Consider the following 72089-nt stretch of genomic DNA (forward strand, 5'->3'; position numbering starts at 1 on the left):
AGTGGAGCAAGAGGAGACAATTAAAGAAGCAGAGACCCACTCCAGTACTCTTGCCTGGAAAATCCCATGGACGGAGGAGCCTGGTAGGCTGCAGTCCATGGGGTCGCTAGGAGTCAGACACGACTGAGCGACTTCACTTTCATTTTTCACTTTCATGCACTGGAGAAGGAAATGGCAACCCACTCCAGTGTTCTTGCCTGGAGAATCCCAGGGATGGGGGAGCCTGGTCAGCTGCCGTCTATGGGGTCACACAGAGTCAGACGCGACTGAAGTGACACAGCAACAGCAGCAGCAGCAGATCTTGAGAAGAGAAACAGGGAATTAGATCCTGTTTGGGGAATTTACTTTACTTCTTTCACTGTCACAGAAAGCAAAACAAAAACACACATACATGCAGGTGGGTTTTATAATGAGTTAATTGAACATTTCTCTAATGACTTTCACTGTTACTCTGCTGATATTTGTCAGGAGAAACAGAATACAGGATGCGTTTAAGGACAATGGAAATGTAATGTAGTCATCTTAGAGTACTGGGAAGGGAATAAACATCAGAAAAATGGTAGATCTGCTGGCTAGGGTTGAAGCTTATTTTTAAGAATTTAAAGTGACATCAATTGCTGTAGGTGATTTTCATTAGTAATATACAGCTGCTCAGATGCAAGAGAGAAGAGGGTTGGGAGTTGTGTTTAACCAAAATTTAAGTTTTCATAAATGAGTTTGATGAAAGAAAAAGAAGAAAGAGAGCAGAAAGTGCTTGAAAGGGAGTAATTATGATAATGGTCCATCAAATCTAAAAGCTAAGGAGGAATCTGAAGATAGGAAATTTAATAAATAGTGAAAAAGAGACAGAGTCTGTGGAATGACATTTTCCTGAGGCCAAGGGAAAAATAACAATACCTCAGTAATAGGATTATGTCATGCCTGGTGATGACAAGCTGGGGTTATGACAATAATAGTGGGTAACTTCACATGAGAAGATAAGGCAACTCCAAGTTATGACCAACCTAGATAGCATATTCAAAAGCAGAGACATTACTTTGCCAACAAAGGTCCGTCTAGTCAAGGCTATGGTTTTTCCAGTGGTCATGTATGGATGTGAGAGTTGGACTGTGAAGAAAGCTGAGCGCCGAAGAATTGATGCTTCTGAACTGTGGTGTTGTAGAAGACTCTTGAGAGTCCCTTGGACTGCAAGGAGATCCAACCAGTCCATTCTGAAGGAGATCAGCCCTGGATGTTCTTTGGAAGGAATGATGCTAAAGCTGAAACTCCAGTACTTTGGCCACCTCATGTGAAGAGTTGACTCATTGGAAAAGACCGTGATGCTGGGAGGGATTGGGGGCAGGAGGAAAAGGGGACGACAGAGGATGAGATGGCTGGGTGCCATCACCGACTCAATGGACATGAGTCTGGGTGAACTCCAGGAGTTGGTGATGGACAGGGAGGCGTGGCTTGCTGCGATTCATGGGGTCGCAAAGAGTCGGACACGACTGAGCGACTGAACTGAACTGAACTGAAGGCCACGGTGGTACATGGATTATGCACATAGAAGCATGTCATTGGACATGATCACGGGGTATCAGTAGAGAGTATGAGGGACCCAGGAGTCAAAGTCATAGACAAGGAGAGGCTTGACTAGGAGGTCCCGCAGTTGATGACAGGAAGAGGTTGCAGATAATTAAACCAAGTGTCATGAGTTTCAGAATGGATAAAGTTATTTTTTTAAGAGTAAAGAGAAGAAATCATTTGGAAGAGACGATGTAGAGCAGGGAACGTCCCTGCATCTTTGCGTCATGTGAGTAAAGAAGAAGCACAGCTTTTACTTTAAGGACTACAGTGGGAAACGTTTCTTGGGAGACAGCCAGATTTTTAAGATTAAGAAAAGCAGAGGGGGATTTTTCAAAAGAAACTGAGGACAAAGGAGAATTTTTGGATCAGAGATCAGGCTTGAAAGAATACTGGAAGAGGAGACTGGCTAGGACTAGGGAACACAGGCAGCCCATTGTTTTAATACATAAGTGTATGGTGATGCTAGAAGACTTACAAGAGCTTTGAGTGTCTGATGATGACTAGGTATTTGAGGCAACAAGGGGATTCTTCAGAGCTAATCATACAGGCAATGGTTTTACTTCTTATACTCAATGGAGTGGGACATCTATACCCTCCTGCTGAGTCTTACTAATGTGGTCTTTGGGAACTGATAACAAGGGCAGAGAGTTGTGGGCTGCCCTCGGAGTGACTGCTCCTGTCCGCTCACCACTGCTACAGAACAGAGAGAAGGGAATCATTAGTACAAGACCATTCTGTTTAAAAATTAATTCTGTCTCAGCAAGAAGGATGGTATTTAATTAACTGTGTAGAGAGTTATAGCCAAAAGGATTTGTATTGATAAAATGTTTGGGGACTTAAAAGGGATAAAGCCTCAGTTACTAGATAATACAAGTGGCCATAATAACTGATCTCCTGAGCATATCTGATGACCAAGTTCAGGCTCTATTAAGAAAATTATCATGAAACTAGAAGATACTTACCAGGGATATGAAAGGCTAGAACTGGTAATTAATCCTCCCTCATTGTTCAGTGCAGATTAGATCCTCAGGAGGCTGTTACAAATTTGAGCTCCCAGAGTTCAAAACAGTTTTGAAATACTGGAGAGGGTCCAGGTAAGAATAAGAGAAAGTTCTTTAAGAATTGTCCCTTAAAAAAAAATATTGGAGTACAGTTGATTTACAAAGTTGTTTTAGCTTCAGGGGCACAGCAAAATGGCTGAGTTATACATATACATATATTCACCCTGTTTTAGATTATTTTTCCCAGATAGGTTATCACAGAGTGTAGAGTTCCCTGTGTTACACAGTAGGTTCCTATTAGTTATCTATTTTACTTATAGCAGTGTGTATATGGCAATCCCAGTCTATCAATGTATCCCTCTTCCCATTACCCCCAATAACCATAAGCTTGTTTTCTGCATCCGTGACTCTACTTCTGTTTTATAAATAAGTTCACATGTACCCTTTTTTTAGATTCCACATCTAAGTGATATCACATGATATTCGTCTGTGTCTGACTTCACTCAGTATGACAATTTCCATTTTTATAAAGAAAGAGAACTTGGAAGAAGACTCACAAATGATCATTTTTGCTGTCAATTCTATATTAAGACTAGTAATTGTCAACATAATATTAATTCTATATATAATTCTATATATAACACAAGTAATTTGGCTGTGAAATCATCATGAAAAAACTGCATTCGTGGAGAGTGTTCTGGGGCCTATGGAAGACATCACTGAAACATCAGTAACTTAAAGCAGCAGTTCCCAACCTTTTTGACATCAAGGATTGGTTTTTGTGGAAGACAATTTTACAATTTTTCCATGGGAAGAGTCGGGGACAGTTCAGGCAGTAATGCCAGTGATGGGGAGAAGATGAAGCTTGCCTGCGGCTCGCCTCCTACTGTGTAAGTTTCTAACAGGTAAGTTTCTAACAGGTGTGGCCCTGGGGTTGGGGATGCCTGGTTTAAAGGACAGAAATGCCTCTTTCCAGAAATGCTCTGAAAATAGCCTCTAGATGATGTGGTGAAACTGAAAGCGTGCATGGCTGCCAGGAGGAAACCACTGCCTCCAAGATGGCTTCACTACTGTTCCAGAGGTCTGTGTAGATTTCATACTTTACATTTTATCACTGCTTCCATTATCAATAAAGCTGACCCTGAGAACAATAATTCACACTGAGAACAAATTATCTGTAACCAGGTACAGATGATGGGGATAATGACTGAGAGTGCCCTGAAGAGATGGGCAAAGCAGTTTGAAGGACGAAATATCGGAGGGAACCAGAAAGGGGAATGAGTATTCTGAAGACAGACCATCTCCTCCGTCGGTTTGTCCAGGATCAAACCTGCTTTCAAAATCCAGGGAAGCTATTCACCTCTGGTCATGAAGGAAAGATTCCTGGTGTACAGGTGAGAGCCGGATGCCTAGATTTACGTAAGACATACCAGAATACCAGATGGAAGTTTCAGTTTTCTCTAGAACTTTTGCAGTGTGAGTGAAAGCAAAGAAGAGAAATTTAATACAAATATATTTTCTATATATACCTGTAATAAAACTCAGCTTCACAAAACACGTCAGGTACCAAAAGCCTAAAATAAATCTTGTATTCTGGGGCGAAAAAGTTTTTAATGTAATTTGATTTTTGGGGCTCTGATTGATAGATAAAAGAGAAGAAATGGAGCCTTCTTTTCAAAATACTCAGATCAAAAAAAAAAAAACACTCAGATCATATTTATGCATTATTTCTGGGCATAATTTTTTAAAAAGATAATAATGCAAGAGGTTATTGTTTGTTCTCAAAGCATTCCAAGCAATCAAAATAATTTGTTTTCTTTTGATTCTTCTCCTTACCCAACATTATATAGGTAAGGTTTTTGCAACATTTACTAAATTTCAGTTAATGTCAATGAAAATTGGAAAAAAAAAAGACAATTCAAGATATGCAAGGTTTGATAAAATTCTTTCTTCTTAGAACATTTCTGAAATATCCATTTACAGCATCACTGTGTACATTAATGTCTTCCCTTAACTGGTGAATGTGTTGTAGAAGAGATATGTTAAAACAAACTTTTTTTTTTAATTTAAATTTATTTATGTTGATGTATGGTAAAACAAACTTTTTCCATTAAATATTTTTAAGGTGACACATGTGCAATCAGAATTCCTTTAACATAATTTCAGGAGCTTTTTGTACTATGTAATTGGCTTCTGCTGCTTAATTTGAGTGATTATAAAATAATTTGGGTTTTTTTAAAGACTGAGAAGCATTTCCCAAGGTGAGCTTTTCCAAACAAAAAACTGAGTGTTATAAATTCCACCTCCAACAGACCAGAATTCACAACCATTGGTCAGGGGCAAATACCACTGGGACGGCATCCTCAGTCCCTGCGTGCCATTTCAACAAGTCGGAGCCAAAGGTAAGTTTTTACACTTGCCTTCTTCTTGGGTTATAGACTTTTTTCCTACTATAACAACCTTTGAAAAAAAATAATTCACCTTGCTTTAGTGTTTCATGGTGAACTTCAATGGATTGGGTTTAGTTTGCTCCTTTTATATTTATATTATTCTTGGAAAATCCAAAATTCTGAATTAGCTTAGGAATTCAAAAATACAGCAAAAGAGTTTATCTTAATAGCCATGACAGATGCCAATAAAATTATAGTTGTTTCCAATATAGTCCTTAAATCAGGTGCCCTGATACAGAACACATTCTTTGCTAGTATTGACAGGTACTATTGGTTGTTACTGATTGAAATATTATGCAAAAGAAGAAAATTATAAGAATCAGGTGTTTAAAATGTACTGATGATCATATTAGGATTGTGCAATTAGAATGCCTTTTTAAGCTATATATTTTAAAGCTTTATATAAGTATATGCTATTAAAATATCATTAGATGGCATAAAGTAGACATTAAGTTCAAAGTTTCAACAAGCCACTACATTAAACACTAATGTAAGTATTTGAAGGAAGAGATATGCTTTTTATCTACACATGGATATGTGTTCTTCATATTTCTAAGGTTCACAGACTGCCTTATTGGTGATAGCTTTAGGGGATATGTCAAATGCAAGTAAATTCTAATATGCAGATCTTTATAGTATGAAGTGAGAAAAAATAAGCAAGTGCATAATTTTTTTGAACAATGAAACTTGCCAGAAATGTACAAGGAAAATGTATACTTCTTAGACTAGTGTTGACCGTTGTTACTGCTTCCCCCCTGAATATGGAGATTGGTTCTTGAGAGATTTGCAAATCACACTGTTTTATTAAGCAGGACTTTGTTGGTGACTGCATAATACAGTTTCAAATCTGAGATTGTGCAAAACCTTCTGCAAAGGCAAGTAAAACAGAGGTTTAGTTTATCCTGCGTGAATAAAATTTATTTGAAAAAAGCATAGGAGGGGATAAAAAAGAGCTCCTTGTACTACTTCTTATTCTCAGAGGAATTCCATATGCTTCTGCCTAAACCTGCTTCATAAAGACTTTCTTTCAAGTAACTGAAGGTCAGTTGGTCTGCCAGTGCATTCAAGTTTAAAGGTAATATTTACCATGAATTCCTTTTTATATGTCTGTGTAGGTACAAAACCACACGTACTGTTCATAAGTAAATCCAAGAAATGTATCTGAAATACAAAACCTTTAAAATTAGACATGCTTGATAAAAAGTTTTACAAATATTTTGTTCCTCAACAAATGATCACAAGGTAACACTTTTGATAGGCTTAATTTAAACATTTAAAATTATGCTAAGAGATTTTTTTCTAAACTACGCTGTATTCAAAGGAGTATACACAGAATTAAAATAATTAAAATTATAAGATATTGACTGATTCTCCCAAATGCGTGATGCTACCATGGAAAATAAAAATTACATTAATTAAAGAATTACAAAACATTGCTCTAATCTTATGTGTGTGCAAATGCTCCTCTAAGGAAATCTTGCTAAACGGTGACTTTTAAACATGTGTTCCCATTGATTCTGAATCTAAACTTTAAATAGCCATTAATAATTGAAATAAAACACCAAGGACTAAAGGAAAAATGGTTTTTCTTATCGCCTCCATTTAGTTAAGAACAAATTTTGAAAATATTGCCATGAAATATTAATTTTATGTATGTACATATTAAATTATGTGTGTATTAATGACACCCAGAGGCAACAAAGAAGGAAAAAAAAAGTCTTCATTATTTTGTCTGGAAAAAGCCTTGGGCTTAAATGAACAAGAAACAGACTTAGTTGTATTACTGGCCAGCTCTGTCTTGGTTTCCTCATTTTTAAAATGGTATGACAGTTATAGTAATTATCATCATTATCAGCTCTGCATCCCAGAGCTGATGAAATAACTTCATGCTTACTAAGTGGTGAAACTTAGATAATGTGAAGGCTTTTGTGAATAAAGTGAAAGTCGCTCAGTCGTGTCCAACAGTTTGTGAATCCCATGGACCGTATAGTCCATGCATTCTCCAGGCCAGAATGCTGGAATGTGTAGCTGTTCCCTTCTCCAGGTGATCTTCCCAAACCAGGGATCGAAGCCAGGTCTCCTGCATTGCGGGTGGATTCTTTACCATCTGATAAACCTAAGTTTATCACAGTCTTTCTGCATCTCTTTTTCTCCATGTTTCTTTGTAAAATAAAATCAGTTTATTGTAATTACAGTATCTACTGCAAAAATGTGGGTAGGTTTGTGAATTAATTTGAATACCTGGCAGCAGTAGTCCTCAGAGTCCACACAGTTACACGTTTTGTTATAAATTATCCATTGAAAGAAAACTACCGGCTTGAGTTTCTCAGTATTGACAGTGATGTATCATTCTTGTTTAGTGCAAACTATTCATAAGTTGTTAGCAATTAAATATTTACGTGTTCCAATGTTTTATGATTAGGAAATTTGAAAAATGAAAGCATTAGCAAGACTCATTGTGGGACTTCTCATCTTGGATGCTGCTGTGACTGCCCCAACTCTAGAATCCATCAACTACAACTCAGAGACATACGATGCCACCTTAGAAGACCTGGATCATCTGTACAACTATGAGAACATTCCAATGGGGCGAGCTGAGGTAACGGATTCCTCCAACTCTTGAGATTTTTTAAGCATCATATAAGGGATTATTGGGGTTTCTTCTCTTCAAATAGATTTTTGTTTACTTAGAAGTAGAGATGGTCCTGGCTTCCCAGGTGACTCAGTGGTAAAGAACGGCCTGCCAATGCAGGAGATGCAGGAGACACAGATTTGGTGCCTAGTTCCAGAAGATCCCCTGGAGGAGGAAATGGCAACCCACTCCAGTATCCTTGCCTGGAAAATCCCACGGACAGAGGAGCCTGGTGGGCTGCAGTTCATGGGGTCACAAAGAGTTAGACACAACTGAGCGACTTAGAACATACACTGAAATGTTCCGACTTAATAATTTCATATTAACATTTTCTCCAGAACATGTTCAGTGTGATGGAGGTTAACATTGGAAGACTCTTTTCTTTTTTATTCTTCATTTCATTTTCTTTACATCTCCTCATAAAGTTGAAAAATAAGAGTTTCTATCAAGTTAGAACAGAGAAAGAGGCAATCAGTGAGAGAAAGGTGAATTCAAATAGTACATCTATAATGATAAAGAAGTTTGGGAAGTTTGAAGTGAAGAAAAAAGATGTGAGAGATTAAAATGTAATAGAAGAAAACTAAAAGAATGCAAAAAAGGGACAATGGTTTGAAACTTTACTGTTTTCCAAGTGAAAATATGCTTCCCTAAATGATCACTCACAGCAGTAATGTAGGCATTGGCAAGGTTACAGACCATTACCTAAATCTAATATGACATGTTCCTAATTAAATGGTAGGCTTTTTATATAACTAAAGGATACAGACTAATTTTTCTGAATCAGAAAACAAGCAGACCTTGAAATGTTGGAGTGTAATGAACACACAACATTGACAAAAACTAATTAAGTACAAATAAACCGAAAGGGAAATTACATCACCTTTACAGAATCAGAACATATTTGGGGCAGTCATTCAAGTGCAAATCTCCTTAGAATAACTTTTGATAAATAGGGACATGAAATATGTAAATAAAAGCATGTATTTAAATTGTATGAGACTTAGATACATCTTTTTTAAGATACTAAATGTTCTCATCTTTCTTTTTATTGCCTTATTAAATAGTTAGATTTTCACTGTACAATATTTTTATATCTTCTCCCCCTACCCTATTCTTTTACTGTCTTTCTCTCATTTGCCCTCTGTCTCTTTATCTTTCTCTTCTTTTTTTTAGTGAAATTTCAGGCTTGATAGCAGGAGACTTCTTCTGAACATTTGGTTATGATTTTTTAAATCTTTATTAATATTCACTGTTGATTCATTTCACTGTGTGCCTTCTATTACATGAAGGGGGCCTTCTGTGGAGAGTTTATAGTTATTAATATCTATCTTGCTATAAATGTGATGTCTATATCTCTATTGCATCAATGCAGAGCATTAGAAGAAAGTTTGCAGCACTTAACTCATCTGCCCGTCTCCTTTTTCCATATTGCATAAAATTTTTTTAAAACCACAGTGCGTGTTTGTGTTGTTATCTACTAAAATAAAGATTTTAAACTTATTTGTCATTCTTCCAAAAGATATTTCATAGGATTGGTGAGTACCATAAGTGAATTCTCTATTTTAAGTAGAGCTGAGGAATTTGGATTCAAGGGGCTATTATTCACTTCAGAAGAACAGATGCACAGTACAGAAAACACCTTTTGAGACTAAGCCTTCCTCGTGGCTCAGAAGATAAAAAAATCTGCCTGCAATGCAGGATACCTGGGTTCGATCTCTGGGTTGAGATGATCCCCTGGAGAAAGAAATGGTTACCCACTTTAGTATTCTTGCTTGGAGAATTCCGTGGACAGAGAAACCTGGTGGGCTACAGTCCATGGGGTCGCGGAAGTGAGTAACACTTTCACGTTTTTCAATGCCCTGGGAAAACTGTGAAGGAAGTGAACTTTATCTGCAGACTGCTTTTAAGTTATTCCTCACTGTCAGGATTTTTTGTTGTTGTTGCCCAAGAGGCCCTACACATTCTCATGAAAGTCTAAAATTCTTCCTGCCATCAAGAAAATTAAGCTAATCAATATATCCATATAGAGATGATTTAGTAGACAACTTTTCCTCAGTGTTTGTTTATTCTAGAATAAGAACCTTTCTGTAAGGTACTGAATAGGTGGCATTATATCCTTACATTCTCTAGCCCTTACTTCAGGCAAACATTTCTAATTTTCATAATGGCCTACGCAAGCTCAGAAACCTAAACAGCAGCGGGTTCCAGAGAGTCACGGACAACACCTTGTAGTTAAATAAAATATACCAATCATCACTGATTTAATAACCCTTTGTGGCAAAGTCATCATCAGAAAACTGGTTTTAGGTAGGTGATAGATATAGACACAGGTATAGATAGAAATATAGATATAAATGTGCTATCAGTTCAGTTCAGTTGCTCAGTCATGTCTGACTCTTTGCAAACCCATGGACTATAGCACACCAGGCTTCCCTGTCCATCACCAACTCCCAGAGCTTACTCAAATTCATGTCCATCACGTTGGTGATGCCATCCAACCATCTCTTCCTTTGTTGTCCCCTTCTCTTCCCGCCTTCAATCTTTCCCAGCATGAGGGTCTTTTCCAGTGGGTCAGTTCTTCGCGTCAGGTGGCCAAAGCTTGGAGTTTCAGCTTCAGCATCAGTCGTTCCAATGAATATTCAGGACTGATCTCCTTTAGGATGGACTGGTTGGATCTCCTTGCCGTCCAAGAGACTCTCAAGAGTCTTCTCCAACATCACAGTTCAAAAGCATCAGTTCCTTGGCGCTCAGTTTTCTTTATAGTCCAACTCTCACATCCATACATGACTTCTGGAAAAACCATAGCTATGATTAGACAGACCTTTGTTAGCAACGTAATGTCTCTGCTTTTTAATATGCTGTCTAGGTTGGTCATAGCTTTTCTTCCAAGGAGCAAGTGTCTTTTAATTTCATGGCTGCAGTCACCATCTGAAGTGATTTTAGAGCCCCCCAAAATAAAGTCTGTCACTGTTTCCATTGTTTCCCAATCTATTTGCCATGAAGTGATGGGACTGGATGCCATGATCTTAGTTTTCTGAATGTTGAGTTTTAAGCCAATTTTTTCACTCTCCTCTTTCACTTTCATCAGGAGGCTCTTTAGTTCTTCTTTGCTTTCTGCCATAAGGGTGGCAATCTTGATTCAAGCTTGTGCTTCATCCAGGCTGGCATTTCACATGATGTACTCTGCATATAAGTTAAATAAGCAGGATGACAATATACAGCCTTGACATACTCCTTTCCCTATTTGGAATCAGTCTGTTCTTCCATGTCCAGTTCTAACTGTTGCTTCTTGACCTGTATAACAGATTTCTCAGGAGGCAGGTAAGGTGGTCTGGTATTCCCATCTCTTTCAAAATTTTCCACAGTATGTTATGATCCACACAGTCAAAGGCTTTGGCATAGTCAATAAAGCAGAAGTAGATGTTTTTTTGGAACTCTCTTGCTTTTTCAATGATCCAGCAGATGTTGGCAATTTGATCTCTGGTTCCTCTGCCTTTTCTAAATCCAGCTTGAACACATGGAAGTTCATGGTTCATGTACTGTTGAAACCTGGCTTGGAGAATTTTGAGCATTACTTTGCTAGTGTATGAGATGAGTGCAATTGTGTGGTGGTTTGAGCATTCTTTGGCATTGCCTTTCTTTTGGATTGGAATGAAAACTGATCTTTTCCAGTCCTGTAGTAACTGCTGAGTTTTCCAAATTTGCTGGCATATTGAGTGCAGCACTTTCACAACATCATGTTTTAGTTTTTGAAATAGTTCAACTGGAATTCCATCCCCTCCATTAGCTTTGTTCATAGATATGCTTCCTAAGGCCCACTTGACTTTGCATTCCAGAATTTCTGGCTCTAGGTGAGTGATCACACCATAGTGGTTATCTGGGTCATGAAGATCTTTTTTGTATAGTTCTTCTGTGTACTCTTGCCACCTCTTCTTAATATCTTCTGCTATGAAAGTATAACACACTTGAAAACATAAACTATATATAATTTTAAAAAGATATTCATGAAATTGGTCCAGTGGCAAAAATCAATCAACCAATCCACTCACCCACCACCTATGGCAAAAATCCAAAAACAAACAAATCAATATGATAAGGTAAGGTGACATGAGGAACCAAATTCAGAACTTTAGTTCAGATCTTCACAAATTATTACTATAAATTTCGTTATAAACAACTACCATATAATTCCCTAAAGAAAATACAAAATACAGCCAGTAGCTCCAGTCATGTGAATGGATTCTAGAATCTGATTAACATGGCATGAATTTCTTGGATGCAGTCTTGGAAGTTTAGATTTTGGAAGGTCAAATAAACTTATATATCTCATCTCTATAAATTAAAGGCAATGTTTCCACATGTTCTTGATCTTATGGGATACTTTTTGAGTGAACACTGATAACACACCCATACGGGGTCTCGTTGATGAAAAAGTTCAGAGCAAATGATGCACATTGAGAATGAGGGGATCAGATTCTTCAGTTGTTGTTGTTTTTTTTTTTTCCCTTTGTTCTTGACGCCAAGAGTGTGGTTCTGCATAATGTAGCCTAGAATTTGTTTCATCCGCACAAAAGACAACTTGATATTCTAAAACTGACATTGTAAAATTGTCATTTTACAATGACAGATATCCTGTCATTGTAAAATGACAAGATAACTGCTTTTAAATGCCAATTTTCTTTCTTATAAAATCTAAGACTTGGCAACTTATGCTAATATAGTTTATCCTTTGGTCTAAACTTGGTATGATTATTACTTAAGGCCTTTGATATATGTGGTAGGCAGAATTCTAAGATGTGCTCTAAGTGGCCCATTCCTGGAGGCATCCAAGCTCTTTACAATTCTTAACACCATGAATATATTGGGATATCACTCCTGTAATAGGTTATGTTCTATGGCATACTTGAAATTTAAAAAGGGAGATTATCTTAGCCTGACGTAAACTCATGAGCCCTTTTAAGTCAGTGTCTTGAGGTTAGGGACAAAATTGGAGTCACAAGAGTAATTCAGTGCAAGGGAAATGATCTGTTTCTGGCTTTAAAGATAGATGGGTATATGGAGCAGGAATGTAGGAAGTCTCTAAATGCTGAGGAGAAGTTGATAGCCAGCAAGTATATGGGGGTAGAAGAAACCCATTTCTAAATATACAGGAAACTTCAAGCTCCACATGAGGTTACAGCCCTGGTCATCACTTTATTTTGGCCTTGTGAGACCTTAAGCAGAGAACCCAGTCAGGCCATTCTTGAACTTCTGATCCACAGAAACTATGAATTTAAAAATGAGTATAGTTTCAAATTACTACGTGTGTGTGTGTGCTAAGTCGCTTCAGCCGTGTCCAACTCTTTGCAACCCCATGGACTGTAGCCTGCCAGGCTCCTCTGTCCATGGGGATTCTCCAGGCAAGAACATTGGAGTGGGTTGCCATCCCCTCCTCCAGGGGATCTTCCTGACCCAGATAGCAATTTTCAATGCAGCAACGGAAAACTAATAAAATATGTAGTGATTTAAACTGCTTTTCTGAAAGCCACATTTGAATTACTGTAAGGCTGCAAGGCTTGCATTTATGAGTCCAGTGATTTATTTAGTCAGTGAGCCAAACCACCCTTGATTCCCAGGGTTAGAATCTCAGTAGAGCTTTATTAATTTCTACTGGTAGTAGTATATTCATTACTTCCTCAGTGGTTGGAAAGTATTTCTTCCAATGGTTTGAAAATTATATGCAGTTAATATTTCAGACTGATGACTTACATGATTTCTGAAGCTCTAGAATATCTGGGATCCACTGGACATATATTAGAAAAATATTTTAGACCCAGCAATTCCATCATCTGGGCTTCCCTGGTGGCTCAGCAGTAAGAATCCACCTGCCAATGCAGGAGATGCAAGTTCTATCCCTGGGTTGGGAAGATCCCCTGGAGAAGGAAAGAGCGACCCACTCCAGTATTTTTGCCTGTGATACCCCATGGACAGAGGAGCCTGGTAGGTTACAGTTCATGGCGTCACAAATGAGTCAGACACGACTTAGTAAATAAACAACAATGACAAATTCCATCACAATGTTTTAAATTATCCTGTGGATAAATTTGCTGATATAAAGTTGCTGCAGTTTTTACCTCTAGCTTTCATTTTACCATAATGATATGAGTAGGAACTGGTTATAAGCCATAAGACTGAAATGCAGATGTTTTCCTTCTTGATGGATAATAGCTTAATTCTGAGCGCTTATTGCATGTCAGTACCATTCTAGGAATATCACACGTATTATCTCATTTATTTCTCCCAACCAAAGAATGAAGTCCATTATTATTCCCATCGAATAGATAAGAATGTTGAGACAAAGAGCAGTTAAGTAGCTTGACTAAGATTACAGTTATTCATAATATATAATCATAGTGATGTTCTCTTAGTGAAAGTGAAGTCGCTCAATCATGCCCGACTCTTTGCAACCCATGGACTGCAGCCAGCCAGGCTCCTCTGTCCATGGGATTTTCCAGGCAACAATACTGGAGTGGGCTGCCATTTCCTTCTCCAGGGGGTCTTCCCAACCCAGGGATCAAACCCAGGTCTCCTGCACTGTAGGAAGATGCTTTTACCGTCTGAGCCACCAGGGAAGTCCCTGATGTTCTCTTACCAGAATATAATTTCCAACAAACTAATAAAGATTATATTATCCTTCCTTCATTTTCTACCATTTTCTAATTGTCCTTTTAACTTGCACCAGTTTTAGCTGAACTTAATGCCACGTGCATTTTATACTGCACTCTTAGAAAGAAAAACATTCTTCTGTGGGTGAAAGTGCTGCACTCAATATGCCAGCAAATTTGGAAAACTCAGCAGTGGCCACAGGACTGGAAAAGGTCAGTTTTCATTCCAATCCCAAAGAAAGGCAATGCCAAAGAATGCTCAAACTACCGCACAATTGCACTCATCTCACATGCTAGTAAAGTAATGCTCAAAATTCTCCAAGCCAGGCTTCAGCAATACGTGAACCGTGAACTTCCTGATGTTCAAGCTGGTTTTAGAAAAGGCAGAGGAACCAGAGATCAAATTGCCAACATCTGCTGGATCATGGAAAAAGCAAGAGAGTTCCAGAAAAACATCTATTTCTGCTTTATTGACTATGCCAAAGCCTTTGACTGTGTGGATCACAACAAACTGTGGAAAATTCTGAAAGAGATGGGAATACCAGACCACCTGATCTGCCTCTTGAGAAATTTGTATGCAGGTCAGGAAGCAACAGTTAGAACTGGACATGGAACACAGACTGGTTCCAAATAGAAAATGAGTACGTCAAGGCTGTATATTGTCACCCTGTTTATTTAACTTATATGCAGAGTACATCATGAGAAACGCTGGACTGGGAGAAACGCTGGACTGGAAGGAACACAAGCTGGAATCAAGATTGCCGGGAGAAATATCAATAACCTCAGATATGCAGATGACACCACCCTTATGGCAGAAAGTGAAGAGGAACTAAAAAGCCTCTTGATGAAAGTGAAAGTGGAGAGTGAAAAAGTTGGCTTAAAGCTCAACATTCAGAAAACGAAGATCATGGCATCTGGTCCCATCACTTCATGGGAAATAGATGGGGAAACAGTGGAAACAGTGTCAGACTTTATTTTTCTGGGCTCCAAAATCACTGCAGATGGTGACTGCAGCCATGAAATTAAAAGACGCTTACTCCTTGGAAGGAAAGTTATGACCAACCTAGATAGCATATTCAAAAGCAGAGACATTACTTTGCCAACAAAGGTCCGTCTAGTCAAGGCTATGGTTTTTCCTGTGGTCATGTATGGATGTGAGAGTTGGACTGTGAAGAAAGCTGAGCACCGAAGAATTGATGCTTTTGAACTGTGGTGTTGGAGAAGACTCTTGAAAGTCCCTTGGAGTGCAAGGAGATCCAACCAGTCCATTCTGAAGGAGATCAGCCCTGGATGTTCTTTGGAAGGAATGATGCTAAAACTGAAACTCCAGTACTTTGGCTACCTCATGCGAAGAGTTGACTCATTGGAAAAGACTCTGATGCTGGGAGGGACTGGGGGCAAGAGGAGAAGGGGACGAAAGAGGATGAGATGGCTGGATGGCATCACTGACTCGATGGATGTGAGTCTGAGTGAACTCTGGGAGTTGGTGATGGACAGGGAGGCCTGGTGTACTGTGATTCATGGAGTCGCAAAGAGTCAGACACGACTGAGCGACTGATCTGATCTGATCTGATGGGTAAATATGGTGAACTAGAAGTGAACTTTATAGACAACTGACAGTTACCTAATTTTTTAGGAAAAAATGGTTTAAGATTACTTAAGAATAATTGCGAATAGGTATATGTATCTAAGTTATAAGGAATAACCTGAGTGTGTAGAGTCCAAGGAAACATTTCACTAATTTTTTAAAAGGTTCATGAAAAAATCTCAATAGTTCAAAATTCTGTATTCTTTGAATGGCTTAAGTTGAGATTGCGCTTTTGACCGAGCAGGTATTTGGTGTTCACATTTTCAGGATCGGTTTTTGCATTATTGATTGTCCATTTCTCTTAGGTCTAAAAAATCATTGGTCTGGCCCATGAGTAAATGATTTTGCTCAGAAACATACTCAGTGGCTATATTAATATTTATTGATGTTCTGCTGAAAGGTATGAACTTCCAATCCTCCAGGAAATTTTCTTGGCTCCTTCCAGGTAATTAGACTTCTCCATACCTCTATCACATTATTTAGTCTTGCATAATTACTTCTACTTAACTGAGCCTGCACTGTTCCCATATCTTCAATAAATAGCAGAGATATGTACCCTGTGGTCCCATGAAGCACTTGACTGTATTTGTTGTAGGATGGTGTCGGGGACATTTAGGACAACATCACACAATGCTCTTTCATGAGGACATGAAGGAAAAATTTCTCTCAGGCCTCAGTGTCAGAACAGGTTGCAATTTTTAAGAAATTTGTTTATGTTCTAGGCCATCCATCTTGTAAATGTGTTTGTCATTTTTTTTTTCAAAAAACTAGATCTTAATTTTTGCCTCATTCTTCCCTGGCTTTGTATTATTTCCCACACCTCTATCTTCCCGTCACCCTAATCTCTTCAAGGAGGTTATTTTCTAAAATATTACCATATGTGCTTTAAAAATTGCCTTATATACCTACTGGAATGAGAGAAAGTATGCATTAATAAGGAAATAGCATTAATAACTAACAAAAAACATCAGTAATAATTGGCCAAGAGTAAGTTTCTTGAATGAGGAACGCTTTTCTTGCTGTTACTCTCCATTGATCTTAAAATTAAGGCCTTTTTTTTTTTAATTTCACAGAAAGAACAGGTGGCCAGATTGTTTAAAATTATCCTTAAAAAACTGCCATTGAAATAAATATATTCAGCTTCAAAAATAGCATTTATCAATAACCTTTGTCAAGGGAATGAAAATTAAATTTAGTGAAGTTATAGGAATGGGAGAGAACTCAGTGAAGGCAGTTGTATCAATTAACAATAGAGCAGTGATTTTTCTCTTGTCATAACAGGATGTCATGCAAAAAAAAAAATTTAGAATATATGTTGATGGCCTGTAATACCTGAAACTGCTGAAGTAGAAGCAAACTAATATGGGTAAGCAAACTACTTACAGAAATCAATGTCCACTTTAGATAATGACATATAAAAAAGATCTTAAAATTAGGTTATACAAGTATAATGAATTGGTGTACAACTTCATTAATACTAGAGGATAGTTTGTCTCAAAACTCATCTCTATATATTCTGAACAAAAAACAATTAAATTAGAAATATTTCTACTATTTATTTCTTCTGGTGAAAAAGGCATGCAATACTTTATATTGTATCTGGAATTATGTCTTACTTTGGCCAATTTATATAATATATTTTAAAGTTTCAAATATATGGTTGGCATATAAAATATCTCTTATTGGAAGAAGTAACTTGTTAAAGTGTCAGTCAGCCTGAAGTAAATATTATTTTCAGACTATGGCAAAAATTAAAAGCTAATCTTTCTTTTTACCCTCCCTTTTCATCAAAGATACTCTGAGGATGAGAGGAAAGAATTTTGCTGATGATCCTTTAATATGGTTGTCTGATTGAGTTTCCATATGCTTCTTTCCAAAGCAGCATTAAACCATTTGATTTTTATTTTAAGCTATTGGAAAACCTTAAAAAAGTGAAGCAACAAAAATGTACAATCATTCAGGCTCATCAGGAGAAAAAGATCACTGATATTATTTGCCAGTGGTCGGTTTGTGTTTGTATCTGTACTATACATTATTTATGAGACCACAAATATAAGTTAATTATCAAAACTAGCCCTTGAAATAAGGCTTATTTTTAAGAACAACTGAGGAGCAGAGTTCTTATTCAACTAGGAAGTTTCAGAGTAAAATTTAAACCAGATTCTTCTGATGCCAAAGCAGAGAGACCCAGGCACTAAAACCTCAATTATTTTCCAATTCCTTCTCTTTCCTCTTTGCTTCTTTTAGCTGTGCCCTATATTGAGGCTTACTTTCTCTGAAATTAAGTTATTTGAGTATTAGGAACCAGAAAAAGTTTTCTAGTGATTACAATTAACACACTATCTACGTATCTCTCTTAGCTGTCAAAGTATTTAAGGAAGAGACAGGAAAGATGATCCTTCTGAACTCAAAGCAGCTTTGTAAAACACATGCGATTGAGCAATCTTTGCCAAACACATTTCTTCCTCATACATTTTCAAGATAAAGTAGAAAATAAGATACAGCTTTCATTGCCTGTGCTCATGGTCACATTCTTTTAGATAATTAATATAAATCACTTAAATTAATTTGAGCACCAGACTTATGCTTAGCGCAGTATTTCATCACACTTAGCCAATTTCATCACCTACATGCCAGCATGTGGAACCCACAAGAATACTCTTAGTAACTCAGGCTGAATGAATGGCCCAGGGCCTATTTGGGAACCAAATTTTGATATAATGATGACAACAAAGAACACTTTCAAGACTGAGATTTGACTGGTGGGGTAATTTGGGAGAAAGATAAATTTAAAATTCTGTTCTGTTTTACTTGGTGCTGAATAAAAATCCAAATAGTATTCAGGATTTTGAAGACTTTAACAAAACAGCGAGATTGGCCTATAATTTAAATATTATGTGCTGGAGGAACGGAGTTCACTGGTTAGGTATAGACTGGCAGAGTGCAGACTCTAAGCAAATAAACAAGTAGGACATTTGCTTCTCAATCTGGCTTTGCCTGGGCACTTAAATCATTACCACGCACACTACAAAGAATGAGGGTAGAAACCACCAGCTTTGGGTGTTGCTCATGTGTACATCTGATTCATCCTTGAGAGGCAGTTTTTCACAGAGTTGAGTGACATAGGCTATGGAGTCAGACTCCTCATGTGTGAGTCTCAAGTCTGTCACACCAACTTCGTGGCCTTGGACTGTCATAAAAACCCTCTGAGTTTCAGCTTCCGAGTCCCAAGATATCTTGGGAGAAGACTTGAGAGTCCCTTGGACTACAAGGTGATCAAACCAGTCAGTCCTAAAGGAAATCAGTCCTTAATATTCACTGGAAGGACTGATGGTGAAGCTGAAGCTTCAATACTTTAGCCACCTGATGTGAAGAGCAGACTCACTGGAAAACACCCTGATGGGAAAGATTATCTTCAGAACATGTGATTTAATTCAACATAATTTTTAAGGGAATTTTTGAAAGAGTTAACTTTTGAAGGTAGCAGCTTTAAAAATGCAAAGAGCCAACTCACTGGAAAGACCCTGATGCTGGGAAAGATGGAGGGCACGAGAAGAAGTGGGTGACAGAGGATAAGATGGTTGGAGAGCATCATCGACTCAATAAACATGAGCGACACAAACTCTGGGAGATCGTGAAGGACAGGGAAGCCTGGCATACTCCAGTCCAGGAGGTCACAAAGATTTGGACACGACTTAAGAGACTAAATAACAATGATTTAACTTAGTTCAGTGAATATTATCTTTACCATGGAATCAGTTATTAGTCAACAGCCACAGAGGGTTATGCACTGGTGATCAGAGAAGCCTTCATGGAAGGGAGAGGATTTGTGCTATAATGAAGATTAACTGTACCGGCATGGGCTCACTTTGGATCCACTTACAAATCTTTTGCTGAAAGTCAGGAATAGAAGCAGGTAAATCAGACCAAGTCCCTCCCTGTCCCTCAGTAGCTCTCAGTCTAGTCATCTTAGAAACACACAGCTTCAACACAATAAAGGAAGTGAAAAAATTTAGTATAAACAAGATCTATAGTTTGGGGACATAAGGTTTCTATGAGCTCAGCCGCAAAATATACAGATGTGCTGAGAAATTATGTCTCCAAATCTGTCATGAGTCACAGACCTGACAGAAAATCTTAGATATAAGTTATTTTACTCTTGTGTTTATCTACTATTGTTTTTGAATAGTATGTAAGTCTAGTTACATGCATAAATGCTATAATGAATACAGAAATAGATGTATAAATATATAGATAAATATAATTGTAGATAAAATCAGATTAATATAAGCTATATACAATGGGTTTCCCTGGTGGCTCAGATGGTAAAGAATACACCTGCAGTGTGGAAGACCTGGGTTTGATCCCTGGGTTGGGAAGATCCCCTGGAAGAGGGCATGGCAACCCACTCCAGTATTCTTGCCTGGAGAATCCTCATGGACTGAGGGGCCTGGTGGGCTACAGTTAATGGCATCATAAAGAGTAAGACACACCTAAGCGACTAAGCATAGCATGAGCTATATACAATAATATTATCTCATAAAATAGTTTACAAAAATATATAAAGTATATTGTATTATATTATGCACATCACATCTTATATATTATTAATTATGTATTATATTATGATATAAAATATAAATTAAGACAGTGAGGCAAAGAGAAGAGTTGTTAACATAATATGAAGCCAGGGGTTGAGTACATTATTTGAAAATGCATACTATTCTATATATGACACATAGAGATACATATAGAAATTTTCTGGGCAATAGTGTTAGGTTTTAAGGGACCTTATACATGTTCCTGCTATGGCCTACCTAAATTTAGGATCAACTGAGAGACAGAAATGAGACTAAGACAAATAGAGTTCAAAAAATCCCCCTTATTACTGATAAAGGCTAAGTTGCAATATATGACTTAGGTGTGAAGCAACTGTGGGGGTTTTAATATAAAACTTCAGAAATAGACCAGGTCATCAGTCACAGGCAAGGCTAGTCAACCACAGGCCTCAGCATACAGTAAACCTTATTGTCTGCATGAAGGGGCAAAACAGAACGCATGCTCCTGGCAAGCAGGCAACTTCTTCTAAAAAAGAAGATAGCCACTCATGCTGAGCTCCTTTTCCTACTCACTAATCACCCTGGCCATTCTTCTTCCCTTAGGAGTGGATGGACCTAATCCCCAACCCGGTGGCCTCACAAGCCATTAGGCGTGGCCACTGAGTTCAATATAGCTCTCCACATCAAGAGAGGAAGTCAGCCCATTTTTTAGGACAGTGGCTCCTACATTCCTGAGGCTTGCCCTTGAGGCCTGCATGAGGCCAACCAGCACTCTCAGATATCCTCTGTAGCTTTTGATTGCACAAAATCCTGAAGTAGGTCCAAGCACATCAGTGAATTTATCTCAAAGATTGAAATTTCACTCTCAGTTCTATGTTCTAACCTCAAATTATATCAAGCCCCATTATTTAATATCAGAGCTTCTGCAATGAAGTGAAATGCTGAGTAATTATATCAATAAGACAATTTCAGAAACATTGAGGATACAGATTTGCCTATAGCTCCCCTACCTCTATTAAGTTTTGGAGGAAAAGTTAACAAGTACACATTAATGTCCCTTGCATATTAAAGCATGTTGTTGTTTAGTCGCTAAGATATGTCTGACTGTTTTGAAACCCCATGGACTATAGCCTGCCAGGATCCTCTATCCATGGAATTTTCCAGGCAAGAATACTGAAGTGGGTTGCCATTTCTTTCTCCAGGGGATCTTCCTGACCCAGAGATGGAACAAGCATTTCCTGCATTGGAGGCAGATTTTTCACACTCAGCCACCTGGGAAGTCCATATGAAAGTATGAGTGAAAAAAAAAAATGAAAAAAAAAGAAAGTATGAGTGAAAGTCACTCAGTCATCTCTGACTCTTTGCAACCCATGGACTATATAGTCCATGGAATTCTCCAGGCCAGAATACTGGAGTGGGTAGCCTTTTCCTTCTCCAGGGGATCTTTCCAACCCAGGAATCGAACCCAGGTCTCCCACATTGCAGGCAGATTCTTTACTAGGTAAGCCACAAGGGAAGCCCATATTAAAGTAGAAAGTTGTTTACATCCAAAGAGATTATAGTACAAAGTCAGAATTACTTGCCTCATGATTTAAAAGATCGAAGAATATGGACTCCAAAACTCCCCTTTTTCACAACCTAAGTGGACTCTACCAAGTACAGATGTCGTTCTTCAAAGACACATAAATTGCTGTTTGTTCATTACCAGGTCTCCCATGACCCTGATATTTAAAGAGAATGAAGCACTGATTGCACATACAATATTATCACAATATTGACCCCAATCTCCATCAAATTTTAAGAAACATGTTAATCCTGAGTCCCTAAACAGCTATTCTAGGCAAAAGTGTATTCCTCATGCCTGTACATACTATTGCCAGAGACCAAGAAGAGAGTTGATGGTATCTGAGAATTCAGAAGATGGAAGAACTTTTGGTTTAACCTCATCCAGATATTGGTCAGCTTATGTTCATTGTCCCTAGCCTACAGAATTTGAGGTTAAGTACAATTTGGAGAAATCTCCCACTAGAAGTTAAATTATGGCACTGTTTAACTTTGAGAGCAGCTGTTCTCAAAGTGTAATTCTTGAGCTGGCAGCATCAGCATTTACCTGAAAACTGGTCAGGTATGCAAACTTTCAGGTTCCACTCCAGATCTAACAAATCAGAAACCCACCCTCCAGGTCATTCTGATGTACCTATGAGCTGCACTGAACTAGAAAACATCCCCAAACACCATGTCTCTTCTCTCACAGTATCATTGGAGATATTACTCTTTCTTGGCCCAGTTTTAAACATTCGGTTTTTTAGCAGAGGTGACTGATGGCTTCGCTGGTGGCTCAGTTGTTAAAGAATCTGCTTGCATTGCAGGAGACTGCCTGCAATATAGGAGACCTGGGTTCAATCCCTGAGCCAGGAAGTTCCCCCTGGGGAAGGAAATGGCAATCCACTCTAGTATTCTTGCCTGGAAAATCCCACAGACACAGGAGTCTGGTAGGTTATAGTCCTTAGCATTGCAAAGAGTTGGACATGACTGAGCAACTAAACCACCACCCCACCAATCATCAGATCCATCTGAAGCTTATCTTTCTGCACATTCAAAGCTTTTGAACTCCATTTTCCTGCTAAGTCCTGGTTTTCTGGCTTCTGGTGTTGCATTGACTATGTGTTCTTTCAAGTGACAGATGGTTGTATGCAAGGGTTTTCAGCCAGAGGTTTCTCCAGTCTGGAAGCTCTGTGTCCCAGGGGCTTTTAGCCTTGCTTCAGGTTGTGAAATTCAAGAAATCTACCTCCCAGAGAGTTTCCACTGCTTCCCCATGGTTTTTTTTTTTTGTTTGTTTGTTTGTTTTGTTTCAAGCTGGAGAATGAACCTCTGCAGATTCCTGAACTGAAACTGCCAGCTGATATCTCTCATGACTGTGGCCCTTGGGAGGCCAGTAAAAATCAATCCCTCTACTGTGTGTTCTAAGGCTATACTCAACATTTCAGAGTTCAGGACTTAATTGGCACTTGTGTCTCCTATGTTCTAGTCTGTGGAATTAACATTGACCTTGGCCATATATTTGAATCACCTCTAGAGTTTCAAAGGCAAAGTCGCTCAGTCGTGTCCGGCTCTTTGCGACCCCATGGACTGTATTACAGCCCACCAGGCTGCTCTGTTCATGGAATTCTCCAGGTAAGAATACTGAAGTGGGTTCCCATTCCTTTCTCTATGGGATCTTCCCAACCTAGGGAGGCAGATTCTTTACCGTCTGAGCCAAGAAAGAACATTTTAATGCCTGGACCACACTCTAGATTATTAAAATCAGAATATCTAGGGGTAGGACTCAGACTGGGTATTTGACGGCCCTCAGCTATTCTTTTAGTGTTCGTCTGTTACTATCGTGTTTAACCAGTTTACTATGCTTTTTAGTTGGGTCCCTTTACTTCTTTAGTACTGTGTGTCTTCTAGTAATGAGAGCCTTCTCTCTTCTTTCCGGTCCAGACTTGTTTTTCTGACAAAAGTGAAAGCGTTAGTTTCTCAGTCATATCTGATTCTTTGCAACCTTATGGACTGTAACCCGCTAGGTTCCTCTGTCTGTGGAATTTTTCAAGCAAGAATACTGGAGTGGGTTGCCATTCCCTTCTTCAGGGGATCTTCCTGACCCAGTGTTTGAACCCGGGTCTCCTGCATTGTAGGTGAATTATTTACCATCTGAACCACTATTTTCTGACAAAGTTCTCCAGATATTGTTTTGTGGCATCTTCTACAGAGACATTAAAAAATCAGTAAATGATAAATCTGCCAAAAGTAACATTGTTCAAAAGAAATTTTGGACATCTTCACATTTCTGAGTTGGATAATCCTATACTAGACATGTTCTTCCATTACACTAATTTCTAACCCAGAATTGGACCTGACCTCTTATTGTCCTGCATAGCCTTTTTAAAAAATGCAGTGTAAGTCTCTCTGTTCCTAGCAAACTCAAGACAAAGTTTACCATAACACTCCCTAGGAGTGTTAGAATGAGAAATGTGTGGAATTAGGAAAGATCCAATGAAAATAGGGCATTTAAAAAAAAAAAGGCTAGGCAGGACAATAAGAGGTCAAACAATGTTGTCATCCATTAGGCTGTACAATTATTGGCTTATGATGTCAATGTACTCCATATAAGATGAAGATAGGTGGGCGTCAAAGGATAATCACAGTGATATCATGTCAATATCTTTGCTAACTTTCAATGTGGGCTTTAAAGAGGAAAAGTATATGTGTAAATATATAAAACACTCCATTTCTTAAAGCATATAAGGAGAAGAACAAATGAAATGTATCTAGAAGGTATTGAGGATGGATCAAATATTTTTTCAATGTGTTCTCTCTGGAGTTATGATATTGAAACTCTGATCAAAGACATAAATATGAAATCAAATTCAGAACATTTAAAAGTCCTTCACCATATCTATATTGAATCTATAACACATATATAGAATGGAGATTAAAGCAGATCCATACATTTTGATACTGAGATTAATAAGGAAGATCATAGAGCCAAATATTACCAGAGTCAATCAACTACTACTCAGCAGCCTTCTGTTGACTGAATGACTTCTATCAGGCTAATGACTGCAAAAACATATGATAGTCAACAAATTCAAGGATTTCAAACCCTTGAAAAACAGCCATCTGTTACTTTACCTTATTATAGAGCTGATATACACAGGGTCTGGAGAAGGCAATGGCACCCCACTCCAGTACTCTTGCCTGGAAAATCCCATGGACGGAGGAGCCTGGTAGGCTGCAGTCCATGGGGTTGCTAAGAGTCGGACACGACTGAGTGACTTCACTTTCACTTTTCACTTTCATGCATTGGAGAAGGAAATGGCAACCCACTCCAGTACTCTTGCCTGGAGAATCCCAGGGATGGGGGAGCCTGGTTGGCTTCCATCTATGGGATCGCACGGAGTCAGACACAACTGAAGCGACTTAGCAGCAGCAGCAGTATACACAGGATCCTCGATTCTGCTTTTGTTTCTACAAAGTTTTAACTATAATTAAGCCCCCAAGTGAAGCTACAGAGACTACAGAGAACATACTGGTGGCAATAACAGGGTTCAGGTTAGTATACTAGGTTAGAATGGTCTTTTGAATTTGTTTAAAGTCATTCTGCCACTGAGAGATTAAGTCAGATTTATAAACTTGGAAAATTTTGCAAGGCTTTACCACCAATCCTGTACAATAGGAAAAAATATAATGTAATAACTATTTTGAAGACAACTGAATCTTAGCTGCTTCTCCCTAGAAACATCCTCTGAAATGCAAGTTTTCCTGTTTAAAATGTCTATAATCACCTCTGATAATATGTAAATCGTCATCATGAATGAACAGCAGTTGTGTTCAGAGACGCCCTGCATATTAAAAGGCACAGTTTGTTATACTTTGTGCCTCAAGAAAGTCTGTGTTAGAAGGAACAATTTGCTTTGTGTTAGGATGGGAAAGATTGAAACTTAAAAAAAAAAAAACGAAATTACTCCATCATAAAATAAAGAGCCAGTGTTTGAAAGGTTCCAAATATCTTGGTTTTCAGTCCAGCTTCTTTGTTTTCAATTACTGTGATTGACTCTCTCCCCCTACTCCCATCCTCAAGAGATTACTGATTTCAGCCTGCGCTAAATTGTCCTTCTGGCAACCTTACTTGGGGAACAAGGGCAGTAAGGGGAAAGGGAAAATGAACTGACTTTGCTATTAGATAATGTTTCTACAGCCTTTGCCAAAGTCCCCTACCAATATCATTTGGAGACATTCAATTAGAACTAGATGATACATTTTGTGAGAACTAAGATATTGGAAACCTACTAAGTTTCTGGAGCCTAAGGGGGTGATGGTGAACAGAGTCCTGAATAAATCGGGATAAAACTGAAGTAAAAAACAGTCTATCTGGCAAGTAAAAATGAAATATCTCCATTTTCTGACAACAAGAAAAGGAAATGAGAAAATAAACATGTGAACAAAGGAAGAAACACTGAGGTCCCAGAAGAGACACCGGCTAGAGAGGATATGATTAAATGCAACCTTCAAATCATCAGCTTTTGTTTCTTCTGTGTTACAGTTTTCACTTAAACTTGGCATTGAACACAAATCTACGAAGAATAGCTGTACATTAGGATAGATTTAAAAAAAGAAAGCATTTACAGGTTTTCTTCAATACATACATATCTTAGCAAGTTAATATCAAATATTATGACTGTATGCTATTTTGATTAAAAAAGCCATTAACTAGTCTTGATTTAGACTTTCAGACATTAATTCACTATATAGATTTATTAATTTTGAAATAAGTTAATAAAATACTGAGATTTAAAAATATATAAATTGAAATAATGGTCAACTGAGTAAAATTCGGTGATATATTTCAAAGTACTACATAAGTGACCTAGATCAAAGAACAGTAGTCTGTTAAAGAGAAATTAGAGAGGATAAAGAGACAAAAAAATGCACATATGTATATTTTTCCAATGTCAAAGAAATGTGCTAGGTAAATAAATTCCAAAAATGTTAAAAATTGTTTCATTAATTTAATTAGGAAATGGATAATAAAACAACAATTGGAAAGGTCTATTTTAGGGCAAGTTACATCAGCAGCAGTAACAAGTAATTCAAAATCCCAATGGCTTAATGCAATAAGAAATTTATATCTTGCTGACATGGCTACCTAATGCAGGTCAAGGGGTTTACTGCCTTCCAAGTAGTTATTCAGGGATTCAAACATCTTTCATGTTAGAACTTCACCATCTTCACCTTTGGACTTCAAAGTCACAGTGGATCTTCTGTTGACAGATTAAGGGAAGAGAGAAAACCTGAAGAAAGAATGCTTGCTCTTCTGATTTGAACCAGACGTTGCACATGACCTTCTCTCTCCCTATCAGTTGGCCAGAACTAGCCACATGGCCCAATCTAGAGTCTAAGAAAGTGGAAAACTGATTTCAGCTGAATGCCCAAGAGGAAAATGAATATATGAAACTATCATAGCTTAAGCAGACTAGAGCTTCATTCTACATAAAAGCTTATTTCTTACAAAATTGAGAAAATTACAATCAATGCTGCTTGAATTTTACATTCTACCTACATCAGTGTTATGTGATATATTTTATCCTTGTCAATTTCAGGAGAAAGACTGATTGGCTGCCAAGTGCTCTCATAGGGGAGCATGGCCTTGGTAGGGTGTTCAGCCTTCATGTGTAGCAACAGACTAACGTCATCAGTCATGGTCAGATATGACGGTAGGCTGATAAATGACACTAAGAAAAAAAAATCACATGAGGCTTAAAATATGTACAAGAAAGTCCATTTATGAATTTATAATGTGAGGTCATTTCCACTGATGACAATGCTCACTTCTCCTATCCAGAGCTCCTCTTTCTCAGAATGAAGATATGTAAGAAGTTAGATTATTCAGCATAAATTTTTTTGGCTGAGTACAGAATCAGTAAGTATTAAGGAAGTTGTGTAGTTTTATGACAATCATAATCAGATTTAAAACCTGGGCTGACTACCTAGGAGCTGTGCGACCTCGGACAGCTTACTCAGCCCTGCCTCCTTCCATTCTCAGTTTATAAATCTATTAAATGTGCACAGTCATCGCACCTTCCACAGAGGGCTATTTTGAGAAATACATGCAAATCAATGGAAAGAGTATAACAGTTGTTCATATACAATGAGTATTCAATCCATGCCCAATATTTTCATCTAGCCCATAGTGAGATCCAGTGAATCCTCTCTTCTCCATTTTAGAGATGATATCTTTAGGTTCAATGAATTTAGTGTTTCTCTCTTCCAAACAATGATGGCTACAATAACAAACTATCATATATTTCCCCGGGCTCAATTTTTCTAGACTACCCTCTTCTTCAGTTTACTTGTGGGATACCCGAATTCTATCCCTAGGTCAGGAAGATCCCCTGGAGAAGGAAATGGCAACTCCTTCCAGTTTTCTTGTCTGGAAAATCCCATGGATGGAGGAGCTTGGCAGGCTACAGTCCATGGGGTCTTAAAGAGTCAGACATGACTGAGCGACTTCACTTTCCTTTCTTTGACTATATCATCATCACAAATGAGTCAAGAGTCATGAGTCAAGAAACCGCTCCCAAGGGTTTGAAACAGTCTCTTCTCACTGATCAGATCTACATCATAAGAACAATCTAAAGTAACTTCAGTTTCTTGGGCTGGGAATCTCACTGTGACTCTTTCTTGGACTCTATTTTATCTACTAAAATCTGCATTATTTTTTTTCCAATAGGGTTGATTATATTTTCATTCTTGGATCAATGTTTAGAAAATATTAATGACAGGGAAAATGGAGAGTTGACCATAGCTTAACTGTAATGCTTGGCACAGGCATTCAGTCTGGTTGATTAGATAATGATAAACACTGCCAAACTTTCTATCATTTATAAATTCATTCATTCATTTAGTGATCCTTTCATTCATTCATAAAGATAGGAATCGAACCCAAGTAATGATTTCCATCTCACATGTATTATATTTTCTTTTCATCCTTTCCATCTCACAGGTATAACATTTTCATTGAGTTTTTCACTGGAAATTTAGTGCAGATTAAGCACTGCTACTGCTGCTGCTAAGTTGTTTCAGTTGTGTCCAACTCTGTGCGATCCCATGGACTGCAGCCTACCAGGTTCCTCCGTCCATGGGATTTTCCAGGCAAGAGTACTGGAGTGGGTTGCCATTGCCTTCTCCTAAGCACAGATTAAGCACAGAGATGAAAAATATTAAAATATCAAAAAACAAAATATACTAGTTTTAATTAATTCAAACAATGCTTAAGAGCACCAAAATGGTTTGTGACTACCCTGAACAGGTGTGAGTAGCATGCTCAACAACAGGTCTCTACTGAAAGAATCAGTGGAAAATAAGACAATCAGAAGAGGTGTGGCTGTTTCTGAACATATTAATTATTTATAGTTTTACTCTGAAATTAGGACAAATAAATTTAGGCTTAATGGTAGTAATTCAGTTGCGTAGATCGTTTAGATATACTTTTTGCTAGAGGGCAAATTGATTTGATTAAAAGGATTTTTTTGGTTTTTTGTTTGTTTGTTTGTTTAATATTATGTTTCTTATTATTGGAGTACAGTTGATGACAGTGTTGTCTTAGTTTCAGGAGTATAGCAGAGTGAGTCAGTTATATTATATCTGCTCTTTATTAGATTATTTCCCCATGTAGCTCATTACAGAGTATTGAGTAGAGTTCCCTGTGCTATACAATAGATCCTTATTAGTTATACATTTTTATATATAGTAGTGTATATATGTCAATCCCAATCTCCCAATTTATCCCCACTTCTTTATGTTACTGTCACTTAAAATGGTGCTGGGTGCTTTCAGAGAAAGTTTCTTCTGTGAGCAACTCTGCAGACTATGTTTTAAAAATAAATTTTATTGGAGTATAATTTCTTTACAGTACTTTTAGTCTCTGCTATCCAACTAAATAAATCAGCTATATGTAAATACATATCCCTTTCTTCTTGAACCTCCCTGCTACCCACCTCATTCCACCCATCTAGGTCATCACAGAACACTGAGCTAAGCTCCCTGCCTGCTGACTATTTGAGAATGAAGGTCTCAAATCTTTCAGTGTTATTAATAACAATATAAACACAGCCAGTAAAAGTCTGAGTACACATAATCTGGTTAAAAAAAAAAATGTAACTGACTTTCTTTCCACTTAGAGTCCTTATTTCTCCAGGAGCAGAAACTTCATCTAAGCCACCTCAGGGTCATTTCAGCCCTGTTTTCTCAGAGATTGCATTGAGGTTTGAGGTTATCTCCATGGAATCAGGGCTGTGCTGCGTGTGGAGGTCAAGGGATGGTGGAGGACACTTCTTGGTACTATTATCTCTTCAGTGTGACATTTGCAGAGACCTCACTGTGACTTCCCAAGTGGCTCAGTGGTAAAGAATCTGCCTGACAATGCAGAAGATGCAAGAGACATGGGTTCGAGCCCTGGGTCAGGAAGATCCCCTGGAGAAGGAAATGGCAACCCACTCCAGTATTCTTGCCTGGAAAAGTTCACAGAGAGAGGAGCCTGGCAGGCAACAGCTTACTGGGTCTCAAAGAGTCAGACATGACTGAGCAACTAAGTTCAGCACTCTACCCAGCCTGTGGGCTATGCATCTGTAATCTCTGATAGAAATATACCTCTTTCATGGATATGGAAGGTACTTCTAAACACTGTCTGCCGTGACATCAACTATCTAAAGTTCCAAGGCCAGTAAACAAGAAAATAGAACAAGACAACTGATTAACTCAAAGATATACCCTACTGGTCAAGAAGATAAGCACAAGAAGTAATGACACGTGGGAATGACCTTATGTTGTGTCTTTAAATTTAGGGAAATACAATGATCAGATCAAAAGTCAACTCAGTAGGGAGCAAGTTTGAATAAAATAAGGAGGCGAAATGAAAAAGAGGGGAGAAAAACTCCAAAAGAATAAATATTTATATCAGAGGCTCAGTTATGTGTGCATTTGAGAAAGGGGGCAGGGGTATTTTCTGGCCATTTATGTTTCTTCCCAAATTTAGGTTTCTGCAGCATTAAGCATAAAAGTCTGTTACTCGGACAGCCAGGTGGTTACGTTTCCCTGGCCTCATTTCCCTGCATGCATTGCCTCACCGCTTCATATCACAGTATGAAAATTGTTAAAGAGGAAAAGACAGAACCCTAAATCACTTCTATCCAATGGTGAGAATAAATGCGTCTGCAGTGCAAAAGGCTCTCCGGGCACAGTACTTTGAGGCTATAGTTCTGTAACTTTGCTGAACTGAAAATACATTCCTTTTCCTCGGTTTTAAAAGCTGCTCAACATTCACGTTTTATTAGCAAGGAAGCATGAACAAAACAGTTTTTGATAAACATAAAAGCTGTTTTGCCTCATTATATTGAATGACAACTGAGATCTTACAGCTTCACGTCAAATCAGTGGAAAAACAATTATCTGTAAAAAAAAGTATGCACAAACATTTTTCTACAAAGCTAAAGATTCAAGGCAACGTGTCTGGAATGTGTTTCTCCCTTTAGGCTGCCTCCATTCCATGAAACATCTGTCTCAATTTCCGTTCTTCCCAGAACCTCCTTTTGGTCTCTCTGCAAATCCATTCCTTCTGAAACTGCCTCCTTCTGACCCTGCAGATGGAAACCGTATGTTTCTCTGTTTAAGGAAGTGTGCTTCTCAAGCAGAGATTTCTGGACACGTTTTATAATATTTTCATGTATGGCTTCCTAATGCACCCAATATACTGTAATTTGCTTTAGGTTTGCCTTCATGCTTTAAATGCAGTAAAATAAGCTTTAGTACCTTCGTTGATTTTTCTTAGCAAAATGTCTAAAACTAAGCATGGAGCTGTGAATTAGATATATTTTGGACAAGCAAAATTTTTTATTATAATCAATTAGCACTTGTTGATCACCTACTATGCTACAGCCTTGAGGGGCAAAGATAGAAGACCTAACACAAAGTGTACTGTAAAGTAGCCTTGGGTTGGCAGAAACCTGATGGAATCAATACCATACGATGCAGGAAGGGCTGAAATGGAGAAACTACAGATGCACAGAAGGAGACACAATCCAGAAAAATAAGTTGACCAAAAAATAGTTTAGTTTCCTTTAAAGGGATAATTTTCATTTGTGAAGCAATGTATTCAAGTGTATAAAAGTGACATTAAATCATAAGTCTATCATAAAATTTTAAAATAATCTGAAACATCTATCTAAAATACTCAGAAAGTATCTAGTGTAATTATTTATTTTACATATTTCATATTTCAAACATGAAAGCAATAGCTTGCATATCATGTTGACATTCAGTAAGTTAGAAAGTAATTTGTGTGTGTGTGTTTAATGAAAACAAAGAGGGATTAAAAAAATCAAGGTGATAAAGGGAGACTTTGGAAATTCTAGGGTGTCATGTGGAGAAGGCAATGGCACCCCACTCCAGTACTTTTGCCTAGAAAATCCCATGGACGAGGAGCCTGGTAGGCTGAAGTCCATGGGGTTGCTAGAGTCGGACAGGACTAAGCGACTTCACTTTCACTTTTCACTTTCATGCATTGGAGAAGAAAATGGCAACCCACTCCAGTGTTCTTGCCTGGAGAATCCCAGGGACGGTGAAGCCTGGTGGGCTGCCGTCTACGGGGTCGCACAGAGTCGGACACGACTGAAGTGACTTAGCAGTAGCAGGGTGCCATGAAAAAACTAGTCCTCTAAGGATGATTCCTACATAAGCCTGTGAGCGGGTGTAGTCACTCAGTTGTATTTGACTGTTTGCAACCCCATGGACTGTAGCCCACAGGATCCTCTGTCCACGGGATTTTCCAGGCATGAATACTGGAGTGGGTTGCCATGCCCTCCTCTAGGGGATCTTCCCCACCCAGGGATGGAACTCATGTCTCCTGTGTCTCCTGCTTGGCAGGTGGATTCTTTACCTCTGAGCCAGTTCCTACATGTTGACAACCAATTGTCTTGAGCAAATTTCTCACCCCAAGTTTCAAGGTCAGCAGGAAATTAGGGTAGGGAGGTAGGGATTTACAATACAAAGAAACAGGGGCTTCCCTGGTGGCTCAGTGGTAAAGAATCTGCCTGTCAATGCAGGAGGCCCTGGTTCAATCTCTGGATCAGGAAGATCCCTTGAAGAAGGAAATGGCAACCCACTCCAGGTTTTTGCCTGGAAAATCCAATGGACAAAGGAGCTTGGTGGGCTACAGTAAATGGGGTTGCAAAAGAGTCCGACACAATGTAGCAACTAAATAACAACAACAAAGAAACAGACACTGAGATAAGGGAAGAAAGTTGGGAGTAAGGGGTTCTTCTAAGTGCCAAACAGTGTTCTTAGAATCAAAAGCTCACTACATAAAACATGCAAGGAAGAAGGGAAAATCAAGAATAATCTAAAATAGAAGCCATCTTTGACCAGGTTCTCAAATTTTATAAAAGTGCCTTGTATTGTCAAAGCTCTCAAGAAGGTCAATTTTAATATCCCAATATTATTGGTAATATTTGTCATTCAAATAATAGTGAAAATATGTGAGAAATGGTATTCCATGGTCAAGTCATGTAGTTTTCATACATTTACATATTTTAGTTTAGCATAAAGGATAAAGGAAAGGAAAGGAAAGCCGCTCAGTCGTGTCCGACTCTTTGCGACCTCTGGACTATAGCCTACCAGGTTCCTCCATCCAAAGAATTTTCCAAGCAAGAGTACTGGAGTGGGTTGCCATTTATTTTCACTAAAAATGCAACCAAAGGAAGTGTAAGCCACTGTAAAGGAACAGAATATTTTAATCTAGAAAATCAAAGATTAAAAGGACTCGAAAATACACATCAGTTTCTTATTGGGAGTAGAATTGGGGCTGCAGGAGGAAGGGGAATTTTGGATTTTACTCTCAGAATCTTTCACAATAAGGCATTCTTGCAACACTATGTATTTAGAAAACAATAAACAAGGTTATTTTTAAACCTATGAAATAAACATACGCGGGTGTTTTAAAGAGCAATAAGACCATAATTAAAAAGGCACTGGAAACTATTACTAAGATTTGAGAAACAAAAATAATTAAAAAGAAAATGGGAACCGCATGTGCCTTCCCAGGCAAGCAGGCGTCACACAGCGTTCAACTTCAGGACACCAGCGACCTCTTGTGGCAAAGATGGATACATTTTTTAATTTGTGTCACGGCCACAAAGGGTGATTGAGAAGGCTGCCTGATGAAATTCTGCTTCTTTTTTAGATTGAAATAGCGACAGTGATGCCTTCCGGAAACAGAGAGCTCCTCACCCCACCCCCACAGCCAGAAGAGGCTGAAGAGGAAGAGGAAGAGGAGTCTACCCCCAGGCTGATCGATGGTTCTTCCCCACAAGAGCCTGAATTCACCGGGGTTCTGGGTCCACAGACCAATGAAGGTCAGGTCCATCAGGGCTGGATTGTAATTGTTCACGTGTCTCTTTCTCAAAACTGCCAAGTTCCAACTCTGCAGGGACCCACATGACCCAAGGAGAGAGCTTTGCTAGAGGCTAGGTTTGAAGCAGGAGATACACATGTATTTTGTGTTAAAATATAAAGCAGTTTTAATAATTCAGCTTTGGCATGATGGAAACGATCAAATAACCAAAGATCTGGGGTGAAAATATTTGTCTGGCATCATTACTCAAAAAGCTTTGTGGTGGAATGAATGCATTTCTAGACTAAAGGATACACTATTAGCAAGATCCGAATCCATGGCCGAGAGACCAAGTCCCAGCATTTCAAGGAGATAAGTGATGATGGTGAGGATGATGGTGGTGATAGTAATAATGTTTTCCATTGATTGAGCACACACTTTCTGGGGGCCATAATGCTCAGCAGGTCACATTATCTCATGTGACTACTACAACCTCCCTGTGAAGGTATTGGTATTCATTTTTTTACATTATTACCTAGGAAACTAGCTCAGAAAGGGTTGGAACTCTCCAGAGATCACTGAACATGAGTTTCACACATTGAGTGTTAAGCAAAGTTGTTCTGATTCCTGAGTGTGTTCTTAGTGGAAACCAAGCTGCCTTTCCACTCAGTCCCAGGGGCAGAGAAAGGACAAGAGAACACAGGGTTCCATAATATTGGACTCCACTTTGTAGGACCTGAAAGTTGTGTAAACCAGGGCCTTTTGGGTGGTAAAAGGAATTCCTGGTGCTAACTGTGAGTCTACGGTTTGTCTATATTTCGTGTTAGAATTTGTCAGTGTCAACCTTGGGAGGTATTCAAGTGGACTCACACTAGAATACTTTTACACACATGTGTGCTCTGATGAAGGGGGTGCAGAAAAAAATGAATAGTTTTCATTGTGAAGGTTTACTTACATTGAATGTCTCTGTACTGTAAGTTCTGGATATACAAAACAGTTTTAAATGACTACTATTTTCACAGATATTTCTGTTTAGTACAGAGACAGGCATGTAAAGCAACTTAGAGACAATAGATGTTATAGGTAATATAAGAAAAAGTCAGTACATAACACAATGAGAGAACAAAAGAGAGGAAAGAGCATTCAGATCCCCACTTTCAGATTTGCTGGATATTCAGTCTTGAGCAAAGCATTCAATATTTTTTTGCCTTTGTTTCCTCATCTAGAAAATGGGGTAATCAGTAACAGATGTCACCTCATAGAGTTGTTGCAAGGATTAACTGAATAAATTTAGTGCCTGGCCCACAGTTAACATCATCAATGGTAGCGATTCTCATTATTATTGATAGAATTTTTTTTACTTACTGTCAACAAATTGTTCAGTGTATGATACATAAACTGTAGGCACCATGTTGTAAGATGTCCAGGACATAATTCATTTTACACACCTGAAACTAGTCCCCCCTCCCCCCAGTCCCTGGTAATCACCAATGTACTCTCTGATTCTATGAGTGTCTCACTATTCACTAAGAAGTCATATGAAAAGTTGTCTTTTGTGAAATGCTGCCAATACACCAGTCACTGAAGTGTTTTATATTGTGTCTTTGAAGAGACACAGTAGTACTAAGTACGTGCTAGTTATTACTATTTTCACTTTATGAATAGGCAAACTAAAATTCAAAATACCACAAAAGTGGTCCAAGATCATGGAGGTGGTACGTAATGGTGCTGGAATGAAGACAGAAACCACTAAATCCTGTCTTTAATGAATACATTGTATTCTTCCCACACAGTCAACTTTCTGTGGGGTGGTAGAACATGCTAAAAACAGAACCAGGGAGAGACACATACAATGAGAAGGAAATGTGCACACCCGGCAGAAAGTCCTCAAAACAGGGAAATTAAATATCTCTAGAACATTACTTACTTTTAAGTAATTTCAGAGCTTTCACAAGTTGACTGATTTGGAATTATCTGATGTGCCAAGATTAAGAGGAGTAGAATGCCCAATCTTTTGAAAAGCTCTAGTAAAATGTATGGCTCAATAATGTAAATTTTGAAACAATGTAAGAAAAATTATGACTTAAAATATTTGTTTCTTAAAGGAGTCTAAGTAACGAAATTAAAAAGTTAATTCATATTTTACTTTGCACAAAAGTAAATTCTAAACTTTAAAACTTAAATGTAAATCATAAATTTATTTAAGTCAAATAGTTTGGAAATATTTAAAACATTAAAAACTGAAACATTATTTGTTATTATAACTATCAATTTCTAGAACGAATACTTAGAAGCTACATTGAGTAGGCTTGAGTTATAAGTGGAAAAAAAACTAGAATTAAAAACAACTGTTGTGACTATATATAATTACTCTAAGCAATTACCGCTAAATTAGCATGGTCATATATATAGAAGAATGAAATGCTTTTCTTCTTGAAACATTGTGATGAGTAGCAAATATTTATTTATAATAATTGGAGAAATTAGCAAGTATTAAGGAGAAGGAAATGGCAGCCCAGGCAGTACTCTTGCCTGGAAAATCCCATGGACAGAGGAGCCTGGTGGGCTACAGTCCATGGGGTCGTGAAGAGTTAGATACGACTGAAGTGACTTAGCAGCAGCAGCAAGTATTAAATATTTTATAGCTCTCCCTTAAATTTTTTCCCCAAACTTCCATTCCTAAAATAGCTTTCATTCCTGAAGTTGTTATAAGTGATTTTTTTCTATTTAATGACCTTGTTTTCTTGGGAATCCTAACTTTATAATTAAAATCACTAAAATCTGCCTGCAACGCAGGAGACTTGGGTTCAATCCCTGGGTCAGGAAGAAGGAAATGGCAGCCCACTCCAGTATACTTGCCTAGAAAGTTCCATGGACATTGGAGCCTAGTGGGCTACAGTCCATGGAGTTGCAAAGAGTCGGACACCACTTAACAACTAAACAACAACAACAATAAGACCTTAGTAGGTGCATTACTAATTCTTGATCTCAAACCATTGTGGATCCTTCAACAAGGGCAACCAAAGGTCCTGACTTGCCTAGGAGTGAGGGATCCCAAGACACAAGGCTTCCAATGCTAAAATCAACAAACTCTCAGCCAAATGAGGATCACCAAGCAATTCAAAGAAAGTCTTTCATCACTTCTATCTCTCATGGCTATTTTACTTTCTCCATCCATCTCATGTCTCATAACCATTCTCTCCTTCTCCCTAAACTCCTCAAACTTGTCAGAGAGCTTGGCTTCCTCCTACACAAAGAAAATACAGTCTTCAGGTTAACGGCTCCTTGGTCTTTCTATTTTCAGACACATAATTTACCTACATCTATATCCATACTATTGGAGAAGGCAATGGCACCCCACTCCAGAACTGTTGCCTGGAAAATCCCATGGACGGAGGAGCCTGGTAGGCTGCAGTCCATGGGGTTGCTAGAGTCGGACATGACTGAGCGACTTTACTTTCACTTTTCACTTTCATGCACTGGAGAAGGAAATGGCAACCCACTCCAGTGTTCTTGCTTGGAGAATCCCAGGGACAGGGGAGCCTGGTGGGCTGCCATCTCTGGGGTCGCACAAAGTCAGACACGACTGAAGTGACTTAGCAGCAGCAGCAGCATATCCACGCCATACATGTTTTACCTACATTTCCATCTACATCCAGCAAATTTGGAAAACTCAGCAGTGGCCACAGGACTGGAAAAGGTCAGTTTTCATTCCACTCCCAAAGATAGGCAATGCCAAAGAGTGCTCCAACTACCACACAATTGCACTCATCTCACACATGAGCAAAGTAATGCTCAAAATTCTCCAAGCCAGGCTTCAACAGTAGGTGAACTGAGAACTTCCAGATGTTCAAGCCGGATTTAGAAAAGGCAGAGGAACCAGAGATCAAATTGCCAACATCCATTGGATCATTGAAAAAACAAGAGAGTTCCAGAAAAATATCTACTTCTGCTTTATTGACTATGCCAAAGGCTTTGACTGTGTGGACACCACAAACTGTGGAAAATTCCTAAAGAGATGGGAATACCAGACCACCTTACCTGCCTCCTTAGAAATCTGCATGCAGGTCAAGAAGCAACAGTTAGAACTGGATATGGAACAATAGACTGGTTCCAAGTAGGGAAGAAGTACGTCAAGGCTGTATAGTGTCACCCTGTTTATTTAACTTAAATGTAGAGTACATCATGAGAAATGCTGGGCTGGATGAAGCACAAGCTGGAATCAAGATTACTTGGAGAAATATCAATAACATCAGATATGCAGATGACACCACCCTTATGGCAGAAAGTGAAGAAGAACTAAAAAGCCTCTTGATGAAAGTGAAAGAGGTGTGTGAAAAAGCTGGCTTGACACTCAGCATTCAAATAACTAAGATCATGGCCTGGTCCCATCAATTCATGGCAAATAGATGGGGAAACAATGGAAACAGTGACCGACTTTATTTTCTTGGACTCCAAAATCACTGCAGATGGTGACTGCAGCCATGAAGTTGAAAGACTTTTGCTTCTTGGAAGGAAAGTTATGACAAACCTAGATAGCATATTAAAAAGGAGACATTACTTAGCTGACAAAGGTCTGTATAGTCAAAGCTATGGTTTTTCCAGTAGTCATGTAAGAATGTGAGAGCTGGACCATAAAGAAAGCTGAGCACTGAAGAATTGATGCTTTTGAACTGTGGTGCTGGAGAAGACTGTTGAGAGTCCCCTGGACTGCAAGGAGATCAAACCAGTTCATCCTAAAGGAAATCAGTCCTGAATATTCACTGGAAGGACTGATGCTGAAGTTGAAGTTCCAATACTTTGGCCACCTCATGGGAAGAACTGACCCATTGGAAAAGAGCCTGATCCTGGGAAAGATTGAAGGCAGGAGAAGGGGACAACAGAGGATGAGATGGTTGGATGGCATCACCAACTTGATGGATAAGAGTTTGAGCATGCTCCAGGAATTGGTAATGGACAGGGAAGCTTGGAGTGCTGCAATCCATGGAGTTGCAAAGAGTCGGACATGACTGAGCAACTGAATTGACTTACAGACATCCTCGCCTCTTCCCCTTCCTCCTGTTACAACAGAAGAACTGTCTGTGCTCCCTCACGTGGATATAAATGCTTCCCATCGTGTTCTTAGTTCCATTTCCTGCTGCCCTCTCAGGATCCTTTTCATCTTCAATCTCTCTCCCCTTGGATTTTTTTTTCAAATCTCTCCCACTTTAGTCCATTTCCTCATCATACACACTACAAATAGGTCTTATAGTTATCACTATCTCTCTTTCCTTTTTCTTTACAGTCAAACATCTCAGAAACATTGTCTGCACGTTGTATAACTGTTTCCTCACCTCCTACATCCTCCTTCAGGGACTGTGATCTGGCTTCCAGCCTTATCACTCCACAGCTCTTACTGAAGTCTCCTTTAACCTCCACAATAACTACTTCAAGAGAGATTTTACAGTCCTTAACTAACATCTCAGCTGATTTAGATTATTTTCTATTCCCTGTTCCTTCAAACTCTCTCTCCACTTGGCCTCCATAATACTGATCATCTATTATCCTTCTTTTCTTCTGACCATTGCTTCTCTATCTCCCTTAGAAGCCCTCTGTCCTCTATAAGATCAATAAGACCAATAAGTAGAGAGTGAAGGAGGGAGCTCTGTGTATGTGTGTGAAAGAGAGAGAGAGAATAGATTAATAAATGGAGATATAATATAACTTGAATTTTTTAGTGGGGGGGGGTCTGTTGCCTTTTCTATCACATTGTCATAGCCAAGCAAGCACCATCTTTTATCTTGATAACTCATTACCCCTATGCCCATCCCACTCCGCCCCCTACCCCATCAATCAGTCTTCCAGTTCACCTTCAAGCAGGGTATATCTTAACACGCAAATCTGATCATGTGATACTCCTGCCCATCCTTAGGACAAGAGACCAAGCCTGTAACACAGCCCGTAGGCCTGTGTGTTTTGTGTCCTACACATTCCAAAGCTTCTGTGCTGTCGCTACAGGGACCGTCTTTCAGTCCCCTCAGAGTGAAGGGACCTGGTGCGCTCTGCGTTCTCGGCCTGCAGACTCTTTCGGCTCACCTGAACAGTCAGGTCCTGCTCTTCCTGCAGATCTCAACTCAGTCATCACCTCCTCAAAGAACCACGACTCTCAGACTGGATCAAATTCTCCTATTTTATGCTTCTATGATATCCCATGACATTGACCGCAATCATCATTTTATGTGATTAACATCCGTCTTACACAGCAGATCATGAAACAGAACTGTGTCTTTGTGGTTACCACTGTTCCAACAGCTACCACAGCGCAATTTACACAGAATAGATTCAATAAATGCATATTGAGTGAATTAATATTAATGATAATTGCCCTACCCTTTCCCTTGATTTTATTTCAGTGGGGTGTATAAATACTGAATGAAAGATAAAAATATTATATGTGATGTTTTAAATTTATAAAAACTGCAATCTTAATATTTACTTCTGAAAATAGAATTTTCAATAAATATAAAAGCAACAATCATGCAATATTCAGTAGATAATTTAAAATAAAATTTTAAAACATTACAAAGACTATATTAATTATTAGGGCAGCCTGGGTTGTTATATTTAACTTTAGTATTTTATTTATAGAAAACTACATAAGAAGATATTAAATATGCCAGCATAGTCTATATGAGACTGTAATCTTGCTTAATAAACATTTGTAATCCCGTTATTTGTTAGAAATTGCTTGTTGCTTACATATATTATTTGCCTCTCTTTTAGACTTTCCAACCTGCCTTCTGTGTACTTGTATAAGTACCACCGTATACTGTGATGACCATGAACTTGATGCTATTCCTCCGCTGCCCAAGAACACAGCTTATTTCTATTCCCGTTTTAACAGAATTAAAAAGATCAACAAAAATGATTTTGCAAGCCTAAGTATGGATGCTGGCACTAATATCCTTCCCTTTTATTTCCTAAATGTTTGCATTATAAAATGTTGGTACCAAAAATGAAACTTGAATATTAAAATGTCTTGTAAATCAATTTTTACTTATTTGTATGCTTGAAGGTTTGTTTTAATTACAATAAGAAAGAATGATGAATCATTAAAGGTCGTTATGAAACTATATGGATTTCCCAAGTGGCATTAGTGGTAAAGAACCTGCCTGCGAATGCAGGAGACATAAGAAATGCGGGTTTGATCCCTAAGTAGGGAAGGTCCCCTGGAGGAAGCCATGGCAACCCACTCCAGTATTCTTGCCTGGAGAATCCCAATGACAATCCCCAGTCCATGAGGCCTCAAAGCGTCAGACACAATTGAAGTGACATGACTTATGCACATGAAACTATATAGTTGTTGATATTCTCACTATTTTCAAGTAAACAAAAATCACAAATAATTCTATTTTATAGGCTAAAACTCTTTATCATGTTATCACAATAAGAGCAGAAAGTCATGACCATATATTTAGTAGGATCTGGGTTGTTCGAATAGACTTCCATTGAAGCACAATTAAAAAAAAAAAGCACAATTGCTTTATAATTGATGAATGCAAATCTAAATTCTGGCCAAAGTTGTTGCCAACTTTGAAAAAAGTTGGTATTTGTCTTCATTAAGTGTTTTAATCATTTAAAAATTTCTTTTTAATGCCTGTGTATTTTAATGCTAATGTATCTATTACTGTTAGAAAATATAATAATCTGCCAGCACGGAGAAAAAATAAAAAATATTTTAAATAGTAAGATCCAGACAAAATTTATGAGGAATATAGGAAAAAGATCAATTATTTTAAATATAATGAAATATAATGGGTCAATTTCTTTGCTAAGGCTACACTTTCTTTGGAGTGCATAAATATGAATAGTATTTGGAGGAAATCCAGGTGGTTCAGTGGTAAGGAATCCGCCTGCCAATGCAGGAGACATAAGGTTCAGGGGTTCAGTCCCTGGGTCAGGAAGATCCCCTGCAGGAGGGAATGGCAACCCACTTCAGTATTCCTGCCTGGAGAACCCCATGAACAGAGGAGCCTAGAGGGCTATAGTCCATAGGGTCGCAGAGAGTCAGACATGACTGAGCAGCAGCAGTAGTCTATTAAATTTTTATAAAGTTGTTAGAAATAATTGTTTCATTAACTATCTCTAATTCATGTTTATATTTGTTTATATGTGGGAAATTTATATTTTTATGTGAGTGAAACATATTCAACTACTCTCGTGTTTTTTTTTTTTCCAGATGATCTAAGAAGGATTGATCTGACATCAAACTTAATATCTGAGATTGATGAAGATGCATTCAGAAAGCTGCCTCAACTCCGAGAGCTTGTTCTGCGTGACAACAAAATTAGGCAGCTCCCAGAATTGCCAACCACTTTGAGATTTATTGATATCAGCAACAATAGACTTGGAAGGAAAGGAATAAAGCAAGAAGCATTTAAAGTGAGTTTTAAGTTTGAATACGAAATACTTTAATCTTCCTGTTCCCTTTGCAATCAGTGTCTAGTCTTTTTATTTCCACAAAGGGATTCAATTTGATGAGACTTTTAATGCCTAAAATAAACTTTAGAACACTATGTGTCATGCCTTTGGGAAACACTGTGTCCTGGTACATTCTGAGGCTGCTCAAGAACTAAGAAGAGAAAGCAGAGCTGGAATAAGAAGTGGGTGGAGCACCAGTCTGTTAAGTTGCACCTAAGAATGCTATGAGCCAAATGATGCATATTTACCAAGGCTCCACTCAAGGAGAGTACTTTGTGTGGTTGGAAGGACAGTTATTTGCACAGAGTGTGGAGGGTGGTTTGAGGGTAGAAGCCTTCTAAATTATCTATAAGGGGGATGGATTCAGTTAATCTTATGAATTTTATTTTCTAAGTGAAGGAAACAAGTTTGGGGTTAGAATGGCTTTGCTTGGCATAACTGCAGAGAGTCTGAGAACAGTAACCAGTTTGGCTTTCTTATCCAGTCTTAACTCCCTTCGAGCTGCTTCTCTAAATATCTGTTGAACAAATAAATTTAAGCTATTGTTTGAAGGGACATCTCACAACTTCCATGGAGGCTACAAGGGGTTGTGTGGATTCGCTAGCCCTGGGCAATGGTAGAAAGCCTGTATCTCCACCTGTGCTCCTGTGACACCACTGTGGCGGGCAAGGGAGTTAGGACACCTCACCAGAGCCTGGCAAAGATCAAATCTAGTCCCCTCACTCAGGGTCTATTGGCATGGGTAACAGTGAGTCACCCTTTGTCCTGTGACATTTGGTTGGAGTAGACCTGGTTGTATCTAAAGGTATATTCTGTCTTGTTAGGCTGCCCTCTTGCTACTTGCATGGGAGGCGGTAGGATTTTCTCAGGGAGAATTTCTCATTTCCCCATTCCTGTAACGTGAAGGAAATTCTTGTTATTTCTCACCATAATCCTCAAAATTTTACTGCAGAATCTCTGTGTGGGAAATCAATGCCTTGCTTAAACTGAGAAAGTTAGAGCGGACAAAGTAGGTTCTTCCAGAGACTAAGAAAGATGTTTCATTTACATCGAGAGATATTTGCTTGCTATCAATTCTTGCAGAACTCAATTGAATAGTCCAGGAACACAGGAAACTAATTTGCCTCAACTTTAGAAAACATGGCACCCCATACCAGTACTCTTGCCTGGGAAATCCCATGGACGGAGGAGCCTGGTAGGCTACAGTCAACGGGGTCACAAAGAGTCGGACACAACTGAGCAACTTCACTCACTCACTCACTTAGAAAAGGAGACCTGAACAGGCATGTGTTATTTTACAAATAGTTTCATGGGCAGGGGATGAACCGTGTGACTGTGGCCCACTAATTTCTATTAAGGCCCTACATTTGGAATGTTTACAGGATATGTATGATCTCCATCATCTCTACCTCACGGATAACAACTTGGACCACATCCCTCTACCACTCCCAGAAAATCTGCGAGCCCTTCACCTCCAGGTAGGCTTCTACTACTAAGTTATGTCCAACACATCCATGGAAAACAGATGCAGACGGGAGGAAGCCACGATACAAAAGCTGTGTATAATGGCATGTTAATACACTGTGATAGGTTTTTTTTTTTCTTCTCTCATTTATTCTCTCTCTCACTCTGAGTACAAGGTGTTTGCATATTCATGACTCTATCTATACTGATTTATTTCTGATAACTTTAGTCTTTATTTTCATTTTTTGCCAAGTCATAATGCATCTTTTTGGCACACAAATCTTCTTTTTTTAGAAAATAAGAGCTTCATCTGCTGAAGAAATGTGTGAAGACTAGAAATGAAAGAGAGTAAGAGAGAAAGAAAAATTTAATTTGATTTCCAGCTTTCAGAGGAAAAAAATGTCAGTTTTAGCTCTTGATTTTAGGTTCCATGAACTGAGTTAAATTCAATCCTAGGACATTCCTATCTGCTGAGAGATGATGGACTTTCATCTCTCTGGATTAAGAAAATGCAGTTTTTTCTAAACCAACATATTTGAAAGCTTGCGTTATTTTAAATTCCTTTAAGCTACATTTTATCTTTGAAGTAATGAGTGAAAACACATTTTCAAAATGTTACGATCTGATATTTTCTAAATACTGTGTTGGCCAGTAAGTTTGTTCATTTTTTTTTTTCCTATAAGATGTTATAGAAAAACCCGAACAAACTTTGGCCAACCAAATATATTCCATTGAAGTATATTACAATATGATCAATAAAAAAACACTTTTGGCTGTTGAAACAAAGAAAGATAAGTTATTTCTTATTTCAGACGTAACTTTTGGTATACAGTTGTAATCAACTTTCTGTAATAATTTCATCTGTTCTGTGGAATAAATCTGTAGAGAACACAAGCATTATGTGCTCAAAGACACAATATCATAGTGCAATATTAGTCTTTTAGGAGGAAAAGTATAAACCATCACAAGAAGTGATTCTGCTCTGTGACAGCAAGTCTGATTCTTTTTTTTTTTTTTTGCTCTGTGGATTCTGTAATTATTTACCTCTGTGTCCTTTCTTCCATTCCTGTTTACATCTTTCCATACTTCTTTTTGGTGTCTTTGTGTGTGTATCTGTCTATGGCTCTTGGATACCTATCTCTTGAGAGTTTTTCTGACTATTTAACTTCCTTAATGTGATATCCTTTCTAGTCCTTATCTGGTTTCTGGATGGCTCTCTATTGGTCTTCTCTTTTTCTGGGGGTGAATGTCTATGTCAATGAGAATTTCTTGCCTGGTTTAGGATTGGAAAGAGGATTTTCAAGGAAACCATAAAAGGAACTGGAAATTTTTTTTCCAATTCTGAATTAAATTTCATTACTATGTCTGATGATATTGACTCCACAGAGTAACCAGGTCTCTGATGTTATATTTAAACATAATGTGATTGCATATACAATCTAAGATTTTTTTTGAAGTGATTGGCTTTACATTTCCTATTCTAAGGATTAAGAAAGTATCAAGTGAACATTTAAAAATATTTCTCTTTCACAATCACCTTACCAATATCCAGTATAAGGCTGTTTTTAATTTACATTGTCTTCATTTTATATTTATTTTTAATGCTCATATAAAAATCTCTTTTTGTGATTCATTTGAAAAATATTTTCCAACATACTATGAGAATGACAGATCTGGCAAAAGCAGATTCCCTGGGCTGAAATTCTACTTGACACTATTTACTGATTGAACAAGTATCTAAACCTCTCTGCATCTCAGTTTTAGTTTATAAACTGGGTGCTGCATTCACTGATACATGATAATGACTTAAAGATAAGGCATGATAATTATTAACTGTGTATGTATTACCTATCAAAGAAAATAGAATAGTGCATAGGCACTAAATCTGTATTATCCCTCATGGACACTTTGTAAAATAGAGAGTCAATCTATCAGAAAGACATAAGGCTTATAAATACATATGTACCTAACAACAAAGCCTCAAAATTTATAAGGACTTCACTATTAGAATTGAAGGGAGAAAAAGACAATTCAACAATAATAGTTAGAGTCCTCAATATTCCACTTTTAATAATGGATAGAGCAACTAGCCATAAGATCAACTAAGAAACAGAAGACTTGGGCAACACTATATACCAACTAGCCCTAACAGTCATGTACAAAACTTTCAACCCAATAGCCATTTTGACATTTTTTTTTCTCATTCTTGAACTTGCCATGCATATTTTTCAGAATTTGAACTTGGTGTTCTGTCTGGGATATTCTTACCTCAGCTCTCTCCCATGCCCATGCCTCCTTGTCATTCCATTCTCAGCTCCACTGCTGTCTCTTAAGATAATTTTTCACAGACATTTTCCTTTCTTCTTAGGTTAGATTATTTTTGGAAATAATTTGTTTTTTCATCTAATTATCTTATATTCCCATTACTGAAGTATAAGCTTCATAAAGGCAAGCATATGTCTATTATGTTTATTGGCTTATCCTCACTGCTTTAGAAAGTGTTGATGTATATAACAGTTGCATAATGTGCATTTCTGGATGAGAGAAGGAATGAAGGCGTAAAAGCAGGGGTGAAGCAAAATTGACTATATTATTCATCAATACTAGGAATATGTGATAACTCATCTAATAACTTATCTTAATCTTTTTTAGAATAACAACATTATGGAGATGCATGAAGATACCTTCTGCAATGTTAAAAATTTGACTTATATTCGTAAGGCACTAGAGGATATTCGACTGGATGGAAACCCTATCAATCTCAGCAAAACTCCCCAAGCCTATATGTGCCTACCTCGTTTGCCTATTGGGAGTCTCGTCTGATTTCAGATAATGGTTAGCATTATGATGCCTCCTATAACAAAATGATTCTTCCTGCTCTCTTCAAAAAGAAAACTCGGCATGATACTTTCAAAATATGTTCTGGAAGATGATATAAGTACATAAAATACAGCTAAAATTTTTAATATATGATAGCAATGTGGTAGCCTAAGAAAACACCAGATTAATCAGAAATAAACCAAAAAATGTACAGAAATAGAAGACTAAGAGAAAATATTTCATAGATATTCTTATAAATCACATGTAATTTTCAAGTTTTAGGAATTCATATCCTATATAACTTTAAATTAATCATATACTAAAAATTAAAAATTAATAGTGTAGGTATATTGCCAAGATTTTAATGTTTTAATTAAACTTTTCCTTTTTTTAACTAAAGCATGTTTTTATTTTCAAATTCATTAAAGAAAATGAAGAAAAGAATAAAAATATTTGAAAATGATAAGGGCCTTGTGGAAAATATTCATTATAATCACAACATACATATAGCTTCAGTATTTTAACAATAATATTTTATCATCTTAAAGCCCTGCCAACTCATTTTTAGACCTTTCCTAAATTATTAGTTAATTGGTAATATTTCTGTGCCTGTGGAAAAAATAAAATGTAGAAAATGGAAAATATAAACAATAATATGAAAATGACAGTAGGGAAGAAGTTAAGGAGTACCTTCTAGAGAGAAAGTTGAACTTTCTGAAATGTGTGATAATAGTACAAAAAACTGAAAGATAACAAAAGAGTATACACTGAAAGGTGAGTTTGTTTCCTGCAGCAAACCCTAAGTTCCACTCCTTGGAAATAGTCAATGGTTTCTTTCATTATTTTATCAAGTTTTCCATAAGAAGCAAAAACTTGCACATAAAATAACTGCTCCTCTTTTACAAAAATACATATGGATATATGACTTATATATAAATATATCTCTATATATAAATATATCACTATTATGTATGTGTCGGTACATGTAAACATGGATTTTTAAACACAATAGATAATCACTATTTTGCTTGTTTCACTTAAAACTACTCCTTGATCACTCTTACCACATCTACCATATTAGCACACACAGCTCTACTGATTTTGAAAAACAGATATCAGCTTACTACAAGGATGTATATTGTTACAACAGGAACCAATTCTTGAACACAAAAGATGTACTAGGCATCTACTAAGGTTTTCTGCATGTATTAATTCACAACATCCTAGGAGTTGAAGATAGTAATGACTATTCCAGTCACAGATCAGAGAGCTTAAACAACTTGCCCCTGGTTAAGGGCTGATCCCAAACGCCTATTCTACACTTCACCTCACTGTCCTGTCTCATATACCATGGATGTGTCTTTTCCCTGTATTGTAATACAAGAAAATGGTGTATGGACTGGACAGAGAAATTGTTATGAGCTGAATGTTTACCCCCAAAATTTGTGTATTGAAGTTCTAAATAACCCCCTCCTCATTGTGATGGTGTTTGGAAATGGGGCCTTTGGGAGTTTAATAAAGGTTAGATGAGTCATGACGTAGGGGCCTCATGATGGGATTAGTGGCCTTATGAGAAAAGGAAAAAAAGGAGACTACTCTGTGTGTGTGTGTGTGTGTGTGTGTACCTATACTAAAGAAAAGCCATAAAGAAATCAAAGATGACACACATAGATAGAGAAATATACAGTGTTCATGGGTCGGAAGAATCAATATAGTGAAAATGAGTATACTACCCAAAGCAATCTATAGATTCAATGTAATCCCTATCAAGCTACCAACGGTATTTTTCAGAGAACTAATACAAGTAATTTCACTATTTGTATGGAAATACAAAAAACCTCGAATAGCCAAAGAAGTCTTGAGAAAGAAGAATGGAACTGGAGGAATCAACCTGCTTGACTTCAGACTATACTACAAAGCTACAGTCATCAAGACAGTATGGGCACAAAGACAGAAATATAAATCAATGGAACAAAATAGAAGGCCCAGAGATAAATCCACACACCTATGGACACTTTATCTTTGACAAAGGAGGCAAGAATATACAATGGAGAAAAGACAGTCTCTTTAACCAGTGGTGCTGGGAAAACTGGTCAACCACTTGTAAAAGAATGAAACTAGAACACTTTCTAACACCATACACAAAAATAAACTCAAAATGGATTAAAGATCTAAATGTAAGACCAGAAACTATAAAACTCCTAGAGGGACACATAAGCAAAACACTCTTTGACATAAATCACAGCAGGATCCTCTATGACCCACCTCCCAGAGTAATGGAAATAAAAGCAAGAATAAACATGTGGGACCCAATTAAAAGATTTTGCACAACGAATGAAACCATAGGCAAGGTGAAAAGACAGCCTTCAGAATGGGAGAAACAATAGCAAACGAAGCAACTGACAAAGAATTAATCTCAAAACTATACAAGCAGCTCCTGCAGCTCAACTCCAGAAAAATAAACCCAATCAAAAAATGGGCCAAGAACTAAACAGACATTTCTCCAAAGAAGACATACAGATGGCTAACAAACACATGAAAAGATGCTCAACATCGCTCATTATCAGAAAAATGCAAATCAAAACCACAATGAGGTACCATCTCATGCCAGTCAGAATGGCTGCTATCAAAATGTCTACAAACAATAAATGCTGGAGAGGGTGTGGAGAAAAAGGAAGCCTCTTACAGTGTTGGTGGGAATACAAACTAGTACAGCCACTATGAAGAACAGTGTGGAGATTCCTTTAAAAACTGGAAATAGAACTGCCATATGACCCAGAAATTGCTCTGCTGGGCATACACACCGAGGAAACCAGAATTGAAAGAGACACGTGTACCGCAATGTTCATCGCAGCACTGTTTACAATAGCCAGGACATGGAAGCAACCTAGATGTTCATCAGCAGATGAATGAATGAGAAAGCTGTGATACGTATACACAATAGAATACTACTCAGCCATTAAAAAGAATGCATTTAAATCAGTTCTAATGAGGTGGATGAAACTGGAGCCTATTATACGAGTGAAGTAAGAAAGAAAAATACCAATACAGTATACTAATGCATGAATATGGAATTTAGAAAGAGGGTAACAATGACCCTATATATGAGACAGCAAAAAAGACACAGATGTAAAGAACAGTTTTTTTGGACTCTGTGGGAGAAGGCAAGGGTGGGATGATTTGAGAGGGTAGCGTTGAAACATGTATATTATCATATGTGGAGTGGATCACAGGTCCAGGTTCGATGCATGAGACAGGGTGCTCACGGCTGGTGCACTGGGATGAACCTGGGGGATGGGATGGGGAGGGAGGTGGGAGGGGGGTTCTGGATGGGGAACACGTACACCCGTGGCAGATCCATATCGATGTTTGGCAGAAACCACAATATTGTAATTAGCCTACAATTAAAATAAATTAATTAATTAAAAAAAAGAAAAGAAAAGCCATGTGATGACATAACGAAAAGTCATCCATCTACAATCCAGGAAGTAAGCTCTCACTAGGAATAAAATCAGCTGACACCTTGATCTTGGATATGCTATCCTCCAAAACTAGGAGAAATAAAATTGTTTTATTTAAGCCACTCAGTCTATGGTATTATGGTAGCCCAAACAGACTAACATAGGTGTCAAGCTCAGTGTTATCTTTTTGTATGCCACAGTGACTTCCAAATGGTCAAAGGCCTTTGAGTCACATTTGAGTAAACACTTCTAGGGTCTAGAGTAGGCTTCCAGATACCCAGCCTCCAGAAGTTCAGGAGAAAGATGGACTGAGATGCTTTGGACCAGGAGGGTAAAGAAAGACTCCCAGCAGGCAGGGCTGACTTACTCATTTTAGGAACTTAGCATGTGCTTTTCAATAAAAAGAAAACACATGATTATAATAATAATAGTAAACAGGCAATAAAGAATCCAGCCTGGAACATATTAGTGTTTATAGCAACATGGTATAAACTATAACGTTCACTTTTTAATGGAGGAAATGGTCCATAAATTCATAATGCCCTGCACACACAAGCTACTGATGATCTCAGATCTCCCCACAAATGACACAGAAAACCCCTCTGTTCTCACAGTCTTCTCAACACACCATGACTACAAAATCCTACACCCATGAGTGGGGTGTAGGAAGTTGTAGTTAAAGGAAAGAAAGAGGGAAGAGAGATAGAGAGAGAAAGAAAGAATGAAAAGAAAAGGAAAGAATGAAAAGGAAAGAAAGAAAAAGAAAGACTGGAAAGAAGGAAGAAAGAAAGAAAAGGAAATATTGGGACAAAAAGAGTATCATTATGCAAAAGCTATGGGGTCAGTTGACATTCTCATGGGCATTATGACTGCCTACTCACAAGGCTGCTTTACAGACGTAATTCATCATCAACTCTATAAGGACAAAGTAAGAACTATAACCCTGAAAACATGCAATTTTCGCACCACCTGATGTGAAGAGCTGACTCATTGGAAAAGACCCTGATGCTGGGAAAGATTGAGGGCAGGAGGAGAAGGGGATGACAGAGGATGAGATGGTTGGATGCCATCACAGACTCGACGGACATGGGTTTGGGTGGACTCCAGAAGTTGGTGATGGACAGGGAAGCCTGGTGTGCTGCGGTTCATGGGGTCGCAAAGAGTCGGACACGACTGAGCAACTGAAGTGAACTGAACTGATGATGGCATTCCTTTAAAATGTATCCTATTTAAATGACCACCTTAAACACCTCACATTCTTAATTGAAAGCTCTGATCTAAAATTGATCCCTGATTAAACACAATCTTTTTTATAGCAAAAGTTTTTCTTTATGAATATGCTATACACATTTCTTTTTCTCTAAATATTACAGGTTCTTTTCCAAGGGGGAGGACATTGCATTTTATTGCCCCATATTATAGTGTACTTTAAAACTATTTATAAGCAAACATCTCCATATTGAAATTCCTAAGTAATTCTCACTGAATACACATATTTCTCAGATAATAGGACTACAATATATTTTGCTAATCCTCTGAAAACCTTGAGTTGTTGTAGGGTTAGTAATATTTTCAAAAGGCAATAGCAAATAATACCTACACAGACTACTATTATAAATGTAAAATTCATATCCCTACTTCTCTTTAAATCTGTAACACTGTCTTTGTAGTTATTACAAACTTTCCCTTCATAATTTACTTAAATGAGAATCGTAAATGGAAAATATCAAGTGGTATTCCCTGATGCACAAGGTGCCTTATTTACTTGCAAACATCACAACTTTCCAAATTGAGAGAAAGCAATGAGTAATTTTGAATCTCTTTTTTCTCACTTTCAAAGTCAGAAAGGCTTAATACTTTGCATTTAGTCTCTGTAACCACTAGATGGCGACTACATTTTAAATTACATGAATATCTTCAGGGTGGAAAAAGGCAAATTTTTGAGAGTGCATAAAAGGAGTTATGTTTACATTATTTTATGTATATCATAGCAACACTGGGACTTCCCTGGTGGCTCAGAGGTTAAAGCGTCTGCCTGGAATTCAGGAGACCCGGGTTCAATCCCTGGGTCAGGAAGATCCCCTGGAAAAGGAAATGGCAACCCACTCCAGTACTCTTGCCTGGAGAATCTCATAGACAGAGGAGCCTGGTAGGCTACAGTCCACGGGGTCGCAAAGAGTCGGACACGACTGAGCGACTTCACTTTCACTTTCATAGCAACACATTGATTACAAAGATAAATCTGAAATATGCTTTGTATTTCATTTCTCTGACCAATATATCAGGTATATACCACTTTTCTCTGAAGAATTTTATTTACCAGTTTAACTAGCAGAGCTGAGCTTTTCAAACTCCAGTCAAAAAAAAAAAATGCTAATCTAATAAATATACCCAATTCTACCACTCCAGGAAAAAAAAAAAGGATAATTAATATTGGCAACCTGGAGTAACTTGATATATGTGATAAAATATTTTTTATAAAGTGTCTAATTTCAGTTTCTTTGGTATAAGGACTTTTACTGCCTGAATCTTGAGTTTCTACTGCCATCCAGTGTTAGAATTCATTCTTTTCAAGTCACCCAAATGCACAATCAAGACTGCAGTGTTTTAAACTTAACATAACGCTCTGAATAACATAAAACATAGCAAAACTAATGCTGTTACATGGCACTCATCAGAATTTCAAAATGCAGCAATATCATGAAAATCTCCCAAGTTGTAACTAGTTACTACAAAGGACCTATTTGACTGCCTTTACTTGAAACATGTGCAGGCAGACTAAGGTGATCCCCAGTGATTTCCTGCCTGTTGGAATTCGTGCCTTTGTGTCAACCTCTCTTCTTGAGCGCTGGTAGGACCTGGGCCTTGCTTCTAGCCAAGAGGAAATGACAAAGGTCAGGGATGTCACAAAAGTCAAGCCCCATGATTATGACACACACAGATATGTGTCTCTGTGTGTTCACCGTGCTAGGAAGCACGGACGAGAGGCTCTTGGCTAGCAGGAGGGGGTGAGTGGCCACGTTGAGGAAGCCCATGACCGGGATCTGCAGGCTGCCTCCTAACCACTGGTGTCCTCGCCAACCTGCAGTTAGCCTTCAAATTTGAGGACTTCCTCAGCCAACACGAAAGCTAAAGTTTAGGGCCCTCAGTTAAACAGCCACAAGGAAATAAATTCTGCCAATAACATGAATGATCTTGAGAGCAGATTTTCCCAAATTGAGTTCCAGGATGAGAGCACAGCCAAATGCTTCTATCATAGCCCCAGGGAGATCCTGAGCAGAAAACACAGCTAAGTTGTTCCTGGATCCCAACATTTGGAAATGCTGAGAAAACAAATGTATGTACATGTTGTTTTAAGTATGGATGACTAAGTTTGTGGGAATTTTTAATGTAGCAATCTAGATGGATACAATGTATAAAAATATGGTGCGTTGGATTTTAATGTTGAATCAAAGTATGTCCTTTTGCAGTATTTGAAGAATATGGGTCAATTTTAAAAGTCTTTAAAATTTCTTAATTGCATATCTGATGGTAGTGCTTAACAATCTCTGGTGCCAATTCTCTTGGGTAATTTACCAGTATGAACAGTCAGTATTATAATGTAAATCTACTGAAAAAAATAAAAATCATAAAAGGTAATTTGCTGTTTTTCTTAAAAAAAGTAAGACAATTCTGCATTAATGTTTTTAAGTAGGGAGGATAGGTCTGAAAGATATATATCTCACCATGAAAAAAGTGTATTAAAGTCAGTATTACTTATATAAAGTTCACATCAACTGAATAAAAAAATGCCCTTAATTATCCTTGAGGTAATCTTTTTTTAAAGAAAGAAATGGATAGGAATATCACTAATCAACATGCTCAATTAAAACTCAATATCATATATCATATATGTTCTTAGAAAAATAAATCTGGAATGGCACAGTTCCAAGTTCAGCAGATCAGGGGGTGAGTCACCACCCAGTGTGTGAGTCTCTGTTCAAAAATGGACACTGGAGGCTTAAAATGTCAGCATTCTGCCCTGGGACTCAAGCAGACTTGTCTCCTCAGCAAACCACAGAGCAAATGAACTTGAATGATGTCTGTGGAGTCTATAAGTCCCATGTCAAAGGGTGGAGTGCTGATCCAAGAACCCCTGTACTATTCTCAATTTTCAACCAGGAAAGTATAATGACCTTTGCAAGCATCAAGGCTTCGCCACATTTTGCTTCTCTGTCATTTAATGGAAGCCTGTATGGACTCAGTTCCCACTGGGCAGTGTTCCATTTTGCACAATTCCACTGAGCACAGGAAGATAATAAAAGAATATACTCGATAGTTTTCTATAGGGTCAAAGCTGGTGGCCCTTTCCTGCTATTTCTCAAAAGTGGGACAAGAAAAAGGTCATGAGGATGGGGATATCTAGTCTGTTTTTGCTTCCGGCATAAGGTTAGTTATCTCTATATGTACTGTATCAATTTCTTGACAAGTTCTAAAACATGTAAGTATGATAATGATGCTAGTTCCTAGTTACTAAGTGCCCACAGAGTACCTGTGTTATGTGCTTTAATCGATACTTAATCCTTAACATAACTCTATGCAACAGGCACTATAACTATACTCAACGGTATGGGTAAGGAACTGGAGGCTTCCAGAAGTTAATAATTGCTGAGCTGAAGTTGAAGTACCTCTATTTTTTATTTTTGTTGTTTAGTTGCTAAGTCATATCCGACTCTTTGTGACCCCATGGACTGTAGCCCGCCAGGCTTCTCTGTCCGTGTGATTTCCCAGGCAAGAATACTGGAATGGGTTGCCATTTTCTTCTCCAGGAGATCTTCCCAACACAGGGATCCAGCCCCAGTCTTCCTCATTGGCAGGCAGATTCTTCACTGAGCCTCCAGGGAAGCCACTATTTTTTTTTTTAGCCCTTATTTTTTAGAGAAATTTTAGATTCACAGCAAAATGAGAAGAAGGTACAGAGATTCCTCATATACTCTCCCCCCATTATAAACATCCTCCACCAGAGTGGTTTATTTATTAATAATGAACCTACAGTGACACATCATTACCAACAAAAGTCCATAGTTTTTATTAGAGGTCATTAGGGCTCCTCTTGACATTACACCTTCTACAGATTTGGATAAACCTAGACTTTCCAGATGGCCCTAGTGGTAAAGAGTCCACCTGCCAACACAGAGGACGCAGGAGACACAGGTTCTATCCCTTGGCTGGGAAGATACTCTGGAGGACAGCATAGCAACCTACTCCAGTATTCTTGCCTGGAGAACTCCATGGACAGAGGAGACTGGCAGGCTATGGTCCATAGGGTCACAAAGAGTCTAACAGGACTGAAGGGAATCGTTCAGGGTAGGCTCTTGTCTATTTAAACTGAAGCCCATATTCTTAACTGTAATATTACAGAGGCTCCCAAGGTACCATGGTGCCTGGTTAACAAAAGGACAAAAGGAAAAACAATTGGCACTGTAGCATTCTTACAAACAAACCCATGGTAAACATCCTGGTAATGTTTAATCAAAGCACATTTACATGATATACTACAATTAGTGCAGTGCTTGACCATACAGATTCCCTGTACTCTTCATCACAGTCCTGTTTAAGGTGTTTGGGCACTGCAGTAACCTCACTAAGAATTTGGGCTCTGAGGTCAAACACGTTTAAACACTAGCCCTTAAATTCACTGACCTCACAAGCTCGGGTAAATTAACGTCTTAGCTTCCTAACCTAGGAAATGTGGTAACCATGCCTACTTCACAGAGCAGGTGTGGGACTTGTGTGCCACGAGCCCACCTGCACAGAAAGCACAAGCAATAAACGTTTGCCATCTTGTTTTATGCATGATGAAACAGAGCTCCAGGAGTTAGAGCAGTGGCCACAAAGTAAGGCGTGGCACCCTGTTTCCGACTCCAGGGGCTTTCTCTTTACCCCTTCCATCACCCCAAAGGCATAGGATATTGTTTTTCAACAGACAAGTTTCTCCCCAACCCCTGCCTCTGGGTTCGGCTGAAGGTGCATCTTCTCTAACTCAGCACCTCAAGATGGTAGGAGGGGGCAAAGGAAAAACCGCCTCAGGCGGTTCCTAACGTGGGCTGCACAAACCCAGCCTCCGCCCTCCCTCCCGCAAAAACTACGTCACAAGCCCCCTGCGAATGTTCACTGGGCACCTGTTCCGGCTGGAACCCCACCTCCACGCCCGGGGAGAACGACCTCAACCCCAATTGGCTGTCTCCCGGGGCGACCAAGGATGCGGTGGGCACGCGGGGCCCCTGGCCGGTATTTAAAGGCTGCCGCGGCCCACGCCACCCCAGTCCGGCCCGGACGGCGACGGTGAAGCACCTGGGTTGAGAGGGAGCAGGAAGGTAACGGCGCGACCCCTGCCTCCCCCCGGCCCCAGCCCGCGCATCCACTGAGGCGGGTGTGAGTGGGACCCGGGAGCGGGTCTCACCGCGCGTTGCCCACCAACACCTTCCTCACCCACCATCCTTACCCAGCCCCAGTCCCACCCAACCCGCCTTGGCGAGACAACTCGTGTGCGAAGGATCAGAGATTACGCGGAGAGCGACTGAGCGAGCAGAGAGGCGGGGATCCTTCTGGAGACAAAGGCGTGATCCCAGCGGCGGGCACGTGGTGCTGGGCAGAGAGAAACGAGGCCCTTGAGACCGTCAGATCTGTCCAAACGCGACGACAGCTCCTAGGGCGCTACCGTGTCGACCTCTCGGAGCACCCTGAATCATGACCCAGACCCTCGACACAAAAGAGGATCCTCTTAACCTGGGCGGCGGCTGGGCATCCTCTGCCCCGTTACGCACCTGGTCGTTTGGCCCCCGAAGGCGCAGGGGCGCTCCCGTTTACAGGCGGCGGCCTCGCTACGGCCCCAAGGCCGAATACGAGCCCCCGAGGAAACAGGCGAAGCAGCAATACGGTCCAGGCCCTTGGTTCCAACCACCCTGGCGTCCCTACTGGGCCGTGTATTCTAACTGGGGGCGCTGGAGAGGGCCCTGGTGCCCACCTCCGGCGGGATTCAGGAAGCCCCCGGGCCGGGTGCAAGTGATCCGGGTGTACGGCCTGCATCCGCTCTGCCTTTGCTGCTGCTCCTGCTGCCATGGGCCCTGGAACCCCGGCTGGGCGAGGCCCCCGGGCAGAAAGAAGCGCTGGGGTCGCCGGGGCCGCGGCCTGCGCCGTCACCCTCGCCGCTCCGCCCAGAGGAGCCCTCCGGTGGATCTGAGCACATTGCTGCGGCCGGTCAACCTGTACGGGTGGCGCGCCCCTGGCATGCGGGCGCCGCGCAACACCACGCAGTTCATCATGAACCAGATCTACGAGGACATGCGGCAGCAGGAGAAGCTAGAGCGCCAGCAGGAGGCGCTGCGGGCGCAGCAGGCCCAGGCAGCGAGCACAGCCTCCCCGGAGGGCGCCTTCGGAAACGACGTCCCACCTAGCGGTGGCCAGGAAGACGAGGAGCTGCAAGATACTCTGTACAGCTTTGTGCGGAATCCCTCTCTCGTCTTCAGCCCTGACCCAGATGAGGAAAAGCAGACGGCCACCTCACAGCTGGTGGAGGAGGAAGAGGAAGGGGAGAGAGAAGAGGAGGAGGAGGAGTGGTGTGACGAGGAGGAGTGTGATGGCAAGGAGCTGGAGAGCCAGGAGGAGGACGAAGAGTCAGAGGCCAAAGATGAGGAGGACGAAGAGTCAGAGGCCAAAGATGAGGAGGAGGGCGAAGAGGCTGATTACATGGAGGAGCGGGAGGAGGAAGATGAGGAGGACGAAGCGGAGGAGATAGCAGAGGAAGAAGAGGGGCTGGCGGAGGATGAGCAGACTGAGGAAGAGAATCATTTGCCTCTGGAAATGCCTTTATCATTCCTAGTGGGGGCCGAAGAAGAGAGAGAGAACTTTATGAACTGTACCTATTTAAGCCCCAAACAGGGAATTCCCAAAGTGGCACAGGAAGCTCTCTTCATGGTACAGGACATTAACTGTTAAGACATCAGGAAAGGGATTGAGGAATGCTATGGAACTGATTGAAGGCTAAAATGATTAGCCACTTGTCAAAAACTAATGAAAAAGTGAGTTCCATTAATAAACCTATCATCTTTGGCCATTATAAAACATTTAAAAATTGGTGTGTTGTGTGTATGACTATGGGTGGTGGAAATGATTAAAGGCCAAATATTTTATTACTACAGTTTGAATATTTTCATTTGGTGTTTTCTCCTCTAGATGCTTGAGTTTTTTGTTTTTTTTTTTAAATAATTCTGGTAATGCTGAAAATGTTTCCTTTTAAACAACTTTATACATCATCTCTACTTAATGAGCTTGGATGAACAGTTATTTTGACTGTTAGATGCCTAAGAAACATGTGCCATGTTTATTAAATGTTCGTCAGTACTTTTAACATGATAGCTGAAACCATTTTAAAATGCCTATTTTAATAATTTAAGATTTTCCACCTTCAGAGTTCATTTTTGAGGGCTGTATTTTGGTAACCCAGTTTGCAGTCTCTTGTGGCATCGCTCATTTATATTCCTTGTTCCACAGTGCTATGGATCTTCCTCAGAAGAACATGAAGTTGCTTCTGTGGAACTGGTTATCTGCCATGGCCTCAGCAATCCATAAATCCATGCATGGAGAGGATTCCCCATGGTCAGAAGTCAACTTGCACACCTAGTTAAAATCTAAGGTAACTGCAAACAATGGAACATAGATTTTGAAGCCTTGTTCCTGGATATATTCCTTGTCATAAGTTCACAGGAATAATAAAAATAGACTTTGCAGAATGAATTTTTTAAAGATGATTGGCCTTTTGGGGGTGGAATATCTTTTTTAAAAATTTTCTTTCCCAATTGTCTTCCTTATAAAGGAGAGTAAAACAAATATGTTTAAGTGCAAGCTTGTGTGAACTAGTTTCTGATGTCTAAACAATTACCTATGGAGAATTCAACATTCAAAATAACAGCTTTTATTCAGACATTTTTAGGAAGTAATACTGTTCTTGGATCCTTGATTCTCATAACTCAATAAAAGTTACAGTCATAGTATATTTCCAAAACTCCCCTAGATGAAGGATTTGAGTCCAGCTTATCAAAAATTACATCTTTTGACAAACTATACTACTAAGTATAGTCTGAACCACCATTCAGTATTTAATGAAAAGAAGACTGTAGGGTCTTCTTTACCTGTAGGGTCATCTCTTACCTGAATGCTGATTTTATTGCAGCTTTTGGGGGTGATAAGCTTAAGCTGTTAAAAAAGATAATAAAATAATTAAAGTGTTGCTGTGCTGCTCAATTCTTATTTTTGAATATCAGACATCTTATTCAGTGGTCAACAGGATGAATGTAAGAAGAAAAACTAACACAAAGATTGTAGGATGATTTTTTAATGACACTAAACAGTCCAAACTACAGCAGTGACTAACCAAACATTTATTATGCTCTTAAGAAATCATTATTTTCTGCAAGATGCAATTTTATGGTGACCTATAAAATTGACCACCCATATACATTTCTAATGCACAGGGAGAAACCAAGAATCCTGCTGCTGATAATGATCAATAAATCCTTACAAGTTACAGTCCAAAATTCTTTCTCCAAGATACTCAAGTAATCGCTAAGTTCTCATTAAAGAAACACTTTCATTTAGGACTGAATGAAAGTCCTATCAGTTCACAATCATATCTGGACAGTTCTCAAATTATTCTTACAAAAGATTCCACTTTTACATGACAAACTTCAGCACATGTTAATTGCCTCCACATACATAAGACATTATCCACTAGTCTCTGGGAGGGATGCAAATATGAGCAGTGCTCAAGAGTTCAGTTTGGGAATGATTAGTTATCAAATAATTATGGAACTACCAGGATCCAGGGACCGCAAACAGTGATTAGGATACGATGGCAAATAAGCAAAATCTCCTTTTGTAGTTTAGTCCAAAGGACAGACACTAAATGAAGTTAGTCAAATCGGCCACTGCCAGAATTCTAAAGGAAGTGCAACACTATGAAAGAATGTGTCACAAGGGAGCCCAAAGAGAGAAGCTGGGAATGTTCACTGCGGGGAGAGGGTGACTTGAGGCTAAAGGTAGAGAGCTGGGAGGAGCTTGGTGCCTTGGAGGAACAGTACAGAAGCACCAGAGTGTCCTGAAGGAGCAGCCAGTGAGAAGTGAGAGAGAAACCGTATTATCCACTCATTTCTGCACTATCCATATCTTCTGAATAGTCCAGCAAAAAAAAAAAAAAAAATGAAAGGAGAACCTAAGTCATTGGTGAGTCCCTACCTGAGCTTTTTTTTTTTAGCCAGATACTGTGATGGCCCCTGTACTAACCTTGAAGGCTGATATGAAATGATTAAATCATGTCACAGGGTGGGAGGTTTGCACATCCCAGTACACCTATTCCACTTTTCAGAGACCTACCCAACCACTCCCGTGTAATGAAGTGGTCCTGGGCATTGCTGCTCAGCATGACTGGATCACCTTGGAGACGCGCCACACCACTTGATGATTCAAGAGTATCAGCGTTACATATGGCTCAGAATAAACCCCATCTTTAGTTTTAGAGGTAAGTATGCTTGATGAAAATTCACGATTTAAAAAAAAAGTTCTTAAAATCATTTCAAACTTGAGAGGACACAGTGCTAAAGAGCTGCCACTTAGCTGTGTCTTTTAAGTACGGGGTAATATTTGCTTTGTCAACTGTCAGAAAAATGACATTATAAATCATAAGGCCTAGGCTTGATAAAAATTTTTGCTGTCTATTCTCAGGTGTTTTTACACAAGAGATTCTGATATTTTCCTTTCCAGTGACTGACAGCATTTCTTAATTTATCTTCATTACTTTGTCTCCATAGTAACTTAATGGAATTTTTTCCTGTGAAAATATGAGTCCTCTAAGGATGGTAAATACACTTGGCATTTGGAGAGCAACTCTGAATTCTCTGAGAATGGTTTCATAACATTTGCATATGAAGATAAGAGTTATTCCAACATCTTTAGTTTCATTAAAATAAACACTAGAGGTGAAACAACTCAGCTATATCAAACCCACAGAGTCTGGGAAGAAAATGATTCAAATATCACCCTATAGATGTTCTTGGGTCAAGAATAGGATAAGAAAACACAGCTTATTCAGTTTAATTTTTTATTTTAGCAGAATAATAAAATGATATATGCAGCTAAATTACATTTATACAGGTTCACATTAACATAATTGTAATTGAGAATTATTGTTAATATAAATTGGGCTTCCCTGGTGGCTAATATTAATGCTTCTGAATCAATTTGGCCTTGATTATCTGTATATTTAAAGCAAAATCAGCATATGGCTGTATCTTAACTGTTCTAGTAGTAGCAGTTTCACTTTTAGCCAGTTAATGGAACATAACCTGAGCTCAAGGTCAGCTGATGAAAGGGAAGAGTTTGGGCAACTGTGTTGTCACAGCTGCCTAAGAGACTGGTGATGGGTAGTCTTAGGTCTCTGTTTCCAAAGAAATAGTTATCATACCTTATTACTGCTCACACCAATTTGTTGTTGCTATTCACTCAGTCATGTGACCCCATGGACTGCAGCACACCAGGCTTCCCTGTTCATCACCATATCCCTGAATTTGCTCAAACTCATGTCCATTGAGTCAATAATGCCATCCAACCATCGCCTTCTCTGTCGGCCCCTTCTCCTCTTGCCCTTCACCTTCCCCAGAATCAGGGTCTTTTCCAATGAGTCGGCTCTTTGCATCAGGTGGCCAAAGTATTGGAGCTTCAGCATTAGTCCTTCCAATGAATATTCAGGGTTGATTTCCTTTAGGATTGTTTTGATCTCCTTGCTGTCCAAGGGACTCTCTAGAGTCTTCTCCAACACCACAGTTCAAAAGCATCAATTCTTCAGCTCTTAGACTTCTTTATGGTCCAACATCCATACATGACTACTGGAAAAACCATAGCTTTGACTATATGGACCTTTTTCAACAAAGTGATATCACATCTACACATGACTACTGGAAAAACCATAGGTTTGACTATATGGACCTTTTTCAACAAAGTGATATCTCTGCTTTTCAATATGCTGTCTAGGTTTGTCATAGCTTTTTTTCCAAAGAGCAAGCGTCTTTTAATTTCATGGCTGCAGTCACTGTCCACAGTGAATTTGGAGCCCAAGAAAATAAATTCGGTCACTGTTTACATTATTTCCCCATCTATTTGCCGTGAACTGATGGGACTGGATGCCATGATCTTTGTTTTTTGAATGTTGAGCTTCAAGCCAGCCTTTTCATTCTCCTCTTTCACTTCTTGATGAAATATTTCTCCTTTCTTCACTTTCTGTCATTAGGGTGGTATCATCTGCATATCTGAGGTTATTGATATTTCTCCCTGCAATCTTGATATACCTACTTGTGATACATCCAGCCCGGTATTTTGCATGATGTACTCTGCATATAAGTTAAATAAGCAGGTGACAATATACAGCCTTGACATATTCCTTCCCCAATTTTGAACACACCTATTGTGAAGACCAAATAACCTAATATTTATTTCATTATAGACTATAAATCACTGTTAATTATTGTACACAAATCATCTAAATTTATGAACATTGGGTCTAAATTAACAAGGCTCAGGAGATCTCATTGTAGTTTGTTGGACTGAGATATCTAGATAGTTAATATCAACTGAGCTAAACATGAACCAGCTGGTCCTAGAAATTCAATTTTGGCTTCCAGTTATAAGGAATGTGCAAATGCAGTGGTCTGGCACTTTGGTATTGAAACTGTGGTCCATGAACCAGTATTATGGGAACCACCTAATAGCTTTTTAGAAATGTTGCCCAGGCTCCACCCATATCTACTGAGTTGGAATCTGCTTTGTAGAAAGGCGTCTAAGCACACACATGAGAGACCTAGAAGATCTGTGGTTTAGGGGTTTGTGCATTGCAGAGTCCTTTTGGGAATTTAATAATCAAGACTGTGGTTTGTGGGTTCAATACTTCTGTTTTGTTCTACTTGTGTAACCTAAGGCATGTTCCTGAAATTCTGGCTTCTCATTTTCCTCATCTGTAGTATCTACCTCTTGGGATTAAATGAGATTATGATGATTAAATGAGTCAATGCTTACCACATTCTCAGAACAGTGATACTCGATATCTTCCAGTTATAATAAGTATTTAATAAATGCACAGATGAGACCACTGACATATTATGTGGTATCTAAAAATCATTTGTTAATAATTAGGGCAAGTATAAATGTAATATCTAATAAGACAATTCGAAAAACTGATTCATTACATGTCTTGTTTTCTCTTGGATAACTGCAGTCAGATGTGTTATTCTGAGCTGCATATTTCATTGTGCAGGACTGTAAGAACCAATTAAATCTCTGGAGCTGGACTCATTCCCCAAGTACACTTTCTGCCCTCTGTCTCTTCCCCTTACTGGGTCATGATACTTCCATTCGCTTTATGGCTGATATTAATATTCTAATAGGTAGTGCTAAGAATTACCCACTCGAGTCAGATAATTCCTTTCCATACAGGCAATGCATCTTTTAAAAATCAAAATGCATGTATCATAATGCCTAAAGAGAAAGATTCTATCTTATGCTATACCTCAAGACAATGAAAATTCCAACAAATATGAAATACGTTCTATAAGCCACTTACATAGAACACCTAAGGTATTCAGAACAGAGATCTAAGAATTCAAAAATCATTTAAACATATGCAAGATTTTAACACACATTATCACATATAACCACACTATTAACTAATACTTTATTTTACTTTTACAGATGAAGGACCTTCAATTCAAAGAAGTAAATTATTTTGGAACTTTTGAGTCCTCTATTCTGAGTTCAAAGTTGTGGATCCTGTATGTTATTGGAATACATCTTCCTGTGGTTTTATTTAAAATAAGTTTGCTAGGAATAAAAATTCTTTAATAAATTTAATTTGAGTTCCAAAGAGGGTAGGAAAAAATGCAGTCTCTTCAATGTGGGTTTGGTAACAATGGATCCTAAGGAAGAAACACCGATATCTGTGTTTCAATTTATAATTCTTAGTAGTAGTTTAATAGCTTATATAATTCATGTGATGACAATCTAACAAATTGTTGGTTAAAATTGTGTATGTATACCAATATAATATATAATTATATAATATATAATATAATTACCAATATAATGTTGTGTGTGTATACCAACATAATATACCAATATCACAGTAATCCAATATCACCCAATTCTATGCCCCAACCACTAATGCCAAAGAAGCTGAAGTTGAACAGGTCTATGAAGACCTACAAGATATTCTAGAATTAACACCCAAAAAAGATGTCTTTTTCATCATAGGGGACTGGAATGCAAAAGTAGGAAGTCAAGAGCTACCTGGAGTAACAGAAAAGTTTGGCCTTGGAGTACGAAACAAAGCAGGGCAAAGACTAACAGAGTTTTGCCGAGAGAACACACTGGTCATAGCAAATACCCTCTTCCAACAATACAAGAGACGACTCTACACATGGACATCAACAGATGGTCAACACCGAAATCAGACTGATTATATTCTTGGCAACCGAAGGTGGAGGAGCTCTATACAGTCAGCAAAAACCAGACCGGGAACTGGCTGTGGCTCAGATCATGAACTCCTTATTGCCAAACTCAGACTTAAATTGAAGAAAGTAGGAAAAACCGCTAGACTATTCAGGTATGACCTAAATTAAATCCCTTACAATTATACAGTGGAAGTGATAAATAGATTCAAGGGTTTAGATCTGATAGAGTGCCTAAAGAATTATGGATGGAGATTCGTGACATGTACAGGAGACAGGGAGCAAGACCTTCCCCAAGAAAAAGAAATGCAAAAAGGCAAAATGGTTGTCTGAGGAGGCCTTACAAATAGCTGAGAAAAGATGAGAAGCTGAAGGCAAAGGAGAAAAGGAAACATATACCCCTTTGAATGCAGAGTTCCAAAGAATAGCAAGGAGAGATAAGAAAGCCTTCCTCAGTGATCAGTGCAAAGAAATAGAGGAAAACAATAGAATGGGAAAGACTAGACATCTTTTCAAGAAAGTTAGATATACCAAGGGAATATTTCAAGCAAAGATGGGCACAATAAAGGACAGAAATGGTATGGACCTAACAGAAATAGAAGATATTAAGAAGTGGCAAGAATACACAGAAGAACTATACAAAAAAGATCTTCACAACCCAGATAAACAAGATGGTGTGATCACTCACCTAGAGCCAGACATCCTGGAATGTGAAGTCAAGTGGGCCTTAGGAAGCATCACTACTAACAAAGCTAATGGAGGCTATGAAATTCCAGTTGAGCTATTTCAAATCCTAAAAGATGATGCTGTGAAAGTGCTATGCTCAATATGCCAGCAAATTTGGAAAACTCAGCAGTGGCCACATAATTGGAAAAGGTCAGCTTTCATTCCAATCCCAAAGAAAGGCCATGTCAAAGAATGCTCAAACTACCCAATGATTGCACTCATCTCACATGCTAGCAAAGTAATGCTCAAAATTCTCCAAGCCAGGCTTCAACAATACATGAACCAAGAACTTCCAGATGTTCAAGTTGGGTTTAGAAAAGGCAGAGGAATCAGAGATCAAATTGCCAACATCCATTGGATCATCGAAAAAGCAAGAAAGTTCCAGAAAAACATCTACTTCTGCTTTATTGACCATGCCAAAACCTTTGTGGGGACCACAATAAACTGTGGAAAATTCTGAAAGAGTAGGGAATACCAGACCACCTGACCTGCCTCTTGAGAAACCTGTATGCAGGTCAGGAAGCAACAGTTAGAACTGGAATGGAAAAACAGACTGGTTCCAAATAGGAAAAGGAGTATGTCAAGGCTGTATATTGTCACCCTGCTTATTTAACTTATATGCAGAGTACATCATGCGAAATGCTGGGCTGGATGAAGCACAAACTGGAATCAGGATTGCCAGGAGAAATATCAAAAACATCAGATACACAGATGACACCTTTATCACAGAAACTGAAGAGAAACTAAAGAGCCTCTTGATGAAAGTGAAAGAGGAGAGTGAAAAAGCTGGCTTAAAACTGAACATTCAAAAAACTAAGAAAATGACATCCGGACCTATTAGTTCATGGCAAATAGATGGGGAAACAATGGAAACAATGTCAGATTTTATTTTCTTGGACTCCAAAATCATTGCAGATGGTGACTGCAACCATGAAATTAAAAGATGCTTGCTCCTTGGAAGAAAAGTTATGATCAACCTCGATAGCATATTAAAAAACAGAGACATTAATTTGCTGATAAAGTTCCATCTAGTCAAAGGTACTGTTTTTCCACTAGTTATGTATGGATGTGAAAGTTGGACCATAAAAAAGCTGAGCACCGAAGAACTGATGCTTCTGAACTGTGGTGTTGGAGAAGACTCCTGAGAGTCCCTTAAACTGCAAGGAGATTGAACCAATCAATGCTAAATCAACCCTGAATATTCATTGGGAGGACTGATGCTGAAGCTGTTACTCCAATACTTGGGCCACCTAATGGGAAGAACTGACTCATTGGAAAAGACCCTGATGCTGGGAAAGATTGAAGGCAGGAGGAGAAGGGGATGACAGAGGATGAGATGGTTGGATGACATCACCAACTTGATGGACATGAGTTTGAGCAAGATCTGGGAGTTGGTGATGGACAGGGAAGCCTGGCATGCTGCAGTCCATGGGGTCGCAAAGAATCGGACATGACAGAGTGAACTGAAACTGAGATTGATACCGATATAAACACTTTTGGTTGTAATAAACACCGGAGTGGAATAAATTAACCTAAGATATTGTTGTGATGCTGTTCATCTATAACTAAAGTAAAATAAAAATTTTACTTCTGAAAACATTCAGAAAAATTTGTGGGTAATTTTATAGATATATAAGATATCTGGTTAATATTCATAATATTGCCACTTTATTGAAGATTCGATCTTGTGTAACACCTAAGGGTAAATAAACTATTAATAATAGCATCTTCTGATATTTTCATAAGGCATGTGAACTTTTTATGATGATTGATATTTCTGTTATCATGAAATATTTGAGTATTCTCTCCTATGAATATGTTTAGGCTTTTAGCATATTACTTTTAGTTCTAGTAATTTAAGACTTTTAACTGATGTTAATGTATCAGTTCTCACAGAATCCCTGGTAGATTAGATAATCTATCTGACATTTATCATTAAATAGCATTCCCAAAGACAAAATCAGAATGCTGCTATATATAAATGTATTTTTGGAATTTCCTATTGATTGTAGCAGTCCCTTGAGCTGAGAGATTATAACATAAAAGAACAGGATAAGGTCAAGTCTAAATGTCTGTACATTTCCCCTTGTTCCCAGAAGATTTTCCAAAGTCAATGTTGATTTTTATTTTTTCCATAAAAAAAGAAATAATTTTCTTTTTTCTTAAGAATACATTTTATGAATTCTACACTATTTCCTGCAGTTAACTCATGACCTCAAAGTATATACATTAGCACAAATATTTAAATACAAAACAAAGTTAATAAAAGTAACTTTTCTTTCTGTTATTTACTTTCTATTTTGTCTTCTTATGCAGACAGTGTGCTCAACAACTATTAATATTTAGGTGCCACCTAGTGGCAAAATAAAACATGAATACAAAAACGCTACTTGTGGTGTTCCTCTTGTGTTTACAGATGCATTTTTGTGGGATACATAATACACTGATACATATAAAAGGAGTATTGTAAATGTGTTGGCATGAACAATCATATTAAAATATTTTATTGTTTATTTGATTTTTTTTTTATGTCTCGAGTGACTTTATTTATTTATTTTTTTAGTTTTTTGGGTTTTTTTCCTTTTTTTTTCTAATTTTATTTTATTTTTAAACTTTACATAATTGTATTAGTTTTGCCAAATATCAAAATGAATGTTGCCATATGCTGTGGTGTTTAATAATAGTATCGATTTGCTCAATGAGACCAAGCCACAAATATAAAATTATCAAAGTTAGTAAAGGAAAGAGGGAAAACTTAGACCCACCAAGAGGTCTTGGATTTCCCTAAATGATTATTTTTATACTTATAATAATTTTCACTGCTAATAAGAGTTTAAAGACATTACTATGAAAATATTTTGAATTCCCTTTGACATCCACTGCACTAATTAACATTAGCAATGTACACTCACAGTATAGGTTTTGCTTTTAATACTGACAACAGAGAAGAAAATTAACAAATTTGGAATTTATATGCTTAAAAATTTAAATCCAGACTGCTAAAGTAAACAATGCCTAATACTTTAATCCTGGTGAATAAAAATAAAACTATGTATCCATTGGCCTACTTTCAAATGCAAGACTTGTGATAGTCAGTTACCTCCTAGGACTTGAGCATCACTTAATTTATTAATGATCACAGCCACTAATTACAGAGCAATTTGTTAAGGAAAGAGACAAACCTGTTTATTTGTTGATCAAGTGACCAGAGGATAATTTATACTTGTATTACAGCCCGATTTCCAGCTGTTTCCAACTGCTTAACCACTTCTATTGGAAGCATAAATCAGTGCTAAGGACTGGGTCTTCCTTAGCAGACAGTTTCCACATTTACCACTTTCTTAGCAATGCATTCATCAATTTTCCCAGAGTAGGTACCCCTGCTTTGTACATCCTTCATGCTCACTCCATTAATAATTCCATTATCCTTTTAAAATTACAGTTGTCTGTGGCTCTCTTCTGGCTAGAAAATCCTATAGGGGAAGGAATTGATTTTCTATTTCCAGTACAGTTTTGCCTATAAGAAGCCCTTCATAAACATTTTTAATATTATGAAAAGTAAAACTAAAGGTATGAAATGAACTATGATTATTAAGTGGTTCTAACAGGGAAGCACAGTGACTTATTCATGATGTGTGTACTAAAACAACTTTCAGTAGGAAAACATAAAGAACAAAGAGGAAGGACGGAGCTGTTACAGTAGCAGGCACCCAACTACATCTCTTGTGGCCTGAACTCTGTTATAGAGCAGACCAGCTCTCAGGACAGACAGATCTTCATAGAACTGAACACAAAATCCTTTAATGTAACAAGGAAGCTGTTGGCTCCGAACAGAGCCAACAGATTCTGTTGCTGGGCCACAGAATCAGGAGGATGAACCTTAATAATACCCACAGCAATGGTTCTTAAGTGCACATTATAATAAACTTAAAATGTTTTCTACAATTTAAAGTACCTGATTTAGAAATTCAAAACAGCATAACACTTATTTTATTCCATGTTTAAGGTAGCATCTGCTAAGCTGTTACCCTGAACCAGGGCCTGGACTAAGCCCATGAGTGTTATTTTTGAAAGTGTTAGTCGCACAGTGGTGTCTGACTCTTTGGGGCTCCATGGACTGTAGCCCACCAGGCTCTTCTATCCATGGAATTCTCCAGGTATTCCCTTCTCCATGGGATCTTCCAGACCCAGGGATCGAACCCAGGTCTCCTGCACTGCAGGCAGGTTCTTTATCATCTCATCCACTAGGGAACTTTACCAATGAGAAAGTTGATGCTAACAGCTGTTCAGAAAACTACCCTAAGTCACACAGCTAATAGGTGACAGACATGGGAAGCCACTCAATCTGTTTCCTTATATCATTAACTCTGCTTTGTGAAATGGATGGGAGTATGGTGAAATTTTAAATTCAGTTCAAATTATTTTGGGATATAATTCTGAGTCAATATTCAAAATCAAACTTTGGCAGTTATACTGCATATTATAATACCGTCCTGGAAAAAATGCTGAGTCTCAGTAATTTATGTCCAAAGCTTCTGTGATAAATTATTTATGACACGAGAAATTTCAAAGAGAGAAAAGAATCAGAGTGCAAAACTACTAGAATATTCACATCATTAGAGAGGTTTTCTGGCCCCTTTCCCCTTTCTTCTAAGGTCAAAGTATAAAGCTCACTCTGATTGCAAAATTCTTAATTCTCTGAATTAGGATCGGCTGTCACTAATGGAAGTGGGTGGAAATGAAAAATTGCTAGCTACTGGCAGGAGAAGAGCCCCAGGGTGCCACCTGGCAGTGACAGTTAGGGGGAAAAGTTAAATACAGTATAAAAAGTAAAAGCAGCAGCCAGTATCAGGAGGTCAGTTGAAAGCATCTGGGTCTAATGAAGAATCCAAGTGTATAAGCTGAGAAAGGTTTGCTATGAGGAAAGTATCAGGAATTAGAGTAAAAATGGAAATAGGAAATGTGGATGAAATGTAAAACGAAACACTTAGCTAGGAACAATGCCATGCAAGGTATTACAACTCGTATATCCTTATGAAGATTCTTGAGAGTCCCATGGTCATCAATGAGATTAAACTGCTGCTGCTGCTAAGTCGCTTCAGTTGTGTCCGACTCTATGCGACTCCATAGACAGCAGCCCACCAGGCTCCCCAGTCCCTGGGATTCTCCAGGCAAGAACACTGGAGTGGGTTGCCATTTCCTTCTCCAAGGCATGAAAGTGAAAAGTGAAAGTGAAGTCACTCAGTCGTGTCCGACTCTTAGCGACCCCATGGACTGCAGCCCTCCAGGCTCCTCCGTCCATGGGATTTTCCAGGCAACAGTACTGGAGTGGGGTGCCACTGCTTTCTCCGAGGTTAAACTAGTCAATCCTAAAGGAAATCAACCCTGAATATTCATTGGCAGGACTGATGCTGAAGCTCCAATACTTTGGGCACCCGATGTGAAGAACCAGCTCATTGGAAAAGACCCTGATGCTGGGAAAGATTGTGGGCAGGAGGAAAAGGGGGTGACAGAGGATGAGATAGTTGGACCAAATCACCGACTCAATGGATGCGAGTTTGAGCAAACTCGGGGAGATAGTGAGGACAGGGAGGCCTGGTGTGCTGCAATTCATAGGCTCACAAAGAGTCGGACATGACATAGTGGCTGAAAAACAACAACATCAGTGTCCCTATAATTACCAACAGACCTAGCCATAAGCATGGGCAAAAGACAGTGTTTACCTCTTGGTGTACTTTTAAACCCTACTTTCTTTAAGATAGTTTCTATTAGTTAATGGCATGTTCATGTTCTCGTCCGCTTAAACATCTCACCTTAAGCCTCGCCACTCCTTTAGCTTAAGACAAATTTTATCCTTATAGGTGAACTATTAGATTCTGTATATGTCAGGAGAGAGTTGGCAATTAATAATGCCGGATAAATATATAATATTAGCATGGATTTGTTTATTCAGTTTGGCAAAGTTGTTGCTTTGAGGGAAAGAGAGCCAACCCATATGGAAAAGAAGAGAATAAGATTTGATGGGTGTTCAAGTGTAGTGATGCACTGTTGATAGAGGGTAAGAGGAGAACGTTGATTGGTCTAGACTGTGTATACAAGGCAGAGCTATAGGATTTTGATAAAATCGTGAAAGTCAAGTACGTTTTAGAATGCAAAGTTTTTCAGCATTTGGGGTGCTCATTATTATTATCCCTTTTTACACTAAAAACTATAGGACACTATAAAGTTTAAACTCATAACACACTTGCTTAGAAAACAGCAAT

At 38.6% G+C, this 72089-nt stretch overlaps 2 protein-coding genes across 2 annotated transcripts; both read left to right on the forward strand.

Moving 5' to 3' along the window:
- The first annotated feature begins 4869 nt into the window (after positions 1-4869).
- EPYC (epiphycan) lies at positions 4870-47573 on the forward strand. The gene is made up of 7 exons (XM_027543652.1): positions 4870-4969; positions 7440-7616; positions 34218-34389; positions 41130-41288; positions 42586-42788; positions 44210-44305; positions 46944-47573. The coding sequence occupies exons 2-7, from the start codon at positions 7452-7454 to the stop codon at positions 47112-47114; spliced, it is 966 nt and encodes a 321-aa protein (XP_027399453.1). The 5' UTR covers positions 4870-4969; positions 7440-7451; the 3' UTR covers positions 47115-47573.
- A 9308-nt stretch (positions 47574-56881) lies between these two features.
- On the forward strand, positions 56882-58685 carry CCER1 (coiled-coil glutamate rich protein 1). Its single transcript, XM_027543653.1, has one exon. It carries the CDS (start codon positions 57302-57304, stop codon positions 58547-58549), a length of 1248 nt encoding a protein of 415 aa, XP_027399454.1. The 5' UTR covers positions 56882-57301; the 3' UTR covers positions 58550-58685.
- The last annotated feature ends 13404 nt before the right edge of the window (positions 58686-72089 follow it).

The sequence above is a fragment of the Bos indicus x Bos taurus genome, chromosome 5 (assembly GCF_003369695.1).
Source record: "Bos indicus x Bos taurus breed Angus x Brahman F1 hybrid chromosome 5, Bos_hybrid_MaternalHap_v2.0, whole genome shotgun sequence".
Taxonomy (NCBI): domain Eukaryota; kingdom Metazoa; phylum Chordata; class Mammalia; order Artiodactyla; family Bovidae; genus Bos; species Bos indicus x Bos taurus.

Excerpts from the sequence above, each read along its gene's own strand:
- CCER1 (XM_027543653.1), top strand. The coding sequence starts at position 57,302 with ATGACCCAGACCCTCGACACAAAAGAGGATCCTCTTAACCTGGGCGGC.
- EPYC (XM_027543652.1), top strand. The coding sequence starts at position 7,452 with ATGAAAGCATTAGCAAGACTCATTGTGGGACTTCTCATCTTGGATGCT. Across the intron at positions 34,390-41,129 it reads GGGTCCACAGACCAATGAAG|ACTTTCCAACCTGCCTTCTG; the intron begins GTCAGGTCCATC and ends CCTCTCTTTTAG. Across the intron at positions 42,789-44,209 it reads TAAAGCAAGAAGCATTTAAA|GATATGTATGATCTCCATCA; the intron begins GTGAGTTTTAAG and ends GAATGTTTACAG.